The following is a 72,089-nucleotide window of genomic DNA, read 5'->3' on the forward strand; positions in this document are numbered from 1 at the left end:
CAATGAAAATCCACCCAAATGATTTCATCACACCCTTAACGTCATTCATTATTTTCTCACTAATGTAGTTCACAAGGCAGATTTCTAACAACTTTTTATATGGAAAAACGAGTTTGGACAACCAAAACTCGTTTTTATTTAGGATAATTCCATTTTCGGGCCGAGGGTGATCAAGCAGACAAAAAGGGAAATGTAGAACATCTCCATTGATCTTTTTGTTTACCTGGTCATATTTACATAATTTTACCTGGTCATATTTACATAATTTTGTTAAAGATGTTTAAAAAAGTAAGACAGAAACACAACGCCTTTTACTCAAACCAAGCTCTTTAAATAACTTTTCTCTCGCTCGCATCTTCTTTAGTATAATTTCAAAAAACTTTCCATTACTTTTGCTAATTTCAACTTTTGAAGCTTTTTACATTTTTTTTCAATAAAAAAAAAAAATATTTAAAATAAAAAAAATTTATTTTTGTTTTTATAAGTTGACTTTTTTTTAAGTCGATTTTACAAAAAGTTTTTTTTTTTTGCTTTTTTTCTTCTTCTTTTTGTCGGAATTTTTTTTTGTTAGTTTTTTTTTTTTTCTAACCTTGAAATTGTTTAAATTTTTTGCTAAGCCTTTTAAGATAATCATAAAGATGATAATAAAGATAATCAGGAATATCGTAGAATGGTGTACGTGGGTTTTGAATGAAGCGATCTCTCTTTGATTTTCTTTGAACTTTAAAACTTCATTTTAACAAAAAAAGTTTCACATTTTGTTTTTAATTTGATAAAATTGTTGATCATGGTTTATTATGCTTTTTCTTATGCATAAAAATATATACATATTACATACATTTATATATATTGCATATATATAAATATAAAATGGTTTGTTATTTCATAGCAGCGTACAATTAGTTTCAAATTTGTTTAATTGTATATTTTATTTTTAAAATGCTAGATTATTCTAACTCGTTATATGAGCAAAAGATTTTCAATTTTAACCATACCTTTTTTAAATTATATATGGACACCGTCAATTTATTGTTCATCGTACGGTTCGTTGAACAACTAATTTTGATCGATTCTCGAATTCACAACAGCATTAAACGGAAATGCGTCATTTTTAATAAAATGCGGCAGTCGAAACGGAAAAATGTATGCGAATTACGGACCAAGGAAACAATTATGTGAATTAAAAAATTACGCTCAACTCTTAACAAGGATTTTGTGATTTTACTTTTTCTTTTATTTAAGCCAGAACTGATTGTGGAAATGAGGTTAGTGAACATTTTTTACCATCTTTTTTTGTTTAACTAAAGTGATGATAAATTCATGGCCTTCTCAGTCGAAGATTTGCTTTTACCGCCTTTTTTGGTAATTTATGAAATCCTATCGGTTGATAAACTGCATAACGCAACTTTATGAGTTAACAGCTAATTGGATACTTTGATAGTTAGGGATCGGATTTTTTAGCTTAAAAAAATACTTAAAAAAAGGTACCTAAAAGGGTGGCACTTTTAGTGTCAAAATCTAACTGTTATCTCAGCTATATTTTCACAAAGTCTAATCTCTTCCAAGTTGAGTGGAGGAGGAGAAATCTTTGGAAGTTGTAGAATTAGAACAGCTAAATTAAGATAAAAGATGGCTTTAGCTACAAGTCAGAACTTATAACCTTTAAATCCCCCCCCCTCCTCCAAAAAACATGTTCTTTTTTTATACCCATGAGACAAAAGTATGTACCCAATAAACATATATTTTTCTCATGCAGGATTTCAGCTTTAACAAGCAGAATTCATCTTAATAAAAACTCTTCTTTTCTAGGAATTCTTCAGTTTTTCAAACATTTTTTCTTGGGCTATTCACCTTGACCTGTGTTAACAATTCCAAATGCTTGATGTGTAATTCATACACACGGTGCCGACATACCGACTAAATAAATGTTTATTCGCCAGTTTTCTATCACTGTACACACACCATTCATCTAACCAATATTAGTATTTGTTGTGTGAGATGAGAGAAATTCAATTTTATTAAAAAAACTCCATTCTTCCAGAATGCTTTGCAAAAGCTTCAACTTGCAAAAGCTTTGCAAAAGCTTCAATCTTTAGAATGAAAATGTAAAATTAGTTGTTCTTCTTTCCCAATTGTTTTGAAATTTTATTTTATTTGTTTTGCTTTTTTAAGATTAAATAGAGATATAAAGAAGCCGCCAGCGTTATCACCACTCTTGTGTATTATCCTTGCGAGAGGGTTACTAAATCTAGACAGAACACAGAATGCTCTTTGTTCTTTATTTGGGCATTAAAAGAGGAATATATATATCCTCTACTACTCCGGTAACTATGGAGAAGCGCAACCACTTTATTGATCAGAAGTTTTATGTTTTGTTTGATATTACAAGTAAAGATTGCTTATTTTGACAGATACAACTAAAGATATTGATAACTTGTTTCCTGAAGACACATAATCACGGTCTTCTTCAATTTCCGGTGCGGACTTACTACCAGGTCTTTCAATTTCAGTATTAACTTTATTAGATAAATCTAACTTTCTTTTTAAAAGCTTTCTTGTTCTTTTCTTCCCTAACCTATTGCCTCTCTCGATCTTCTTTTATCCTTTTTCTTTTCACTTTCTCTCTGATATTTCATATCTTTTCCAGAAACAGACTGATTTCTAGGAACTGTTTGTTCCATTACGAAGTCATGGTCAAAAATCATACCACTTTTTTTAGTTGTTCAAGAGATTAAACTGCTTGAGCTTCTACATAATTACCAGGATAGTAAAGGATTTATGATTCTCAAAATTTTTCCGCACTCTTTCTAAGTTAACAATCTTATTCCTAAAAAAAAAAGGAATCTCAAATTTAACGTTTATAGATATCGATAGGTGAATTTCGTCATTTGTAAACCGAATTCTAGCCTTAAACCAAACTTCTCTAAAGGCACCCCCCCCCCTTTTTTTTTTTTTTTCGTTGCACAGAGCATTTAAGTTAGCATTTAAAGAACATAAACTGACGTCACGTGGAAAAGGTTTTGTATTGTTCTCACCTCCCTAATATTCTGTTTGAGTACTTTCAGAAAATTAATGTAGGTGAGGTTGTATATACCCCAGATATTATGTGTAGTTATACATTTTGTTATATACATTTGTTATATATATTTGTAGGTATATATTTTGTTACATAATGAAGTTTGTGACACTGACTACAAATTGCCTAGTATCTAAATTTTAACATGACTGACCTCAAAAACTAGCTCAATGGAGGAGTTAAACTTCATAAACAGTATTTTTATGAATTCAGATCCAAAACTAAGAAACGGTATCCTTTTAATTGATGAAATGTAAAAGCTTCACTTCATTATCAGGAAGGTACTTTGTTCTTTCATACAGTAAACCACCCTGAAAAGTTGGCTACAACATTTTTATTGTTTATGATTTCCTTTTTGGAGGTCCAGAATTAATATGTAGAGCTCAACCTGTTCCAAATGCTTTGGTTTGCTTCGACTTTGAAAAATGTCAACCAATTGTTGTTATAACTATCATTGATAATGTAGGGCATTAGCAATAATTAGTGATGGTCAGTTTCAATTACTGCACAATGGAGCACTTTTCTCAACTAAGAGTATTGATTTAGAAATGTAATATAAAACTGAGTACAACAGTCTTTTTAAATTTTCTAAACATAGAGCTAAATCAGTTCAAATACAAAACCTGTGATGTCTGTGAAGTTGTATTTGCGTGTTTTCTGATAAGAAATCGTCCAGACATTGAAAACGTTGCTTTCGAAAGTACTCTGAAATTTTTGGAGTGTTCGTTATCAAATCACCTGGTGCAGACATTTGCTTTAGGAATGAATTATGCGGTACGATCAACTTAGTTAATAAAATGCACCATTAGCTGCATTAAACTTCTTAACTGTATTTCATAAAACCTTCAACATATGTCAAAAGTTTTCCATCGTTGGTCATACTTGTGACATATGTTGCATGTAATATTTAGTGATGGCTAAGCAACTTTAAACATCAATGTAGTCGCCATTATTCTCGAGCATCTTCTCTAGTAGCGTCCGGAAGGCCGCGCAAGTGTTCTTGACAAATTCTTAGATATTAGGGAACACTCTTTTTTAACAGATGCCTTTAGGCTGGCTACATTTCTGTGAGGCTTAGCAGATTCAAACTGTGCACTGGCACTAAACTAAAAGACATAACCTGGATAAACAAGACCGGCATGAAAATACTGTGAGTCACTTTTTAAACCAGACTAAACCAAAGCACAAACTTTAATTGGTTAACGGCCCTTATCAAAATTGACAAAACGCTGAACTTTTTCAGACTCCGTCTGGTATCGGTGAAAGGAAAAGCTTTGCTTTATAACACTTTGGGCCTGTCGAAGATATGGTATTTTGCAAACACACTCCCCGTGCCCAAATGCGTAGTGGAACGTCTACACACCACCATAGCCACCGAGAGAAATTTCGGACCCTGGGGAAGTTTTCTTAAGGAGCCCTCATTATGATCAATTACATACCTAAGACCAATAGATGCATGCTCTGGTCATTGAAAATTAAAAATGAAAGTTAATTAAATCTTTTAAAAGTCAAAACTATTTAAATCTTTTACAAGTTGTTTTAAAAAATTATTTGTACACACACGGGGCCCCGGGAATTTCCCCCGTCCATCCTCCCCTCTCAACGACCATGCATACCATCATCTTCGACAACCTTTGGCAAAAACAAAACTTCAACCCCATCAAAAGAAGCACTCTTTTCCTCCCTACCAGAAGCGGAGGTCTTGGGATACTCTCATCGAAAGAACAGTGTCTCCCACTTCACCTCAAAACTCTTTTCCACGCACGACTGCCATTACCTCTACAAATATAGGCTGGCAAGCTCCCTGACAAAATTCACCCACAAGTACTAGACTGGAACTTTTTGAGAAAAAACGTCTTTCCGAGACACTGGGACAACAACACGCTACAATATTACCTAAACGCAATACAGTACTTGACCGAACATCAGTTCCTCTTTGACACGACTCACAAAACGTGTAAATCTTTACACATAGAAATGACAAAAAACAAAACTGAATTGGACTCTAATCTGGAAACAGAACTTCACATCTTACGCATACGGACCGACGCAAAACATGTTGTACCGGTTTCTACACAATAGTTTACCGACAGTTTACGAGAACTCACGGCAACTAACGGTTAAAAACGAAAACTGCAAAACCATCGAAATGTGGATCGCGCCATCGAAGACGCGATCTACATTTTTGCTCATTGTGCGCCCTCGATTGAAATATGGGAATATTTTAAGCATGTTTACAAATCCTTCGTGCCGAGTAGAATAATAAAACCGGCAAACTCTATTTTTCTACTCGACATTGTGCATTTGTTAGAACGGCACCCAGTGTCACGGTTGTTGTTGACGCTTACTCAGGTTATAATGGGTGAGGTATGGAGCAGTCGTTGCCACTCGATGTTTAGAAATGGAAAAGTCGTTCCGCAAAAGGTTATCGAAAACATCACCAAAAAACTAACAGAAATCATAAGGATAAAATACAATCATCAAGCAGAAAGAGGCTTAATATGTTCAGTAAGCTCTTCTTCCATAATAACATTCTCTGCCAATTGGAACGCAGAAAACTAAAGATACACATTTAATCTCTCCTTCATGAATAATAACATACTCTGCCAATTGGAACACGGAAAACTAAAGATAAACATTTAATCTCTCCTTCATGAACATGTGTCAACTCCATTTACTATTGTTAATTATTTAACTGTTATGTAATAAAATTTTGATTTAATTAATCACATCAGAAAACTTCCTCATCCTTTTTCTCTTCTCTCAGTCTTTAATCTTGCCTAGTCAACTTACCCTCATCTTTTATATTATACACTGCTTTGTTTACGATTCTCCCTATTTATTCATTCTTCCTGTCATTTCAATAAAATTTTCACTTAAACTTTATTTTTTTTCATTTTTTTTTTTTTTTTTTTTTCATTTTTTTGACACTTTCTTTTTCTTTTCTTTTCTTTCCTTCTTCAAGTATTTCTTTTTTTGTAAATTGTTTATTAATATCTTAAAAAATTTCCGACCACTCTTCTTTAAAAAATTTATCACCTTTAGTTTCTTTTATTTTCTGCCAGCTAACTCAAATATCCTCACTTTAGCATTACAACGAAAAATTTATTATATTTTTATAACAACATTACAAATATTACATATAATTTTTCTCTCAACGATATATAATTACGACTTTAAATGTAAATACATTTGTAATGTAAATAATTCAGAATATATATTTAAAAAAAAAATGGCTGAAACACTAGTTCCTATTTTACCTACTGTAAATAAAGCTGAATTATTGAGCATCTATGATATATTGCCATGTAAGAATCTTACTGATAAATATGATTGAGTAAAAGATTACATCTCTTTGAAGCATTTTTTTTTCAGAAGTACTATTTAAACATTTAGTTTTGCATGAGTGACATGACTTAAGCAATTACTTCCAGTATCTTGTATCACTCTGCATGAGTGGCCCACCATTTCAATGAAATTGGATAACTTTGTTTAATGAAGTCTTCTTTTTCATAATTGCTTGGGTAATGCAAAAGGTTTTCCAGATACCTTGGTTTTCATATGACTAGTAGATTAAAATCACCCTATGGAGAGCTGTTATATTCTAATGTACTTGGAACACTCTGATATTGTAACTGGTATATTCTATGGGAATGATATTACTGCCATTATTTTACATATTTTATACACTTAATAGTCTACTTGTGTAATTCTGTATTATAGCATGTATTTGAGCTGAATGGTACAACAGTACATAAAAACATACATCTTAGTAAGGGTAAATTCAGTTTGTTAAACTCTCTTTGTATATGAGAAAACAGTTTTTCATATTTTTCAGAAATTCCTCTTTAAGATTGATTGCCACATCATCTTGTTCATAGTTAATGAATTCTGTGGTTGAAAATATGTACACCCAGCAAGCACACAACGTTGAAATAACGTTGATCGACGTTGATTAATGTTATTTCAACGTTGTTTCAACGTTGTGTGCTTACTGGGCAGTCAGAACATTATAATTCCAATGGAATAAATTTCATCTGAAGTGACTTTGGTTTCTTTAGCACAGATTCCAAGTAATTCTCTGTGTACTTCAGTCGATTTCCATTGACGTAGTCAAATTTAATTCTCTCCAGCTAAAGCCAGTTTTGTATCAAAGTTTCATGTCTTATATCAACGTTTCATGTTTTGTATCAACGTGTCATGTTATCTGAATTACCTCTGTTAAACTCTGATAAATATTCTTAAACATTCAACATTTTTTTAAAAATAGCTTAAAAAAGTTTCAATTACAACAATTTTCAACTCAAAACAGAAAAGTAAAAAGTGAATAAAAAATGAGCAAAGCAAATCAACTAAACTCTTGACTACAGCTCATTGCTGCCTCTTTGATTTCTTAATAAATAAAGCTCGTTATTTTTGAAAATAAACTTAAAAGTTTATTAAAATTGCAAAAAAATGTAATTCAGATATCAAAGACTTTTTTTTCATCTTTCTTTTTTATCATTTACACTTTCCTTTGTGTACAATGTAATTAATATATTCGTCCTTCTTTGCAAAATTCCACCTTCTACTTGCAATTATTAGGGCTGACAATAAATAGTTCTTTTGGAAAATATTTGTCAGAGTCATTAAAGAGTTTCTGCCTGTAGCTTTTATATTTATGAAGTTATAAAGGTAACAGGAAGCCAAAACTGCCGGATAATTATTCCCTATGCTTTTTAAAATGGTCATTGATAAGCTTTGTGTAAACGGCTGTTTTACTATTCCAACTATTAAAATAATTCATGCGTATATAATTTCATCTGTATCACGCTTAAATTCATAACTTTATTCTGCAATAGTTTAAATAATGGTGTGAAACTGCTTATAAATCCAATACATCAATAACTCTCCTTAGTCCATTATGTAAAGATGCTTTCAACAAATGGCACATCAAATGGTTCAGCAATTGTTTAATAGCCTTAATTTATTCTTTTCCATTTATCTTTTTCCATTTTATTTTTTTGGCAAGAAAAAAATCAAATTATTTTTACAAACCATAAGAGTATACTTAAAGTTTAAGAATTTTTAAAAGTTGCAGTTTGATAACATGTCGGGATGCAACACAAACTCTCTCACCTTGATATTTTTACATATTTCACTCTGTATATCAGCTGTTTTTTTTTTTAGAAAATTGGATAGAATATTTTCACAAAAAAATATCTACAAAAAAGGAACGAATTTAATACCTCAAAAAATTCTTTGCTGATAAAACAAATGTCATCAGAATTGATATCCTGAATAAAGAAGATAATTAGTGATATCACATTCAAGGATCATATGAAGTTACTGAATAAAACATTTTCAAGACCTTGTCATCTTTTTACAGTTCAACTAACAATGCTGATTGACTTTATTGATACGCTGCACTTTTTTGTATCAACTGAGAAATGAACTGGTAGTGGTGAAAGGCATTTAAAATGAATAATGAAATTTAAATCTTATAATTATATTTAAATTAACAGTAGAAAAAGTGTGGCTGGTGTATGCATTTATACTTTTGCATGTGTTGCTTTTTAATTAGTTTTTTTGTGTAAAAAATAAAATTGTATTTAAGTGTTTTATATTATATATATTTTTATACTTTTTTATTCATATTTATCAGTTATTTTAATCTTTTTCATATACTTTTAACTTTCCTTTATTTTTATCTTTATCTCTTTATCTTTAAATTATAATTTACATTTTTTATACTGTATTTAATATTTATGGTTTCTATTATAAAGATGGCTGTAGTGCAAAGCCAATGGTACAAGGAACAAATGATTTGTAACAAAATTGAAAACTTTTATAAAAAAAAGGCTTTCGTACCAAATGTTCAAACTGCAAAAGAAGATCTTAAAGAAAAAATGCAACAACTCAAAATTTATTTGGAACAAAATTACAATTTATGTGATACAATCTTCCACACAGGTATTTTTCTTGTTTTTATCTTTTTTTTTTTTTTTCTTTCTATAAAACTTTTTTTTCAGAAAAATCTTTTTTTTAAATAAACTTATGTCGTTTTACATCTAAGGCAAAAACAGAAAAAAAAAAAAAAAAAGGGCCGTAATTAACTTGAATGGAGCGCAAACATTTTATAAGTATTATGTGTAGAGTTTAAGAGTTTATGCTTAGGTTGTTGGGTGCTCTTAGTGTGTGGGGGATTGGGTGAGTGTATATGTCTTTTGCAAATCCATGGTATGTAGTTCATGTGATGGTAGATTTGTTCACTTTTAGGATTTTAGATCTACGTTAAGCTTTGACAATAAAATCTTAACGTAAATAATAAAAACATACTAGCTTTCTAAATATACTAACTTTCTAAATCAAAAACTTCTAAATTTAAAACTGTTTAATCAAAGTATATAAACTAAATTTTATGAAACATATTCTTAAAGAGAACTTACAGAACATATTCGTAAAAGATTTTACAGAACATATTCTTAAAAGATTTGAAAATCGAACAACAAAAGGAACTTTTAATTCTAGAGATTTTAATTAAAAAAAAAAAGTAGAATACTCCCAAATATTTGATTCAAATAAATTCCATTGATATTTTACAAATATAGATAGCAATAGGCAATGTCATTCAGAAAATATTCTTTCTTAGCACCTTTGGTGTTCATGGCTAAAGTGTCAACGTAAATTAGAACTAAAATTATCTTGAATTAAAAATTTTTTCTTTCTCTTTGAAATTATCCTTTCTTTAAAATCTTTTTTAAAAATCTTAAGAAAACCTTAAAAACTTCTAAAATCTGCAAGATTTTTCTCAACCCTTCATTTTCTGCATCTGAAGATGTTTCTTGAATCAGGCGTTGTTTTTGCAAAGACATTTGATTTAATCTTCAATTTTGTCAAGTGTTTTTTCAACCTCTTAGTTATGGTTTTCTGAAACAGGTTTTGCCTTTTGATTAATCTTTTGATTAATATTTGTCTTTGGTCTCAACTTTTCAGTAAAATTATAAAATAGTTACATGAATTCTTGGTTGTTATTGCAAACAAAAATTTTTATTTTCATTGTGGCATTTTTTTTTTTTTTTTCATGCAATAGTTTTAAGTGCCCACCTTGAGTTTCCGCTGTCTAACACTTTTTTGTTGTTTGAATAAATAATATGTTTGAGTTGAGTAAAAATTAAAACTTATGCTTATAATTTCTTTCATTCTCTCTCCTCACCTAATGTAAAGTTTTAAAAACAACTTATTTAGCGCGAAAAGCTCATTAAAACCATTTTTTTAGAATGCTTTTCTTAGAAGTCTTTAACTTGTGCAGACTAAAAAATATTTTCAAATTGGATTTTTTCAAAATAGTTCATTTGTAACTTTTAATGTAACTTCCAACTCCAGAGGTGATTATAAAAGAAATTTTAGCATTGTTGATGCTTTATATCTTTAGAAATATCGATTTGTCATAATTCACAATGATAAATTTGTAAACTAGTAAAAAATTCATAATTTCAAATGATTTATTAAGTTATTCTATTGCTGACCCTGACAGTGTTACTGATTGTTTATTTCATTAAGTTGATATTTTAAAAATCCTAATATTGATAACTGTATATTTTGCAAAGAGTAATACAGTTGGTACATACAGTTGGTACATACAAAGAGTAATACAGTTGGTTATACAGTTGGTAGATTTTGAACAGTAACCAAAGTGGGTAGTAAGAAATCAACTATGGCAGTTAGTAAAAATGTTGCTCCAACAGATTATTTACAAAATGACTCAATAACTGAAACCTGGAGTATCAAATTAGAAAAAATTATGGTGTGAGTAAAGTAGTTGCACATGTCTACTCATGGTTGGTTTAGTGAAGCGAATTTCAAAAAAACTTTTGGTTAAAAATAATTAGAACTCAAAGGAATGAATACAATTTTATGTATCTTTGGCATGGATTCTATCCATGCCAAAGATATGTAAAATTGTACCAATATCTTTCAGGTTTTCAATGCATGAGTGATTTAGTGTTATGTAAGGTTTTTTCCTGATCTTTCTACTTTTAACAAAAGGTGTTGGTCTTCTTTTAGGTCTACTTGTGATGAACAACAATATTTAAATCAAAAGAGCTTTGAATATAATAGGTCATACATGAGACTGTGAAGTAGGTTTAAAACACTGAAGCGGCTTAATTATGAATCTGTGTGTTTAGGTTATAAAACAGTTATGATCTTAACTATGAATCTTATTAAACAAGACTATAAAGTTTTACTGTCAATAAATTTCAATAGAAAAAGTTTTCAAGTTTTACTTTTTCATGTTTTACTTGTTAATGAAAAAATTCATGGGTCATTAATATAAATACCAATGAATACTGAATAGCAACATCTATACAATTTGACAGTTCTCAGGGGTGATTTGTGAAAACGTCCTATTGAAACCTCTAGGTTGATTACTCTTTATTTATAGAAATATAAAAGAAAAAAAATTTCTTCTGCAAAATTTAAAGGGAAAAACTTATATCCAAAATTTATTTCACCAGTTCATTATATACATATATATATATATATTCTCCTTTTCTCTGTTTTGCAAGTCCCTATTAACAAAGAAAGTTTAAGACACGCGTCGGTTTATTACCTCAATACATACGTCAATTGACAGGTGTAGCAGTTGTAAATTTGTGTGGCGTACTTATGCCCAGGCATTTATTAAAATCTGCGCTCATCTTTCTCACAACACCGTTTGTATAAGTTCATTAAACAGCTTGACTGCTTTAGCATATGTAAGCATTTAAACAGCTCTCAATTTCTTTACACTGAAACCAAATTCACCAATATAAATCTTTATGAAAACTGTCATTATATATATACCAGTTCCACAAACCAGTTTATTATATATATATATATATATATATATATATATATATATATATATATATATATATATATATATATATATATATATATGTAATAGTTGTTTTTGTGAAAGTACTTCTTTCTTTTTTAGGAAGTGCATTTGAATCTCTAAATATCGCTGAAGACGATACTGAATTTGATGTGATGCTTGTTCGACGCACAAGTTTCCTTAAATTAAATCAGGATATGGGCAACGGATTTTATAAAATCAAATGCAGCAGTAATATGATTGAGTATCCAGTTGATGAAAGTGGTTTACTAAATGCTTATGATTACAGGCAAAACTTTAAAGGACTTGTTCAAAAATGGGTGAACATCATGACAAAAAACCAAAAAATTAAACTAATTCGCATAGTTGAGCATGGCGTTGCAACACAGATTGATGTGTATAGTAGTAAAGGCCTTTTATGGTATCATGTTGACTTGGTTCCATGCTTTGAAGTTGGTAATAATCGTGAGTATTCTTTAATTTTATTTATGAATCAAAATATTTGAATGATGGCTGTATGTACTGTAATTAGCGTAAATAATTGCATATATATAAACTATTGTGTCGCGTCAGAAGGAGCGTTGCGCTTGCGTCATATATTCATTGTATAATTCATTGTACGTAATTCATTGTACACAATGAATTTGAAAAAACCTATATAAGTTATAAAAGCTGAAAAAGAGCAGTGAAAATATATAACTGAAACAGAAATATTGATTTTTAACATGTACAAAAAATACTTTTTATTTTTATTTGATAGGGGAGGTCATAATCTGCCCTTTTTCTTTAACACAGGCTATTTCAATTTGAAAAAGTGATCAGATAGTTGCCTATTATAGCTATAAGTGATCAGATAATTCCCATCTATTTCACTGTATTACTAAGTAAATCATGCGATTTTTAGTTTATTTAATTATTCTTTATTTAGTTATAATTCTTTAAAAAAGTTTATTATTTAGAAAGTCAGCAAAATAAAATATGGTGCGTACCAAAAGATGAAGGAGATCAGAGCTATCATTGGAGGTTGTCGTATTCTAATGATGAATTACAAGAAGCAAATCGTCTCAAGCCAAATGCAAAAAAATGCATTCGAATCATCAAGGCATTATTTAAGTTGGAAACAGATGGGTTGTTTACAAAGTTTACCTCCTACCACATAAAAACCGTCGCATTTCATTTGAAAAAAAGTGGATCATGGCCAGACGATAACAATCTTGGTGAAACTGTTTACAGTTTCTTGAAGTTTGTAATGGAAAGCTTAAAGCAACGCACTCTGAAGCATTTCTTTAATCCCAGTATTAATGTCTTGAATCAAAAAGAAATTAAATATGATCAGTTGGTGAACACAATTCAAAATTGGTTGAGGTCTGAAACCAGTTTCTCGAGCCTATTTTCATGTTGATAAGCTAGTCATTTAGTCTTGAGTACTTAATTCAAAATATGATCTAAATAAAATTGAATTGTAGAAAGGAACTTTTGTGAATCGATTTACGCGAGTTTTTCCATCTCTCATTCTTCATTAGAGCTTTTATGAAAAAAGTTACGAAATGATTAACACTTATCTTCCGTCTGCAACAAGATTGACTAGTTTTGACTTTTTAAACATTTAAACGGCTGCATGCAATCTTATGCTGCATGCAATAAGTATACAAATTGACAGATCTTGTTTGTGACAATGGTCTCGGAGATAAATCCACCAATGGTTATTCTCATAAATACAATATCATTTTTTCATTTACTTTCTTTACTATAATTAGATAACGAAAACTTCATTTTAATATATAAAAATTGAGTATAAAATGGATATAAGAATAAGACGGGAAAAACATGTTTCATGGGTGGGGGTGTGTGTAATTTTTAAAGGCATTTTTTATTATTCTATTATATAAAATGGTATTTCATGTTTTTTATTCTTACAAAATAATCACTTTAATGTCAGATTTATTTTTATTGTGCTGGATTAAGTTTTTGTATTCCACACCTTACAAAATGTTTTCTCGAAATTGAACAACACCTCCGTGTTTTCCTTGGTGGTTTTTACTTTTTCATTTAAGAAAGTAAAAAACAACTTGAACGATGATTTTGATATTGATTAACGAACGCACAATGGGAAATTGCGCGGACAAAAATCGGAAAAGTGATGTCCACTACATTTGAATTTAAATTTTCATTTGTTTAAGAACACTTTAAAACAGAAAAATCCAAAATACAATGTTTCTTAGACATACTGTTATAAAGATGAAGCGTCAAATAGTTATCACGGAAACCAATAGTGCCAACCTAGCTGACCCGAGAACGCCACCTATATGGGGTGATAGCTGACACATTCAGGTATCCTGTGATGAAAATTTTGAAATCAATTAATTACATCCGCGGAAGAAAATTCAGTTTTGATGCAAAAATTTTGTGTTTTTTGCCCCTTTTGAGAACTGCGGAAAATCTGCTATAAAATCAGAATCACTCAAGAAAAATCAATGAAAATTTTTCCACTTATAGACCATTGCCTTAACTATGTTCATGTAAAAGTTCAGCCAGTTTCATGCTCTAGTTTAAGATTTATAGTCATTTAAAGTTCAAATTTTACCATTTTTTGGTACTTTCGCCACTTATCTTTTCATTTTAGAACACTTAAAATGTGACAATACTAATGGTTTTGTAATATTTGAACTCCTCAGGGTAAGGGCAACAACTTTTGTAAAAATGGTTTTTTTGATTGTCATTATCATTTTCAAACTATGAGGCAAAACGTTTTTCCTGCAAACCAAAGTCTATATATATAGGCCTTATAAGAGGCTCTGATATAAAAAGACCAATTTTAAATTTCAAGACAAGAAATGTAGTCAGAAACTTTAAAAATAAGCATTCTGTAAATAATTAGCTGAAGTTAGTGTAGATTTAATGATATTTTACTCCCCACCACCTTTTTCTCTTATTTTCATTTCAAAATAATGGAGAAGCTTTTTCTATTTAATGCTTGATGACATAACCTAACTGCAGACAAAATAAATAAGCTACAGAATATTCATGAGTTCTTTATTTACAAATAAAAACTGTTCAGAGACAAAAATAATGTCTGAAAAACCTTTTGAAACAATTTTCTCTCAAACTGTTTTCAGAGATGTTATCACATAACATAAATATGAATTTTGATTTCTTCCTCAAAGTTCATTTTTTTCAAAAATATTTTAGATAATTTCTGTCACATAACTACTATATTGTAGTTTCTAGCATGACATATATGAAGGACTTTAATGGCAACAGGTTTCATAAAAGGAAAGCAATTTACCTCTGAAAATTTCGTATAAATAGTGTTTGTTCACAACAGTGAAAAAAAATTTAACTCTGAAAACTTCTCATAAATAGTTTTTGTGAACAACTCTTTAAAGATGCTTACTATTCAGATCAATCAAGCAGTTCAACAATTTTTCCTTGTACTCCGGATGATTTTTGTCTCTCTTATATCTGGACCAATGCTGGTGAAAATCTTGATGCGCTGTTTCAACTGATTGCTCACTATAGGATCCCAAGGGGGATCCTTTGCGACTTATGAAATCCGTAATGTGGTGGAAGACCGTGTGAACTTTGGGAGTCACACTTGCACCAGGTATCATGAGATAGCTCCTCTTGAAGGCTTCAATTTTTTCATCAAAGTCCGGCTGAAGGATGAAACCAAAGCAAGCTTCCACAACCAGGTTGAAACATTTGAATGTTTCAATAATACTGAAAGTTTGATGAACTGAATTTGTCTCAACCAGTTGGTGCAGAACGTCCACATTTTTCAGAAGCTTTCTGCATTCATTGCCCTCAAACTGACCCCCATGATAAGGACTTGGTTGAATGTGAAGTGCAGCAGGCCACTTATCGGCGTCAGACCATGCAGTTTTGAGCATCTTGAACAAATAATTCACAATGCCTAAGAGGAGATGCAACTCCATTGGCGGGATGATTTCTATAATGAGAGAGGTGTCAGGTCCACTGATTATCGGTTTTCTGATGACATTGCCGAATGATTTTGCATTGGCAACAACCCCACCTGATTGCTCAAAAGACTGCAGGTTTAATTTGATTGAACCGAGTGTTCGCAAGTTTCCGGTGTGGACAAGACTTTTTGAATCAATGTCACAAAATGCGCATGGGTGCATGCTTGAATGGGTTTGCAGACCACAAACAATATTTGCAACTTTCATGTCACAAGCCAAAAGGAGCTGAAGTCCACCTGCATTGATCATAGACCAGACTTTTTCAATATTGTCATGGGTTTCTGGAAGATCCTCTGATACTGCAACAAGAATCTGTCTCTTGACCCCAGTGTCTTTGCCAGTCCTTTCAGTGAGAAGTTTTTTTTGTGCCAACAGGCTTGCTTCATTCCTTGCCGGAGTTTCAACAATGTTGAGACAAAACTTAAGGGATCCTTTCCCGCCGTCGATGCCTAGCTTGACAAAATAACCACCAGAAACCTTGCGGGCCTTAAGTACATGATTAACAAGACTTGGCAAATCTTTACAGTGTGCCACAACCCGAACTGTACCAGAATCTGCCTTTCCATCTTGAATTTTCAAGGCAGTGCAGGTGAAGAAATCTTGCAATTCTCGGCCGGCTTTCTGAAAATTCATGTAAAAGTTTGGCTCCACCATCTTGGCATCAGATGTTTGATTCACATTTCGGACAAGTTTCTTCAATCCGTTGTTTGATAGCCCAGTGTTTAACTGGACATTCACCAAAGCCTGAGTAGTCAACATTGGTGTGCTCAATGTAGGTTTGGCACCACTTGGACCTGAATTCATTAGAGCAATGGGCTTTATTTCTTTTAATATTTTCAGTGTTGAAATTGTGCTCTAACCTCAGAAAAGTGAGAAAAATTCATACTGCAAGTTACCTAGACTCCTTTTAACGAGCTGAGTTTTAAACTAATAAACTATGTAAAAATTTAATGAAGTTAAAATATTTACCCGGTTTGATAGAGAGTGGAGGCCCTCCACCTGCTTTAGCAAGTTTGACTGTTCCTCTTGGGGATGATTCCTTGTTGGCAATAACTTGAGAAGCTATCTGTTCTGCTGCCTTGGAGTCTTTTGCTGCCAAAGACTGCAGATTTTGTCAAAACTGCATCTGAGAACATTGATGTGGCAGTCCCTTTCCAAGTGGACTGAGGCACTCATGACATCTCACACTTGGCTCTTTCTCACCAGCATTTTGTTTTTCAAGAGGGTGTTTATCTTGCAGCTTTGAACGTGCAATCTGACAAAGGAGACAATCACACACTTGACTTCGAGTTTCTGCTCTCAACCGTATTGAGCTGAAGTCAAACAAGGAAGGAAGTATGACTTCTTTTCCCTCCTCTTTCCGGCGCAAAGCAGTTCTGCAAGATTCGCAGAGTCCTTGCGGTACCCGGGAATCACAAACATCAAAATTGGTGCTGTACAACTCGCAAATACGTTGTGCCTGGAAAGCTGTGAGTGGCCTAGAACTTTTTTTGAGGCAGAGCAGGCACACACATTTACGGTTTTCTTCATGACTTTTGGCATGGGTTGGCATTGTCACAATTTCCTTTAACTGTAAAAAAGAAAAGACAAGAGAGTGCACACTAGAGAACTTTTTAATTTTGCCTTTTACTTACAGATTATCAAAAGGTTTAAATTAGATACAAGGCACCATACAAATCATAAAAAGAAATGAAAAACACAATCAAATGCAGCCTTTCATGTCACAGGCAATTTGTATGCATACTTTCTAATTTGTAATCTATTGAAAAAATCTACATTTAAAATTACCTTGATGAACCATGTCTATCTCTTTTTATATTTCAAAAGTAAGCTTTCTCAAATCCAACAAACCAACATTTATTAAATAGAAAAAAGCTTTAACTAAAGAAAACTAAGTAATGGTCTCTTTTAGGTTATTGGAACTTTTTAAAAATACTCAAAAAATGTACCTGACAGATAAAAGTTGAAGTATTGATGAACCCTGATGTTCTGTTGGTGAATCCTAATGAATCTTCATTGATAAATTTTGAAGATCCGCAATTGATGAATTCTAATGACTTACTGATGATGAGTTCTGATCTACATAAAGCAAATAGTTTCTTATTTTATAAGAAGAAAAAGGTTTTTGAACATCATGTACACAAAAATAAATAAGTAAGGGATTTTGATTACACAACATAGGCCATCAAAAAATCCATTTTTACCTTTTGCCTATGATTGTTTGAATGCTTCAAACAAAATCCTTTAAAAATGGTCTTTGAGACTTTAGTAGGGAGAAATGTTTAATGCAATACTGCTTAATTCTAATTACTCCCTGATTTGAATTAAAGGAGTCTCTTTTCTACAAAGGGAAAATTTTGTTTTTGGAAGCCTTTCAAATATAAGTATATTAAGTAGGAAAAAAAATACTTTCTGTGAATTAAAGAATGTTATGAATGCTTTTCTTCTTTTCAAAAGAAAATTCTTCTTTGGAGCACTTATTACACATAAAAAAACGTTTGCACTATGCAAGAAAAGGTTTTAAAATGATATTTCAATACAAATACATGCTAATCCCTAACTATTTAAGGTGGTAGCAATAATCCGTTTTTGTACTATATTTTAAAAACACGTTCAAAGCAAAAATATATACAAAAATTTAATTTTTTAGATAATTGTTTAAGTTATACTCCTCTTTAAAAGTTTCTGACTACATTTCTTGTCTTGAAATTTAAAATTGGTCTTTTTATATCAGAGCCTCTTATAAGGCCTATATATATAGACTTTGGTTTGCAGGAAAAACGTTTTGCCTCATAGTTTGAAAATGATAATGACAATCAAAAAAACCATTTTTACAAAAGTTGTTGCCCTTACCCTGAGGAGTTCAAATATTACAAAACCATTAGTATTGTCACATTTTAAGTGTTCTAAAATGAAAAGATAAGTGGCGAAAGTACCAAAAAATGGTAAAATTTGAACTTTAAATGACTATAAATCTTAAACTAGAGCATGAAACTGGCTGAACTTTTACATGAACATAGTTAAGGCAATGGTCTATAAGTGGAAAAATTTTCATTGATTTTTCTTGAGTGATTCTGATTTTATAGCAGATTTTCCGCAGTTCTCAAAAGGGGCAAAAAACACAAAATTTTTGCATCAAAACTGAATTTTCTTCCGCGGATGTAATTAATTGATTCCAAAATTTTCATCACAGGATACCTGAATGTGTCAGCTATCACCCCATATAGGTGGCGTTCTCGGGTCAGCTAGGTTGGCACTATTGGTTTCCGTGATAACTGTGAAATGTAAAGTGTTAAAAATTAGTTTATATTTTATATTAAAAAGGGCTGTCCATGCCCAGCTAGCACACATACGTTGGGCCGACGTTGGGCCAACGTCGGAAGCGTTGCCCAGCTAGCACACATACGTTGGGCCGACGTTGGGCCAACGTCGGAAGCGTTGGCCAATTTTATTAACTTCGCGCTGACGTTGGACCAACGTCGGGCCAACGTCGAAATACGACCATTTTTAAATGCGTACAGTGTGATACCGGGTTTAGCGTTAAAAAAGTTTTCGTCCATTTTTAAAAGCTGTGTGGCGCAACTTTTTATTAGAGTATTTTATTGCTTTGAATTTCATGATTTTATAATAATTTCGTAGTAATTGAGTATTGAGTAATTTCGAATTTAATAACAAATCATTAAAAAAATAAATACAAACATGCTAATTTTTATACCTATTAAAATGCAGTTTTTAATTTTTCTTTAAAACAAGAGTTTGTTTAATTAAATTATAATGTTTATAATGTCATTATGTATAATTATAATGTTTATAATGTTTATAAAGTCATTATATATAAATTATAATGCTTATAATGTTTTTAGTTTTTAATGACATTATAAACTAAAGTTAAATAAACTCTTGTTTTACTCTTGTATGTACTACATACATTTATAATTTATGTATTGTACATACACATAAATTAATCGTATATACGATTAATTTGCATGATATCATGCATTAATTTTAAAAGTCATGTAGTTTGTATCAATAACATTATGTCATAATGTTATTGATACAAACTGTAGGATTTTTAAAACTGATGTATGATACAATCAACTACAATGTAGTTAATTGTATCATCCCTCAGTTTTATCTAGTTAATTTATCTAGTTGAATAATATCTAATTAATAATGTATGTACCACATACAGTACTAATGCATGTAGTACACACATTATAAATAATAGTGTATGTAGTACATAAACATAATGTATGTAGTACACTGTCTATACTATATAGACAACTACTGCATGTCAAACACTGTATGATACAGTCTGTATCATAAAATATGATACAGTCAGTATCATATAGTATGTTACATACAATTAAAGAGTTATTAATTACTAAAGACTTAAGTAGTTAATAACTATACAGTCTATACAGTCTAAATAGTTATTAACCACTTAAGTCTTTAGTAGTTCATTATTTGGTAATACTTAATAAGTGTTACCAATTTAGTGTTGCATTTTGTTATATGCATTTGTGGTATTCTACAAAATGAATGCAATGCCAACAAATGTACTGATTAGTATTTTTTAAATCACATTTTTTTGCCATGTTTATGCAGGTAGATTGAAAAAATTATTTTATTATGTTTTATATGCATTTTATTTGTATAAACTAAATATTTTTTGCATGTGTTTGTCATTAACTACTTTTTTACTTCAAATATAGATTTTTACTTTGATATAGATTATTTATTGAATATAAAAATATGTAAATTATGTTACTGTTATCTACAAACACAAATATATATAACCTATTACCTATAATTTTAACAGTAGTTATGTCTAAAGCTCATCAAATGAAAGATGCAAGTTCAAATGTTTATATAAAGTTGTATAATGAGGAGCATTCAAACGTTAAAGTTGCTCTCAAGCGAAATCAATATGCAAGATTTGTAAGAATGCTAAGCTGTTAGAATGAACATTATTATGTTTGAATATGTGTATAATTTGTACAAATATTTTAATATAATTATAATTATTGTTACAACAAATTTTGATTTTTCTCTGTGTTACAAAGTTAAAGATGCTTCTTTGATCAGCATTAATGTTAAGTATTTATTTATTAGTAAATCCACGTGTTTAACAAAGATAACATATTTTTAGTAGATGGTTTTGTTTTACAAAGATGTTAGTAAATGCATGTGTTTTACGAAGATAAGATATTGGTAGTAAATATACGTGTACCTCATTCCTGTATTATAATTCTTATCTGCATTATAATTGTATGTTGTTAAAATGTCCTAAAGTTATAATATATTATATAACTTCTTGTTTCTGTATAGTTTTTGTATTTTATGTTTTTATTATTTATTGTTTCATTATTATTTTTTGACATTTATAATTATTTACTGAATGAAGCTTTTGTTTAAATTGTTCTTTTTTTCAGTTATGTTTAAAGGGGCGTTTATTTTTTAATTCATTTGGCAGCTGTTAAAGAGGGAGAAGGTAACAATTATTTGGTAGTGTATTAATTAAATATATTTGTGGCATTTTAATGGTAATTGGAATTCTTTTAGTAATTTTATAGTAGAGTTTTGAAGCTTGTTGTCTCTAATTATTGCAGTGAAATACTGAATCTATTATTCGAAAATTTTCTGTATAGACCATGACTTGAAAAAATGAATGCAATATCAACAAATGAACCTTATGTTTTTTCACCATTTTTGTCCAGGTAATACATAAAAAAAATTATTATATTTTTATTTATGTGCATTTTACACTCACACAAATATATATAACATAATACTTATAATTTTAACAGTAGTTATGGCAATGCCTAAAGCTCATCAAATGAAAGATACAAAATCAAAGATTATCAAATTAAAGATTATCAAAGACTATCAAATTGTATAACGAGGAGCATTCGAATGTTGTAGTTGCTCTCAAGCGAAGTAAAAATGCAAGATTCGTTAGGATGCCAAGCAGTTAGAAAGAACATTATTATGTTTAGATATGTGTATAATTTATACGATTATTTTAACTTAATTATAATGATTATTATAACAAATCTTGATTTTCTCTGTGTAATTATTAAATTAAAGTTGGTTCATTAATCAGCATCAATGTTTACTTTTGTTTCTTAGCGCCAAATTTTATTTTAACTTATTTGGACATTTTAACAAACATTAGAAGAAATAGTTGCGCTTTATTTAAATTAATAGTTGCACTTTATTTAAAGAAATAGCTGCGTTTTCTCTAAAGAAATAGTTCCACCTTAGTTAAAGAAATAGTTTACTAATTAAAGAATTAGTTTTAACTTGTTTGCAAAAACTATTGATTCAAAAGGTGTGCACATCTTTTGAATCAAAAGCAATGATTTTGCAAACAAATTAAAACTATTAATAGTAATATTTAACGTAATATTTTAGTAATTATTATTATTAAAATATTACGTTGGGCCAACGTCAGAATGCGACGCTCGCCCAACGTCGAAATCCGACGTTGGGCCAACGTTGGCCCAACGGTTGGTTTCGACGTCGCGCCGACTACCAAATCGACGTTAAGCCAACGTCGGTTACCGACCATCGGCCAACCAATTTTTCGACGTCGGCCCGACGTTGGCCCAACGTATGTGTGCTAGCTGGGTGTCAATGATATATATTAACTAGATATCTAACTCACGCTTCCGCAGTGAAGCAAATTTTTTGCCAGCCTAAAATTTTTGCCAGCCTGAAATGACGCGATTATAATTAAAAGCAAAACAAAAATGAAGTATTGTCAGTTTAAATAAAACGGCTACCGGCATTAAAAGTTTTAAATACTTGCTTCATTTTTTCTTACGGAATTTTTATAAAGTTAGACATCTAGTTAATATATATCATTGGTCCATGTTTACTCAGTTGATGATGTTATGCTTATAAATAACATAGAAATAAATCTAATAATATGTATATTAATTAATATAATAGTATTATTTTAGATTACCGCCTTGCGGCATTAAAAAAGTTGCCATTATTTTGCGCACGCGCAGATTTTACAGTTAATAAACTTTTCTAACGACTAACTTTCTAATTTTTTTAACGCAACACCGGCATGAAAATACTTGGAGTCACTTTTTACACCGGACTAAACCAAAACACAAGCTTTAACTGGTTAACGGCCCAGAACAAAATTGACAAAACGCTGAACTTATTAGACTCCATCTGGTATCGCTAAGAGGAAAAGCTTTGCTTTATAACGCCTTGGGCCTGTCAAAGATATGGTATTTGACAAACACACTCCCAGTGCCCAAATGGGTAGTGGAACGCCTACACATCACCATCTTCGAAAAACTTTAGCAAAAACAAAACTTCAAACAAAACCCCATCAAAAGAACCACTCTTTTCCTTTATTAAATTTTCGGCATACTCTCACCGAAAAAACAAAAAAAAAAAGCTTCGCGCTTCACCTCAAAACTCTTTTGCAACTGAGACAGAGAAACGTGGAACACACGCACGACTGCCGTTACCCCGACTGGAACTTTTAGAAAAAAAACCTACTTTCTGAGACACTGGGACAACAACACGCCATAATATTACCTAAACGCAATACAGTACTTGACCGAACATCAGTTCCTCTTTAACACAACTCAAAAAACGTGTAAATCTTTATACACAGAAATGACAACAAATCAAAAGACAGTCGTGACGTCAGAGCGCTATTGGATCAGATTAACAAAAACAAAACTGCCATAGACTCTAATCTGGAAACGGAAATTCTTATCTTACGCATACGGACCGGTGCAAAACGTGCTATACCGGTTTCTACTCAACAGTTTACCGACAGTTTACGAGGAACTCACGGCAACTTACGGTTAAAAACGAAAACTGCAAAACGTGAGGCGGCATCGAGGACGCGATCCACATTTTTGCGCATTGTCCGCCCTCGATTGAAGTATGGGAACATTTTAAGCACGTCTACAAATCCTCGTGCCGAGTAGAACATTAATCGGAACGGGACCCAGTGTAACTATTACGGTTGACGCTCACTCAGGTTATAATGGGTGAGCCATGGAGCAGTCGTCGCCACTTGATGTTTAGAAATGGAAAAAGTCTTTCCGCACAAGGTTATCAAAAACATCACCAAAAAACTAACAGAAATCATAAGGATATATACAACCATCACGCAGAAAGAGCCTTAATGTGTTCAGTAAGCTCTTCTGCCATAACAATATACTCTGCCAATTAGAACACGGAAAACTAAAGATAAACATTTAATCTTTCATCAACATCTATCAACTCCATTTGGCGGACATGTAATCGGCGCACCCCCCTTAAGTTCGGTAAAACCGACAGTTTACGAGTCTGCTGGTTTGGTGTATTTTACAGAATCAGAATTCGAACGGTATTGGGTTTCGAACGGTACGGAAGAAAAAACTCATAAATAAACAGTTTCATTCTTCAACTAAATTTTATACAGAAAAAACTTTTTATAAACTGTAGTAAAGCAAAATAAACTGAAAATATTTTTATTTTATTTCATTAGAGAGGATACTTGACATGTATATGTTGCAAATAAAGTGTAAAGTTTTGCCAAAGAATCTCAGACTTGAAAGCAAGATACTCCCTGTATTTAGCTTCATCAAGTCGACTCCACTTTAAATCACCTTGTGATCCGCAAAAAAACTTCAATCTTCTCTTTATTCGACTCCAAAAGGCCTCAACATGGTTTGATGTTGCTTGGGTTACAGGATCAACAAAGTTAGTTGTGTGGTTTACCGTCAGATGGTTATAGCCTATGTTTTTCAAATTATTGTAGGCAGCCCATTGATCTGAATGAGTGGTAGAACCAACAGCCAACTATCTTTGAATTAAGGGAATCAATGATGCAGCAGATCGATCCTCTACATGGGCTAAATATCCTTTTTTATTTGTTACATTTATGCTCCAAATACCCAATGTTGTTCAACAACATGCCCTACATTGTTCTTTCTTTTAAACATCAATGACACGTCTATTTCAACAACATGGCCAGGGCCACCTAACTGATTTATATTAGCAACATCAATTAATTTAAAGGAACAGATGTCCCTGAAATACTGGTACCACTGAATTGATGTATTGCTGCAAACACCAACTATATCACTGGCTGTTGTAACAGGGACCTCTGCAATCCATAAGAACATAAGTTGTAGAACATCGCTAATACTAAGTGAAGAAGAACTTTGAAAAAAACCATTTCTTATTGTTTTTGTCCTCTTACATTTGCAACATCTCCAGATATGTTTATCCTAAATGAAAAGTAAACTTGATGAATCTATTTATCTGATAACAAATATTAATACAAAAAGTTAAACAAAAAAATCAAAACTTAGCTTAAAAAAACCTTTAAACAAAGCAAAAGTAAACAATAACAACACTCATTAACTAAAAGTTTAAGACTTTTCGAAAATATTTACTTGACAGAGATTATACTTTTGAACATTCATAGCATGTCCACATTCACAATAGTTCTGAGAATCCATTATTCTGTGGTGCTGTAGAAATCTTATTAAATTTTTTTCATTAATTAGTTTAATAAAATATGTCAGAGGAGACATCTTCAAAGGTTTGAGAAGTTAAGCTTGAGTGAAATATTAGAACGTGATTAAAAAGATCGAAAAGTATTTCCCATGAATCGTTTTTTGCAAATCGTATTTAACTCATAAACTGTCGATTTTACCGAACTTAAGGGGGTTGCGTTGATTACATGTCCGCCCTCCATTTACTATTGGGGCATTCCACGTCAAGTGGAACCACCCATCTGACATCACCGACTCGGATTTTGATGAATATTGGCTCACATGTTGGGCATATGGACAGAAGAAAAACATGTAGGTTCTAAAAATTTAATATTTATTGGTCTTACAAATGGGATATTTTGAGGTCATTTTCTGTAAATAGCCTATTGTAGATATTATTAGATATAAATTTTCAGTGCTAGGAAGTTCTTCCTGGCACTGATAGTTTTCATCTCCCTTGCCACTACAATATCTTGAGATCTGGAACTGCCTTGAGAATCTGACTCTGTATTACAATTTTCAGAATTTTCATCATCGCATAATCCTATTTCGGAAGGTAAACCAGTGATCCTCTTTCAGCAAGTATCACATAATTTTGCTCCAGCTGTATGTTTTGAGGGATACATAGCTACCTGCCGACTAGTAACTTCGCTTAAGGTTTTATATTGTTTTTTCTCATGGTGTTGAAAAGAATCATAAAAATAGTGTTGTCTCTTCTTTAACTCTTTTACTTGCAATTGAAATGCCATTTCTAAACTAAATTTAATTTGAAAGTTGCAAAAACTTGTTCCTAAGTTGTCTTTTGACGACTAATTCATTGAAAATGAATTGATTATTTTAATATAAATATATATAGCTTTAAGCCTCATATAACTTAACACCGACTTAGTATGTATATATAGTACTAATAATTAAATTACAACCTAGAAAATAAAAGGAAAAAAGGAAATAATTAAAAATATATATACACAATAGCCTATTAACAGTAAATGGCCTCAAAATATCCCATTTGTAAGACCAATAAATATTAAGTTTTTAGAACCTACTTATACTTTAATGTTAATCCCAAAGTTGTTTATGGGAATCTCAAAAAGATTTTTTTATGGGACATCCACAATAGAAAAAGTAATGTGTAAAAAAAAATTATGACCTTTGACCTTTGCCATCGACCAGGGTCAAAGGTCAAATGACCAAATGACCAATAACTTTTTTTCTATTGAACTTATCACTTTTTTGTATAGGCACAAAGTTGTTCGTCTGTGCAAGAGCTTCTGTTTGCCACTAAAATCAACTTCCTAAGTATAATAGCAAAAAAGTTATGACATTTTAAATAACCAAGGTCAAGTGAAAAGGTCAAAACTTTGAAAGGTCATATCTCAGGAAATGATTGACCTAAGTCAAAAAAACTTACATGTTTTTCTTCTGTCCATATGCCCAACATGTGAGCCAATTTTCATCAAAATCTGAGTCGGTGATGTCGGATGGGTGGTTCCACTTGACGTGGAATGCCCTTATTGTTAATTATTTAATGATCATGTAAAATTTTGATTTAATTATTAATATCAGAAAACTTTCTCATCCTTTTTCTCTTCTCTCAGTCTTTAATATTGTCTAGTCAACTTATCCTCATCTTTTATATTATACACTGCTTTGTTTACGATTCTCCCTATTTATCCATTCTTCCTGTCATTTCAATAAAATTCTCACTTAAACTTTATTTTTTTTTTTTTCATTTTCTTGACACTTTCTTTTTCTTTCCTTTCCTTTCCTTCTTCAAGTAATATCTAATAATTTTCCAACCATTCTTCTTTAAAAAATTTATCATCTTTAGTTTTTTTTATTTTCTGCCAGCTAACTCAAATTTCATCTATAATATATTGTCATGTAAGAATGTTACTGATTTATATGATTGAGTAAAAGATTACATCTCTTTGAAGAATTTTTTTTTCAGAAGTACTGTTTATCCATTTAGCTTTGCTTGAGTGACATGACTTAAGCAAGTGCTTCCAGTATCTTGTGTCACTCAGCATGAGTGGCCCACCATTTCAATGAAATTGGATAACTTTGTTTAATGAAGTCTTCTTTTTTATAATTGCTTGGGTAATGCACAAGGTTTTCCAGATGCTTGGTTTTCATATGACTAGTAGATTAAAATCACCCTATGGAGAGCTGTTATATTCTAATGTACTTGCAACACTCTGATATTGTAGCTGGTATATTCTATGGGAATGATATTACTGCCATTATTTTACATATTTTATACATTTAATAGTCTACTTGTGTAATTCTGTATTATAGCATGTATTTGAGCTGAATGGTACAACAGTGCACAAAAACATACATCTTTGTAAGGGTAAATTTGGTAAACTCTTTTTGTATAGGAGAAAACAGTTTTTCATATTTTTCAGAAATTCCTCTTTAAGATTGATTACTACATCATCTTGTTCATAGTAAATGAATTCTGTGGTTGAAAATATGCGCAGCCAAAAAATTATAATTCTAATGGAATAAATTTTACTTGAAGTAAATTTGGTTGCTTTAGCATAGATTCCAAGTAATTCTGTGTATACTTCAGTTGATTTCCATTGACGTAGTCAAATTTAAGTCTGTCTCTCCAGCTAAAGCCAGTTTTGTATCAACGCTTCTTGTTTTGTATCAATGTTTCATGTTATCTAAATTATCTCTGTTAAACTCTGATAAATATTCTTGAACATTCAACATTTTTTTACAACATAACTCAAACTAGAAAAGTAAAAAGTGAATAAAAAATGAGCAAAACAATAGACTAAACTCTTGATACAGCTCATTACTGCCTCTTTGATCTCCTAATGAATAAAGCTCGTTATTTTTGAAAATAAACTTAAAACTTTATTAAAACTGCAAAAAAATGCAATCCAGATATCAAAGACTTTTTTTTCATCTTTCTTTTTTATCATTTACACTTCCCTTTGTGTACAAAGCAATTAATATACGTACTTCTTTGCAAAACTCCACCTCCTATTTACAATTGTTAGGGCTGACAATAAATAGTTCTTTTGGAAAATATTTGTCAGAGTCATTAAAGAGTTTCTGCCAGGGGCTTTTATATTTATGAAATTATAAAGTTAACTGGACGCCAAAACAACAGGATAATTATTCTCTATGCTTTTTAAGTTGGTTATTGATAAGCTTTGTGTAAACGACTGTTTTACTATTCCAACTATTAGAATAATTCATGTATAAATACTTTTATCTGTATCACGCTTGAACTCATAACTTTATTCTGCAATAATTATAATAATACTATGAAACTGCTTATAGATCCAATACATCAATACTCTCCTTAGTTCTGTTATGTAAACATGCTTTCAACAAATGGCACATCAATAATTCAGCAATTGTTTAATAGCCTTTATTTGTTCTCTTCCATTTTATTTTTTTTCCATTTTATTTTATTTTTCCATTTTCTTTCTTGCCAAGAAAAAAATCAAATTATTTTTACAAACCATAAGAGTATACTTAAAGTTTAAGAACTTTTTTTTTATATACATGATTTATAATAAAAGTTGCAGTTTGATAACATGTCGGGATGCAACACAAACTCTCCCATCTTAATGTTTTTACATATTTCATTCTGTATATTAACTAATTTTTTTTTTAGAAAATTGGGTAGAATACTTTTAGAATACTTTCACAAAAAAATATCTACAAAAAGGAATGAATTAAATCTCTCAAAAAATTCTTTGCTGATAAAATAAATGTCACCAGAACTGATATCCTGAATAAAGAAGTCAAAAAGTGAAAAAAAGGAATGAATTTAATCTCTCAAAAAATTCTTTGCTGATAAAATAAATGTCACCAGAACTGATATCCTGAATAAAGAAGTCAAAAAGTGAAAAAAGTCAAGAAGTCAAAAAGTGACATCACATTCAAGGATCATATGAAGATACTGAATAAAACATTTTCAAGACCTCGTCATCTTTTTACAATTCAACTAACAATGCTGATTGACTTTATCGATACGCTGCACTCTTTTGTATGAACTGATAATTCAACTGAGAAATGAACTGGTAGTGGTGATAGGCATTCAAAATTAATAATAAAAGTTAAATCTTATGATTATATTTAAATTAATAGTAGAAAAAGTGTGGCTGGTGTATGCATTTATGCTTTTGCATGTGTTACTTTATAATTAGTTTTTTTGTGTAAAAAACAAAATTGTATTTAAGTTTTTTATATTATATACATTTTTATACTTTTTTATTCATATTTATCAGTTATTTTAATCTTTTTCATATACTTTTAACTTTCCTTTATTTTTATCTTTATCTCTTTATCTTTAAATTATAATTTACATTTTTTATACTGTATTTTATATTTATGCTTTATATTGTAAAGATGGCTGTAGTGCAAAGCCAATGGTACAAGGAAGAAATGATTTGTGACACAATTGAAAACTTTTATAAAAAAAAGGCTCTCGTACCAAATGTTCAAACTGCAAAAGAAGATCTTAAAGAAAAAATGCAACAACTCAAAATTTATTTGGAACAAAATTACAATTTATGCGATACGATCTTCTACACAGGTATTTTTCTTGTTTTTATCTTTTTTTTTTTTTTTTCTTTATATAAAACTTTTTTTTTTTTAGAAAAACTTTTTTTTTAGAAAAACCTTAGACAAAAACAGAAAAAAAAAAGGGCTATAATTGATTTAAGTGGAGCGCAAACATTTTATTAACATTATGTGAAGAGTTTAAGAGTTTATGCTTAGGTTGTTGGGTGCTCTCAGTGTGTGTGTAGTTGGTTGAGTGTATATGTCTTGTCAAATGTATAGTATGTAGTTCATGTGATGGTAGATTTGTTCACTTTTAGCATTTTAGATCTACGTTAAGCTTTAACAATAAAATCTTAACGTAAATAATAAAAGTATAACTAGCTTTCTAAATATACTAACTTTCTAAATCAAAATATACTAACTTTCTAAATCAAGAACTTCTTAATCATAGTATATAAACTAATAATCCTTACTACTAGTCTTTCTCATGTTGGTTAATATTACCAATGCAAAATTTGGTAATATTAGATGTATTTTACCAATGCAAAATTTGGTAATATAAGAGATTTTACAGAACATATTCTTAAAAGATTTGAAAATCGAAAAACAAAAGCAACTTTTAATTCTTGAGATTTAAATTAAAAAAAAAAAAAAAAAAAAAAAAAAATAGAATACTCCCAAATATCTAATTCAAATATATTTTCTCAACCCTTCATTTTCTGAGTCTGAAGATGTTTCTTGAATCAGACGTTGTTTTTGCAAAGACATTTGATTTAATTCATTTTTCTATGATGCTTTTCTTAAAAGTCTTTAAATTGAAGTATTTTCAAATTGGATTTTCTCAAAATAGTTCATTTGTAACTTTTAATGTAACTTCCAACTCCAGAGGTGATTATAAAAGAAATTTTAGCATTGTTGATGCTTTATAGTTTTAGAAATATCGATTTGTAATAATTCACAATGACAAATTTGTGAACTAGTAAAAAATTCATAATTTCAAATGATTTATTAAGTTATTCTATTGCTGACCCTGACAGTGTTGCTGTTTGTTTATTTCACTAAGTTGATATTTTAAAAATCCTAATAGTGATAATTATTTATTTTACAAAGAGTTATACAGTTGGTACATACAGTTGGTAGATATTGAACAGTAACCAAATTGGATAGTAAAAAAATCAACTATGGCAGTTAGTAAAGATGTTGTTCCAACAGATTATTTACAAAATGACTCAATAATTGATGGGTAATTGATATGAATTCTCAATCATGCAAATCTGGAGTATCAAATTAGAAAAGTTATGGTGTAAGTAAAGTGGTTCCACATGGCTACTCATGGTTGGTTTAGTGAAGCAAATTTCAAAAAAACTTTAAAACTTTGGATTAAAAGTAATTGGAACTCATAGGAATGGAAACAATGGTACATATCTTTGGCATGATTAGCAACATGTATTCAGTTTGATAGTTCTTAGGGGTGATTTATTAAAATGTCCCTATTGAAAAAAGCCTCTAGATTGATGACCCTTTATTTATACAAACATAAAAGAAAAAAAAACTATATATATATATACACTGGCGAGCAAAAAAAAGTGAACAGCGACTGCTTACGCATAAAATGAAAGAGCTCTGGTCAGAAACTCATACAAGCTTGTTTATTTTTGTTCGTACTATCAAAGAATTTACGTTTATCTTTCAAAGAAAGATGAAATTAAATTTCAACATGACAATGCTCCTTGCCATACGTCTAAACAAGTTAAAAAATGGCTCAAGGATAACAATATCTTCCTTTTTGAAAATTGGCCTGCCCAAAGTCCAGACCTTAATCCCATTGAAAATTTGTGGGACTATATGGATAAAGAGGTCCATAAAAATAATATTTCATCTTTGGATGATCTTTGGGCAGCCATAAAACAAGTTTGGGTTACGATACCTGACCGTTTGATAGCAAATTTAATTGAGTCGATGCCGCGTCGATTAAATGAAGTGATGAAAAATGGTGGTGGCCACACAAAATATTAATTTTTTTTTTCAAAATGAGTCGTATATATGTGTATGTATATGTATTTAATATAAGCGATATGTTATATTTTATGTATTATATTTTTAATTGATTAATAATACATAATTTACTGAAAAATTGTACTGTTCACTTTTTTTTGCTCGCCAGTGTATATATATATATATATATATATATATATATATATATATATATATATATATATATATATATATATATATATATATATATATGTAATAGTTGTTTTTGTGAAAGTACTTCTTTCTTTTTTAGGAAGTGCTTTTGAATCTCTAAATATCGCTGAAGACGTTACTGAATTTGATGTGATGCTTGTTCGACGCACAAGTTTCCTTAAATTGAATCAGAATATGGGCAATGGATTCTATAAAATCAAATGCAGCAGTAATATGATTGAGTATCCAGTTGATGAAATGGGTTTACTAAATGCTTATGATTACAGGCAAAACTTTAAAGGACTTGTTCAAAAATGGGTGAACATCATGACAAAAAACCAAAAAATTAAACTAATTCGCATAGTTGAGCATGGCGTTGCAACACAGATTGATGTATATAATAATAAAGGCCTTTTATGGTATCATCTTGACTTGGTTCCATGCTTTGAACTTACAATAATCGTTGATCGTAATAATCGTAATAATCGTGAGTATTCTTTAATTTTATTTATGAATCAAAATATTTGAATGATGTCTACAAAAATACTTTTTATTTTTGATACATGCAGACATCATTCAAATATTTTGATCGGGGAAGACGTAATCTGCCCATTTACTACAGCTATTCACGAGAGTTTAAACGATTGCAGAATTTTCAAATCTAATCTTTGGTTTTTCTTGAATAAAAATCTAACGGAAATAGATATCAAAATAATTATTTTTCCAATTTGGTAAATAGGTTATTTGTTAATAGAATAAAAAAAAGTAGGTTTTGACTCATTACCGTTTACTCAGAAATTTCATTAAAAGGTAAGTGATACAAATTAAGAGGTTTCACAAGTTTAAACGATTTTATTTAGGATCAATTATTTGCTAATTAATTGATAAATCCGCTGCGAATTTATCAATTAATTAGCAAATAATTGAGTAGTTTTTCAATCAAAAAATTCATCACAGCATCATCAGGCAGCTTTTAATTCATTAAAAATCCATCAAAACCTGGGAACTTACTAAGGACGTCTCCGACATACCGCGTACTGGGAGACCATCCAAACTCAGCAACCGTGACAAAAATGGTATATTCAGAATGAGCAGAGAAAACCCCAGACTCAGCTACAAAAAGCTAGCACAAATCTTCAATGAGTCAAAAAATAATTCAAAAGTTAGCAGAGAGCTCGTGAGACGAACATTGTCGGACAAAGGTATTGGAACGTACATAGCTGCTAAAAAACCTATTCTTTCAATCACGGATAAACGTAAACGACGAATGTGGTCCAAAGAAAGGCTGGACTGGTCTGTAGAACAGTGGGCAAAAGTTATTTGGAGTGATGAAGCTAACTTTCAAGTTGTACACCGCAAGGGAAGAATCTATGTCAAAAGATTTGCAACTGAGAAATATTCAGACAGGTTTTTGCAACATCGTCGACAAAGCGGTGGAGGTTCGGTTGGCATCTGGGGATGTTTTTCTCACAAAGGTATAGGCTTCTGTGAGCTGTATGAAGGCCGAATTAACCAATACACCTATAAGAACACATTGGAAACGTGTTTAGCTCCATCAATCAGACACTTGTATGGCAGAAGCAAGCAATTCATCTTTCAACAAGACTGGGCTTCAGCTCATACAGCACACTCAATCAAAGAATATTTTTTGAAAAAAAAGTTCAATGTGATGCCCTGGAGCCCTAGATCACCAGATCTCAACCCAATCGAAAATATTTGGTCTTGGATCGACAATCAACTGACATACCATGAAATTCAATCAACTCAGCATTTAAAACAACTTTTGAATGAGTACTGGCTGAAGGTACATCGCGTGATGTGCATGAAATTAGTTGAATCAATGCATAAACGAGTTTAACTTTGCTATAAAAACAAAGGAGGACACTTCAAATATTAATTTCGCTTTTTTTTTCATTTTTTGTTCGAATGTTGCAATTCGTTTAAACTTTTGTGCTTCTTATTTTTCCTATGAGATTTTTTGTAATAGCTTTTTTCTAACTAAATATTAAAATTTTTATAACATATTCATATTCATTTTAAAGCTAATTACTTTTTCTTTAATAAATTAAAAAAATTAAGTCGATATCATTTTACAGTTTTTCTTTATTAAACAAAAACCAAACATACTTGATTAAAATTCTGCAATCGTTTAAACTTTCGTGAATAGCTGTATAACACGGGTAACACTCCGTGTTAATGAAAATAGATGGCAACTTGATTTCATTTATTTTATTTCATTAATTTCATAATTTAATTTCAATTTGAAAAATTAAAAATTATAGTAATCAGATAGTTGCCTATTATAATTATAAGTGATCAGATAATTGCCATCTATTTCACTGTATTATTACTAAGTAAACTATGTATGTACTTATTACTAAGTCAATTATGCGCTATTTTTAGCTTATTTAATTATTCTTTAAAATAGTTTATTATTTAGAAAGTCAGCAAGAGAAAATATGGTGCGTACCAAAAGATGAAGGGGATCAATATTATTGGAGGTTGTCTTATTCTAAGGATGAATTAAAACAAGCAGATGGACTCCAATCAAATGCAAAAAAATGCATTCGAATCATCAAGGCATTATTTAAGTTGGAAACAGATGGATTGTTTACAAAGTTTACCTCCTACCACATAAAAACCGTCGCATTTCATTTGACAAAAAGTGGATCATGGCCAGACGATAACAATCTTGGTGAAACTGTTTACAATTTCTTGAAGTTTGTAATGGAAAGCTTAAAGCAACGTACTCTGAAGCATTTCTTTAATCCCAGTATTAATATCTTGAATCAAAAAGGAATTAATTATGATCAGTTGGTGAACACAATTCAAAATTGGTTGAGGTCAAAAAACAGTTTCTCGAGCCTATTTTCATGTTGATAAGCGAGTCATTTAGTCCTGAGTACTTAATTCAAAATATGATCTAAATCAAATTTAATCGTAGAAAGGAACTTTTGTGAATCATTGTATCTATGTTACGCGAGTTTCGCCAACTCTCATTCTTCATTAGAGTTTTTATGAAAAACTTTACGAAATGATTAACACTTATCTTCCGTCTGCAACAAGATTGACTAGTTTTGACTTTTTAAACATTTAAACGGCTGCATGCAATCTTATGCTGCATGCAATAAGTATACAAATTGACAGATCTTGTTTGTGACAATGGTCTCGGAGATAAATCCACCAATGGTTATTCTCATAAATACAATATCATTTTTTCATTTACTTTCTTTACTATAATTAGATAACGAAAACTTCATTTTAATATATAAAAATTGAGTATAAAATGGATATAAGAATAAGACGGGAAAAACATGTTTCATGGGTGGGGGTGTGTGTAATTTTTAAAGGCATTTTTTATTATTCTATTATATAAAATGGTATTTCATGTTTTTTATTCTTACAAAATAATCACTTTAATGTCAGATTTATTTTTATTGTGCTGGATTAAGTTTTTGTATTCCACACCTTACAAAATGTTTTCTCGAAATTGAACAACACCTCCGTGTTTTCCTTGGTGGTTTTTACTTTTTCATTTAAGAAAGTAAAAAAACAACTTGAACGATGATTTTGATATTGATTAACGAACGCACAATGGGAAATTGCGCGGACAAAAATCGGAAAAGTGATGTCCACTACATTTGAATTTAAATTTTCATTTGTTTAAGAACACTATAAAACAGAAAAATCCAAAATACAATGTTTCTTAGACATACTGTTATAAAGATATGAAGCGTCAATTAAGCGTCTGCGCATTGTTTCATTTCCGTATCATTATCGTTCCGATACGATATTGGAAAAAAAAAGTGTCGTATCATTATCGTTCCGATACGATATTGGAAAAAAAAAGTGTCGTTGGAATGATTATGACAAAATATCTCAAAAACAATTTTAAGCGATATTGTAATTAGTTTATATCTCTGTTTATAACGAGAGTCTCGGCATAAATTTACACTAATTTTTCTATTGTAGATTTTAACGATATAATATCGCTACATAATGAGAAATGACGATTGCATACCGATCTTTACTAATCCAGGTGGCAGGTGCTGCATTACATGTTTAAAATGATTCTTTTTACATCTTTTTAAATATTAACTTAAAAAGATGTAAAAAGAGAAAGTAGAAAGTATTATTAGAGGCGTTATTATGTTATTTTTGTCAAAAGCCGAGATATCATGATAAATGCCGGAAACCGCAATAATATTGTATTATATTTTGCAAAATCATTTTTGAATTTCAACATTAAGCTTAATCTTTGCAAAAAGATTAAGCTTAATGTTGCAATCATCAAATGAGTTTAAACAATTTAAAGTTTTTTCAGATTCAGTAGAAGTGGAAATACCATCCTTTGAAGAATCGCTACCAGTTTCAGAATGAACCATTTATTTTGGCAAAAAAAAATCAATTATAGGAAACATTAATTTTCCTTTATCTTGACTAGTGTTGTGACCAAAACTAATAATTGTAACTAACTTAAGTAAAAAGACCGTAACTAAAATTAGCCGACTAACTTTTTAGTCTAACTGAATTTAGTCGACTAACTTTTTAGTCTAACTAAATTTAGTCGACTAAATTTTTAATTTGCGAAAAATATATTGTTACTTTTACCCAAAAAATACTTTTTAAAATTTTGTTATGCGTTAGTTGTGAAGTGGTTTGAGCGCCATGTTTTTAATTACAAACTGCTGTAAGTTACAATTTACATCTCCAGAGCATCTTTTTCAAGATCGATTTTCAGAGTTTTTCAAGTTTTTGGAGAAAGGTTTGCGAGATATACACTTGGAATTTTGTAACAGTAATAAAACTGTACCCAATTATTCCCCCCCCCCCCTTATTACCAAGTACTTATGTTAACTTTCAAATGAAAAGCGGTTTAAATCTGGATTTTTTCAATTACTAATTAAAATAAATTATAAATTATTAAAAAAAAAATGGTACCATATTTTTGAAAGGTGTTATATGCAGAAGCATTTTCGGATTTCTTTTATATAATACCTGCAATCATTTTTTGAGGTAATAATACGTAATTTATTTCGTTCTTCACTCATAAAACGCAGTTTTTACAGTGACGACTAAGAGTCTGCGTATCGTTTCATTTCCGTATAGTTATCATTCCGAAATGATAGCGGAAAAAAAATGTCATCGGATTGACAAGAGTTCCGGTATATACCGAGATTTAAACAAACTACAATACCGAATAAAAGTTTTTTCCCGATTTTTTGTTGTAATCTAATCGGAATGATAACAATACGAAAATGAAACGATACGCAGACCCTTGGTGACGGCAAAAAGATTTTAATTGTTACGCAATTAATGTTTTTTATTATTTCTATATTGTGTAATTGAATATATATATCTTGTTCAACTCTCAATTTTGTTTTTGTTTTTTTAAATTATTATTAAAATGCTAATAACTAATTATGTATTCGGTATAAAATATCAGCTGTTTTTGACGGAGTTGTTCTGCTAACAAACCAATTTTTATTTAATTCAATAAAAGAAAATGTGGGGCAATACTAGGTACAAACAAGACATTTTTATTACCTAAATATCACAAATTATTTACGTATTTTAAATTTCTTAAAAATAATAAATGTTAATGAATGTCTTTAAGTATAATGTTTAAGTATAATGTTCAAGTTTAATGTATTTATTTGTCATAATTCATATTATGTTTATATAATTTCATGGTATATGTTTTTCAGTTTTTTTAGCACTAAATCTTGTTTTAGTCAACTAATTTTAGTAAAGCTAAAAAGTTCGTCGACTATTTTTAGTTAGACTAAACCTAACCTTAACTCCCACCCCTAATCTTGAACAACAAGAAAATAATTTTTGCATGCTACAAAAACAGATATATATTCATACATTTCATCATTCAAAAAAGAGATAAAATTACAAATTGCAGCAAAATTTAACAACGTTTATTTTCTAATTTAATTTATAATTGCTACTTTTTTCAAAGAACATTGAGAATACAAAAATTTGTTTGTTTTCATATATAAATATATATTATCATATATAATATATTTTATACAACTATTTCAAGTTGTAGTATTTTCAAATGCAATATCTCGTGCTCGTACAAGAGTGCTCAATATTTTGTATAAATAGATCAGTATATATATATATATATATATATATATATATATATATATATATATATATATATATATATATATATATATATATATATATTATTGAAAATACAGCGAAGGATGACAACTTCGGTAGTTAAAGTTTCATATCGGCATACCGGTATGAAATCATCAGCCAAAATGCATAGAGAAAAAAAACGTTAAAAAAGAAAACATTAAAGGAAACGAAAAAGCCGTTTAAAATGCCGTTAAAAAAGAATTTTTCTAATTGATTGCTTCAAATACGTCTTCACTGTCAAATGACGCAAGCATGTATTTATTCATATGCCCACACTCACTCACCAGCTCTTATTTTTTATCTAATAAATTTCCGCCCTTATAGATGGCTAATTTCAGTTTTTTCATTTAAGCATGGGGTGCATCTTCTTGTGGTTGGTTGGTAAAGATGCCATTTTCTGATGATACTCCATTTAATTAATGGTTTTCCGTTTTTTTTCTTTTATGCGCCACACTTCCTTAGTTTGTTCGGTGTCGTTTTTGTACTTGCAATATGAAACAACTTAATGTGAGACTTTTTAAGATTTTTAGTTTCTTTTTCTCTTTTATTTCTTAATAAGATCTTATAAGAACTTTAACAAATTATTCAAAGATGTAAATCTGATAGACTTAATAAGATCCTAATAACAGTTCTTACTAAGAAAATTAAGGTATGTAAGAACTTGCAGATCTTTATAAGGTTTGAATGATTCGCATGATTCTAGGACGCCACCCTATCCTTTAAAAAAACTTTGTAGTAAAAATGACAGCACACATTTGTGAAATTAAGAAGCGCACAGACTCAGTTTGTTTTTTTTATCTCGCGTTTTTATGACGTCTTATGTTTTATAACCTTACATTCTATTTTGTTATTTCCAAGATCTCTCCCCTCTTCTCTAAAATACAGTTGTTGTTGTGGATTCTCGAATCACAAAATCTTTAAAAATTACTTTTCTTTTATGTTCTTTAAGATCTTTTTATAGTGTGCAATGAAAATCCACCCAAATGATTTCATCACACCCTTAACGTCATTCATTATTTTCTCACTAATGTAGTTCACAAGGCAGATTTCTAACAACTTTTTATATGGAAAAACGAGTTTGGACAACCAAAACTCGTTTTTATTTAGGATAATTCCATTTTCGGGCCGAGGGTGACCAAGCAGACAAAAAGGGAAATGTAGAACATCTCCATTGATCTTTTTGTTTACCTGGTCATATTTACATAATTTTACCTGGTCATATTTACATAATTTTGTTAAAGATGTTTAAAAAAGTAAGACAGAAACACAACGCCTTTTACTCAAACCAAGCTCTTTAAATAACTTTTCTCTCGCTCGCATCTTCTTTAGTATAATTTCAAAAAACTTTCCATTACTTTTTCTAATTTCAACTTTTGAAGCTTTTTATATTTTTTTTCAATAAAAAAAAAAAATATTTAAAATAAAAAAAATTTATTTTTGTTTTTATAAGTTGACTTTTTTTTAAGTCGATTTTACAAAAAGTTTTTTTTTTTTGCTTTTTTTCTTCTTCTTTTTGTCGGAATTTTTTTTTGTTAGTTTTTTTTTTTTTTCTAACCTTTAAATTGTTTAAATTTTTTGCTAAGCCTTTTAAGATAATCATAAAGATGATAATAAAGATAATCAGGAATGTCGTAGAATGGTGTACGTGGGTGTCATTGAATGGAGCGATCTCTCTTTGACTTTCTTTGAACTTTCTTTGAACTTTAAAACTTCATTTTAACAAAGAAAGATTCAAATTTTGTCTTTAATCCGATAAAATTGTTGATTATGGTTTATTATGCTTTTTCTTAAGCATAAAAAATATATATTGTATATATATAAATATAAAGTGGTTTGTTATTTCATAGCAGCGCACAATTAGTTTCAAATTTGTTTAATTGTTTATTTTTTTTTTAAAATGGTAGATTATTCTAACTCGTTATATGAGCAAAAGATTTTCAATTTTAACCATAACTTTTTTTGATTATATTTGGACGCCGTCAATTTATTGTTCATCGTACGGTTCGTTAAATAACTAATTTATAGTATCCCGAATTCACTATGGTACAATATAAAATACGTCTTTTTTTATTGGAGTGCATTAGTCGAAACAAAAAAAATGTATGGTAAACGCGACCAATGAAGCCATTATAAGAAAAATAAAGAACTACTCCCTGCTTGTAACAAAGATTTGACGGTATTACAATTTATTAATTTAGTTTATTCATTTTTTCTTCTATTTAAGAACTGATCATGGAAACGAGGTTTTTAAACATTTTTTTTACCGTTTTTTTGTTCATTAAACTACTGATAAAATTCATGACCTTCTCAATCAAACATTTGCAGTTACCGCCTTTTTTTTTTTGGTAATTTATGGAATCCTTTTGGTTGATGAACTATGAAACGCAACTTTATGACTTAACAGCTAATTGGATATTTTGATAGTTAGATGTTAAATTTTTAAGTTAAAAAATTAACTTAAAAAAAGGTATTTAAAATGATGACACTTTTTAGTGGCAAAGTCTGTTAACTTAGCTGTTTTTTCACTAAAGCTAATCTCTTCCAAGTTGAGTAGATAAGAAGAAATCTTTGAAAGTTGAGTAGGCGAGGAAATATATTGTGGAATGAAAACAACTAAATTAAGATAAAAGATGGCTTTAGCTATATGTCGATCATGGTGTGTTGCCATATTGACATGGAATTTAAATCCTTTAAATTCTCCTCCAAACCACATTACCCACAATTTAATCAGATACTTACAGTCCTTTTTGGGGAAAACAATTATGTTTAGACAGATCTAAAAATAGGCTTTACTCTCTAAAGTCTGCCAAAATAAATGTTATGTACATTACAAGTTTAATTTAGTTTAACAATATTTACAGATTATTAAAAAAAGATATGTTTAAAAAACTTCTTCAATATTTTAAATACCTTGCTTCCTAGAAAGACTCTATCATTATCCTTCCAACAAAGTCCTCATACAGGACTTCAGCTTTAACAACAAGAACTCTTCTTTTCTAAGAATTCATCAGTTTTTCAAGCATTTTTTCTTGGACTGCTCGTCTTCGCTTGTAATAACACTTGCAAAATACTTGATGTGTAGTTCATACACACGGTGCCTACATACCAACCAAATAAATGTTCTTTCTCTAGTTTTCAATCAGTGTACACTAGGGTGTTCAGAAAAAATTTTTTTTTGAAAATACAAGCTCCCTGGTAATTTTCCCATTTTACTTGATAAGATATGACCATTATTCAAATTTCAGGTCAATACCTGCTGATTTAACATTGCCACCAGCCTTTTAAAGTTTTCATGAATTATTAAAGTTTAATCTTATTCATGAATTTGGGATAATAATGCAGAACATTAATTAATACTTTTAATTGATTGCAACTATGAATCTAAAGATTAAAGTTGCTACCAGAACACAATGATATAATTAATTGATTTAGACCTTTATGCAAAATAAAAAATAAATGTTTGAGATTCAAGTAATTACTAGTTTATGAAATGAGTAACAAAACAAAGTTATAGAAAACTTTAATTTCCTTATTATTTGTATATAACTAATCAATTGGAAACAATGTTACAGATATTAAATTAAAATGTTTCTATATTAGATTCAAATTCACTAAAACATACTTAGACTTGGAAATGCGAGATAAAATTTACAAAAGAAAAATTGTAATAAAATAAAAACTGTATAAATTGTAAAAATATGTATTTCCATTATAAAAGAAAATGTTGGTAACTGATGTTCCAATAAGTCCAACAGAGTTGTATTCATGCATTTACATACATATTTATTAAAAAGAGTTCTACTTTTTCATCAACATTGATGCTTTATCAAACTTTGGTATGTTCCTTCTATGCTGTTCCACTACTTGGAAAAGGCACTGCTTTTGATTTTCATCCCGTGTTAGACTTTGATTAAAGTCAGTAACTAGTTTAACTGACCTTTCTGCTAAATCGTTGACAACTTTTAGGTCCTTTAATATCCCAGATATGTAGTTAAATTCATAATTTTTTGACCATTCATCGGGGTATAGTGAAAGCCACTTAGTATTGACTTTCAAAAGATCAAAAAGAAGCCTGGAATTTTTTCCAATTAGAGAGCTCACTTTCACGTTTTGATTCATCTGTGGCATTACTGGCACTCCAGTTTCCATATTTTCATCGTTTATTTTTTTCAGAATTGTTGAAGCAATTTTCTTTTTTTCATGGGTGGACACAGATCCTGAAAAGAGGGCAAAGGGTGCAACTTCTTCACTTAGGTACCATAGGTGTCTTGTTTGAGCTATCAAAGCTGCTTCTGCTACTCCTGGGTCAATTTTTTTAAACATTTGCATGTTCTTCCAAAACTGTAGGTCGTTGATAGGAGCATCTATGGCGTTTGAAGATGTCAACCAAACTTTTACAAAGAACAAGCTTGTAAATAGGCAAAAGCGATGCAGTTTCTGAATCATATTTTTATCATAACCTAAGTACTCACTGAATGCATACATTTTAGCTGCATATAGAATGTTTGCCATCCATCTAGCGTGATGGAAAGCTCCTGGCTTAAGCCATTGTTCTCCCTTTTTCACATTTTTCTCACCAAGGAGTAACAACGTGACATAAATGCATTCCCTATAATCATCTCTTATAAATGTATGTTCTTGGAGGGACAGTTTAAGAAAATTAATCATATCTTCTTTTGTGGATTTCAACGAGCTTTCATTTACGTCCAGCAATTTAAAATTGTCATTCTTTTGAGGGATTGTGTCCCAAGAGTTCTTTAATTTTAGAAATTCTATATTGGTCGGGCCTGTTGTTGGGCCAAACAGGTGTTTCCATACGGACGACAAAATAATCTCAAAGATATGGTGCCGACATGGTAAATAAAACAGCTTAGAATTCAACTTTTTTTCTAGAATGACAGAAGCTCCATTTTTCCATCCTGAGTTGGAAGCTGTGGTATCAAATACCATACCGATGATAGATTTGTTCAACTCCCAGTCTTTAATGAGATCAAAGCTTGTCTCTGCTTGGACTAATCCTGTCCCATTCATGATTTTTGGAATGCCCAGCAACTTTCCTTCTACATAATTTGGTGCACCTGAAACTAAAACTGCCAATCGTTCCCCATCCCCTTCAATAATTTTTCCATCCCAATGAATTGTTAGAAAGTCCGGCTTGTTAAAGTCAGATTTGATGTTTTTTGCAATGTCTTGGCGATTATATTTACTAGCATTATAGGAACTTGTCTTTGATAGTGTAACACTACTACAGGAAGCACCTCCTTCCTTCGCAATAGCTCCCAAAAATGCTGTTCTTTGTCCCAAGGACAAGTTCAGCCTATCAGTGGTTTGGCAAATGTTTGGATTCAAGAATGGGTTTTTTGGCAATAGTAGCTGAACCTTATTTTCAGTATCGGTTGTTTGATTATTTTTCAAGGTTTTTCTTTGATCACTTTGCATTTTTTTCACAAGTATTTCACTTATGCTTGCTTCACTTGAGGATGAATCACAATCTTGATTTCCTTCACTTTCTGACGAACTTAAATGTTTAATATTTGAATTCTTTAGGCCTTTCTTTACTAATGTTGCCCTCTCTTGCTCTGTTTTGGTTCGTTCATCTTTCATTTTTAGTTTCTTTGCGTATTGATTATCTGGTGTTCCCAGTTTTACTCTTTTGTTATCTTTGATCGCGATTAAAAACTTTATGTCTTCACTTTTTTGTTTATCGTTCCGTAGTCTGTCTTTCCAAATGGTTTCTTCAGCGTTAATGTGGGCAATGAAAAAATAGTCTTCAAGCATTGCTACAAAATTATTTTGTTTAGTTTCATTTGATTTTTGGCCTTTTCTTTTTTGAACGTTCCTGTATTCATCATGCAATTTAGTTATTTTTTCTTTGATTTTATCTTTCCTTTGGGTTTCAATACCGGTCTTATGCCAGACTTCTAGAACTGCTTCACATACTGCATCAGCAACAATTGAATTTGATTTTATTGATTTCTCAGTTTTAAATTCACAGTTCTTAAGGTGAAAAAATAATTTCAAAATATCCCCATTAGTAGGAATAATTGTTTGGCTCAGAGCATCAATAGAATTTCCTATCAACCAAATATTTTGTGACTGTTGTCTTCTTTTCGATATTGCTGAATCAGCCATGTCTAAAGCAATCACCAATCATATACTAACAATATAGTTAAGGTATATATATGTTTTATTCATTTATATTATAATAATTATATTATACATATAAATTGTATTCATATTAGGTAGTTGTTTAAACTATATTAAGATAAAACTAAACCCATCCAAAGGAAACAAACGTAACATTAAACCCATTTTTGGATTCAACAACAGAAAAGTATTTGCTAACAAAAGACTGCCAACTATGATTTAAAAGGATACATCAAAAAACTGAACAATGTAATAAAACACCCACACTTAACAACAGTCAACTTGTAAATGGAGTGTAGCACGAGGGGATTGAGTTAAGATGTCAATTCATGTTATAACACGATTTTGCCACATACAATCCTGTTATTTACTATACAATTCACTAACAATATAATATATATATTTAACTTACCATTAATTCTGTTGATATATATGTTTGTTTTGTGTTTACCAACTTAAAATGTATGGTATAAAAAATTACATTAAATATAGGCTTTTATATGGTAAAAAACCATAAAAATACATAAATTCTATTAATTCTAGCACACGGTGGCAACCTTAAACGTTAATTCAGGCTTAAAAAAATTTAACAATATGTTTACATAAACAATAGAAATGGGAAAATTGCCAGGGAGCAAAAAAAATCGAAAAAAAAATTTTCTCCATTGAATTACGGAACGCCCTAGTGTACACCCACCATTCATCTAACCAGTATCAATATTTGTTGAGTCAAATGAGAGAAATTCAATTTTATTAAAAAAGTCCTATTCTTCCAGAACCTTTTCAATAGCTTCAACTTGAGTTAATTTTGTTATGACTTTTCCATCCCTGACAGGAATTATTCCAGTAAACTGAGCAAACTTAAGGTTTAACGTTTACAGCAACTTTATCCTTCCCATATTCAATCATTTTAGCCATAATCTTTTCTTTTTTTTTTTTTTACAACCAAAATATGAAAGTAATTGTTTTTCTTCACTTAATGTTTTGAAATTTTATTTTGCTTTTTTTGCTTCTTCTACTATCTTTTTTTCTCCAACTTTACCACCACTTTTAAGAAGTGGTGGTAAAGTTGGAGAAAAAGTTGCTTGAGTGGTGGTAAAGTTGGAGAGAGTTGCTTGAGTTGCTCAAGAAGCTTCTGAATAAATTTTAAATCGGAAGACAGAATAAACTGAGCAAACTTAAGGATCTGAGAACTAACGATTGCAGCAACATTTTCAATTTTATTCTTCCCATATTCAATCATTTTAGCTATAACTTTTTTAAATTTTACAACCAAAATGCAAAAGAAGTTGCTTTCCTTCAGCTAATATTTTAAAATTTTATTATCTTTTTTTAAGATTAAATACAGCTATACAGAAGCTGCCAACAATAACTCCACTCTTGTTTATTATCCTTGCCAGAGGCTCTTGAATTAATTTAAATCAAAAGACAGTACGTTTAATGTCTAAAAGACAGAACCACAGAATGTTCTTTATTATTACTTTTTGACATTAAAAGAGGAACATATTTATCCTTTACTAATCGGGTAATTATGGAGAAGTTCAAGCATTTTATTGATCTGAGGTTAAACGTTTTTTTTTTATACAACTTGGCTGATACAACTAAAGATATAGATACGATTCCTTATTTTGATTCTTTTCCCTGGAGGAACATAATCACAATTTTCTTCAATAACCGGTGCAGGCTTGATGCCTGATCTATTAATTTCAATGTTGATTTTATTTGAGGAGTCTATTTTATTTTTTAAAGCTTTCTTTTTTTCTTTTTTTTTTCTAACACATTATCTCAATCTTCTCTTACTCTTTTTTTTGTTTTTTTTTGTTTTTTACCTCATGTCTTGTATCTTTACCAGAAATAGACTGAGTCAGAGGGACTATCTGATCAATTATGAAGTTATAGTTAACAACACTGATATCAGTATCTTTAGTGGTATCAGTAAAGACATTAAACTGCTTGCGCTTCTCCATAATTAGTAGATATGAAACACAAGGATTTTTCTCTGAAGTCAACCCCCTTCTTTGTTGCACAAACCATTCAAGTTAGCATTTGAAGAGATTGACTGATGTCTAGAGAAGTAGTTTTATATTGTTCTGATAGGACATGGTGTATCTTTAAGGGATAATATTCTGTTTGAGCACCTTGATGCCATGAGAAACGTTAATGCGGGTGAGATTTTATAAACCTCAGATATTATGTTTAGGGCATATCTGTATTTTGTTATGTGATGAAATTTGTGACATTGGCTTTAAGTTGCCATGTATCCAAACTGCTACATGACTGGCATTAAAAATTAGCTCATTGGAGGGCTTTCTTCACAACCATTATTCTTATGACTTTTGATCAAATCACAAGAACCTACCCACCCAAGGAAATGAGCAAAAGGACCAATTTATCAGATGTTGAATTGGGCTGAGACCTTTTCATTTGTTGTTGCGATGTTGATGGTGAGTTACCTTGAAATTGCAGTTTATTGAATAATCCTAAGTTAATATATCTATACGTGATAGTAATTTAAATATATATGTTTGCGATTTAGGGAAAGTATAAAATTTAAAATGACTATGCAGTAACTTAATTACCTTTAAGAAGTTGTTGATCTTCAATTGACTCCATAATTTCATGGGGTTGTGATTGCTTGCACTTTTTTATATGTTCATGCATCCTTTGAATTTGACCTTCCATTTCTTTTCTACACGCATTATAAACGGCTCTACACCCCTTTCTTTCTGGAACAGTCACTCATACATATTTTAACCAAATTATATCACATTTGCGCCCAGTTTTTTGAGACATTTTTGTGGTATCAATAAATTATGTTAGAACTACTTATTCTTTTGCTAAACATATAAATCTATCTATATATATATAGATATACATACATACATACATATATATATATATATATATATATATATATATATATATATATATATATATATATATATATATATATATATATATATATATATATATATATATATGTATATCTATATATATATAGATAGATTTATATGTTTAGCAAAAGAATAAGTATATATATATATATATAATATATATGTATATATATATATATATATATATATATATATATATATATATATCGTTATGAAAACTTTCTGATGAAATAAGTTCATCAGAAAGCAATCCTTCTTGATGAACCTATTGAAGGAGAAACAGCCTGTAGAAGAAAACAACTAAATAACTGTTTTTACTAATTTATTACTGCTCTCTTCTATAAGAACACTGAGGACTCTATTCTATGAAAAAACAAAAACAAAAATCATGGATTTAAAAAAAATATCTATATTGAAGATTAGTTATATTGGTGAACATAACCTTGTTTTAGTTTCCTGTTGTAGGATCAAATCTTTTTAAAAAAACATTAATTTGGTTTAAACCAACATTTTTTTAATTGGTTTAAACCAGGGTTTAAACTATGCAACCCTATATATATATATATATGACTTGGAGAAAATAAAGAAAAGTAGAATTATTTTATAAATATAATGTAGTAAATAATGAAAGGAGCATTAATATTCCTTTATTATGATAATCTATTTTCTTTATTTATTGAAATAAGTTGTACTTTGAAAATAATTATCTTAAACGTACAAGGTTATTCTAATAAATCAAAGTGATTTTAAAAGTTTGCTTGATTGAAACTTTAGTATAAACACGTGACAGAATTAGTAAAACTCATGTAAAATCTACGTATTTTTGGAAACCCGTCTCGTACACGTGTTTGATCAAGATTTAAGTTCCAAACTGAAACTCCATTTAATACGTGCTTGAAACCTTATAAGACGCGTATTTAAAACCTCAATAAACACGTGTTTGAAACTTCATAAAAAACGTGTCAAACACCAGTAAAATTCCCGTGAAATCTTCGTGTTCCTGGTTTACGCCTGGATCGTGACGAATACGTGTCTATAAGGGTTTTAATTCCGAAAGTGAAACTAGATGTGCCGACTGGGTTATTATCCCTCAAGCAATAACAGAGAGTCAAGGGAGAAAAAACTGAAGTTTTCATAACTATAGTGAATTTTGAATTCGCACATTTTTAAATTTACTTATCCATTTTTATTTCTTCTTAAGCCTATATAGCTTGATATATTTAAACTTGTAAATATTTACTTTAGAGAGATATATGCATAAAAAGAATTTTTTTATGTGATTGATTTTTTGTTGATCATTTTCATCGTTATGGTTACGTTTTTAGTTCTCCATTCTGTTTGTTAATTGCAAAATTAACAATTAGTTTGAAGAACTAAAGTTGACTATTTTAAAAGCAGTAATTAGCAAAACGTTTAATATCTGTTTTTAATTTGGTTTTCAAAATGTTATTTGTAACATTATGGTTATTATCCTAATGAAATGATTACAACTGTGAGTATTCTGGCAATATGAAATACCCCAAAATATATTGATTTTTGAGCAATCGTTATTTTTCGTTTGACTATTTAATTTTTTGTCGATTTATGAGAAACTATCCTCTTTACCATTAACTTTAAAAAAGAAAACAAATGAAGTTTTAAGCAACAAAAAATTTAATCAACTTTCAGCTTTGAAATTCCTCAAAAAAATTGGCTCTATTATTGTGCAATATCGAGGCCTGTTTTTTTAAGTTTTATACATTAGAATAAGAAAGAATTCAATGAATAAGTATTTAGTTTAGGAGTTTGAAAATACCGAATTGTAAAGTAATACAAATGATTGAACTACAACAATAGTTCCAGTTTTTCATCATATTGTAAATAAAGATAAATTATATCCCCATTAGTTCTGTGGATGCTTCAGCCAATATCCATTATGATATAGTCAGATTTAAGCCTGTCTCCTCAATTAAAGCCACTTCTTTACAAACTTTTGATGCGTGTGCAACTTTCCAGAAGAAACTTATTTTTGTTAAGCTTTGTTTAACATAAAATATTTAATAAATCTTCCTATAAAAGCATGGCGTAAAGCAGAAAAGTACAAAATGAATTAAAATTAAACAAAATGATAATAAACCAAATTCTTGATAAAGCTCACTATTGTCTCTTCGGTCTTTTAACAAATAGAGCTTGTTATTTTTAAAAACAAACTTAAAACTATTACAATATGCCATCAGATTTAAATGTCATTCATATTAGAGTTTTATCATTTTTGAGGTCAGTCATGTTAGAGTTTGGATACTTCACAACTTGAATTTACAAAATTGCATGTTCACACTTGTAAATAGTAGGGCTGACAATAAATAGTTCCCTTACAAACTGATTGTCAGAGTCATTGAAGTGTGATTGCCTGTTGTTTTTTTGGGTATGAAGGTTTGAAGGTAACGGGAGGCTAAGATTACTGAATAATTATTCCGTATGCTTTTTAATTTAAGTTAACTTAAGAAAATCTGAAATCCTGATGATAATATTCTAAGTTTGTTTTCAATAATACATCCTTCTCTTGACTGTTCATAGTTGAAAATTGTATATTCATCGTTAAATCCTTTTTTGTTGAATGGTTATGTAAAAATATATTGCAAAGACAGCTTCATCTGAAATGAGTACAACTTTTCATGTAGTAGTTTAAGTTGGTCATTGATAAGCTTTGTGTAGATTACTGTATTACTATTTCAATTATTACACTGCTTCATATTTACATGCTTCCATTTGTATCACACATGAACTCATAAAATTAATTCACAACAATCATTCAATTGCATCAATCCACTTCCTAATAATCTTATCATGCAAACGGTGTTGTTGTTTAAAAATCTTCAATTGTTCTCTTGATTATACCATACCAACCTTATATACCCAATCTCATTGTTTGTAACTACTTTTCCCATCTCATAGTGTTTATATATTCCTTTATAAACTGTAAAGTATTATTTATCTTTTCTTAGTTGTTAACCAATAAAATAAAATTGTAAAACTAAGTTCTCTTCCATTTTATTTTCTTATACTATTTTCTATATTATTTTCTACAATTCTTTCTTTTTATTTTATTTCTTCTACTTTTTTTCTTGGCAGATGCAAAAAGCAAATTACTTTTGCAAACCATAATAATATACTTAAAGTTTAAGAACTTTTTTATTCATAAATATATTGAAATTTGAAATTTGATGGTATGTGGGATGCTATTCAAACTCTCCCACCTTTCGCACTGTATTATAATTATTTTTTTTAGAAAACTGGTTAAAAATTCTTTTTTGGTTGGTGAAGCAACAATATCATCTACATCATTACCCCACAACATAAACATGCAAGACCAAAACAAAATACTTTCACAAAAATGAGCAAACACTTATCCTTCAAAAAATACTTTTGCTAATGCCACCAGAATTGATATCCTATTTAAAGAAGGTAATTGGTGATACCATATTCAAGGATCACATGAAGATGCTTAATAACACATCTTCAAAATGGACATCATCATGTTACTACTCAACCAACAGTTCAACAGAGATATGAACTGAAATTGATTTTAGGCATTTAAAATTAACTAAAAAAATGAAGTCAGATGATTAGATTTAAATTAACATGAAAAATATTGTGACTGGTGCATGCGTTCATGCTGTTGCATGTATTGTTTTTAAATAGGTTTTTTATGTAAAAGGTTAAATCTGTTTTTTATGCATTGTCAACCAGTATTTAATTGTTTATATTATTTATACTTTCATACTTTTTATTCTTTTTTATTACTTATCTTAACCTTTTGTTTTTTATTTTTAAGTTGATCTTTAGATTTATCTATTTATCCTTTATTCATATTTTTTATTTTTTTTTTACTGCATTTTATATATCATAAAGATGGCTGAATATTTTGTTCAAAGTGAATGGTTCAGGGGAAGAGTAATTTGTAACGAAATTGAAAATTTTTACAAGAGAATTGCTTTTATACCAAGTATTCAAAGTGCAAAAGAAGACCTTAACAAAAAAATGGAGGAACTCAAAATTTATTTAGAACAAAATTTCAATTTATGTGATACGATCTTGCACACAGGTACATTCCTTGATTTTGTCGTTTTTTTTTTGTTTTTTTTTATAAAAAAAAAACAAGTTTAAGCTATCTTTTCTTAGAAAGAAGCTGCATAAAAATAGTTTTGTAATCAAAGTTAGTTTTCTTTTATTTTACATCCTTTTACACTTAAGGCAAAAACGGACTGTAATTGACTATAACTAACTTGAATGGAGTGGTAACATTTTTGTTGGTGCTTCTTATGAGCTAAGCTAAAAAAAATTTGGCAAGCTAATTATAATTGGCAGCTAATTACAATACACTAACTCCTAAATCAAAATATATAAAGTATTATGTACATTATATATATATAATGTATTACTACTAGTTTTTCTCCTCTTTTACAATACTTAACAAAGGCTCAAATATGTTCTTTTAACGTTTTACAACTGCAAATAGAAATAGGCAACTAAATATCATTCAGAAAATATTTTCTCTTACCACCTTTGGTGTTCATGGCCTTAGAGTCTACGAATACTAGAATTATTCTTAAAAATTCTCTTTGTTTTTTTTTTCTACTTTCTTTTCTTCTTTCTAATTGAGCTTTTATCATTTTATTAGTGAAGATACAATTGAGTTTCTCGTTGTTATTGCAAAAAATAATTTGAAATTTTAATTGTGTGACTGTTTTTTGTTGTTTTTTTTTCTTCTCATGCAACAGTACATGTGGACCCACCTTGAGTTTCTGCTGCCTCGCACTTTTGAATATTTAAATAATTGATAGGTTTAAGTTGGGTAAAATTTAAAGTTTTATCTCCTGCAGTTACTTTCATTTCCCTCCATAGTTGATTATAAAAGAATTGTAATCGTTGTTGGCGCTCCATAGTTTTAGAAATACAGAATTCAAATAACTCACAATGACAAATTTGTAAAGTTATGAAGTTTTAGATAATTTACTCAGCCATTCAGTTGCTGACCCTGACAATGTTGCTATTTGTTTATTTCATAAGGTCGATGTTTTAAAAATCCTAATATTGATAACTGCATATTTTAAATGCAGTAAAACATATGTAGGTAAAAACTAATTTCAATTAGTTAAATTTCATTAACACTTAATCTCTTATTTAAGGGAAGTGCAATCTGGTTAGAATCAGTAATAGCATTTTTGGCTAACAGTTTAACAACAGATTGCTCATTATCATAAGAAATCTGGGTCATTTGCTACTTATTTCATCTTATATTTTATATTATATTTTACTTGTTTTATCGTCAGTCGGTAGACTTTGAAAAGTAAAAACAATTATGACAAAGTTAACAAAGAAAATCTTGTTGCAACAGTGTCAACATGAGTTGTCAACCATGCAAATAGAAAAGATAAATCTCAGTAAATAAAAGATGCTTCAAATAGCGCGGTGTTTTTTAAGAATATATAAAATAAAGATGGCGCTCTAAATTCGTCTGGGTATTTTTACATTTAAGAAGTGTGATGTATGATATTTATAAAAATGGCTTCGTATACGATACAACAACGTGTTCGAATTGTTAAATTATTTTATAAAAATAAGTGTTATGTGAAAGTGTTTTTAGAAAATTACGTGAGTTTTATGATATACATCGTCCGTTTGAAAGCACTCTTTGTCGAATTAATTAAAAATTTCATGAAATCGGATCAGTGGAAAAGATTGAAAAACTAATAAATACAGTCGTAGAGGTCAGTGTAATCGGACCTTAGCTATTTGAAAATGCTGCTAGTGAAAATGCTGCTGTAACTGTCAATTGTGATCGATTTCGATGGTAGCAGAATTTTTTTGACCTGAATTAATGAGTATTTATCTAGAGGAGATTTGGTTTCAACAGGACCTCATTTTGATAATGAAACAATTGCTTTATTGCGTACCAAATTTCCTAGACCCGTTATCAGCAGAAATGGCGTAATTTTCTAAAAGCACTTTTCACATTACATTTATTTTTATAAAATAATTTAACTATTCGAACGCATTGCTGTATCGTGTATGAAGCCGTTTTTATAAATGTAATACATCACACTTCTTAATTGTCCACCAAAATCATGCGATTTATCACCGTTGGATTACTTTCTTAGGGGTTACGTGAAAAGTTAGGTCTGTAAGAATAATACAAAGTCAATTCCTGAACTTTAGGATGAAATCATTCCTGTCATTGGTGAGATAGAGCCTCAATTATTTCATAATGTCATTGAAAATTTTAACAAACAGTCGACGCCTGTGGAGCTGCAAGAGGAGGCCATTTGGCAGATATTACTTTTGTATTTAAATTCATAATTCGATTTTACAATTACCAATGAAAAGTTTTTGAAAATGAACGGAAGTTATGCGTTTTATTTAAAAAAACTGCGCAATTTAAAACAATATAGTTTAGCCATATATTGGGTAGCGTGATATTTGTGAGGCTCTTATAAAATATGATGGTGGATTCTTATGGCTTTTTTACGAGTGATGCCACAAATTCAAGGTCCTTGCAACGTCCTTCTTTGTAAATCTAAATTTTTAAATTCTTGGTAAATCTAAATTTGTAGATTTACAAATATTTATAATACCATAAAAGAAAAAAATTCTATTACAAAAATAAATGGGAAAAAAATTTATATGGTCTGGTTAAATGGTAGTTTCTGTAAAAGTCTTTCTTTTTTAGGAAGTGCTTTTGAATCTCTAAATATCGCTGGAGACGATACTGAATTTGATGTGATGCTTGTTCGACGCACAAATTTCCTAGAATTGAACCAGGAAATCGGCAACGGATTCTATAAAATTAAATGCAGCAGTAAAATGATTGAGTATCCCATTGATGAAAATGGTTTTCTAAATGCTAATGAATACAGACAAAAATTTAAAGGTCTTGTTCAAAAATGGGTGAATAAAATGACAAAAGACCAATATATTAAACTAATTCGCATAGTTGAACATGGTGTTGCTACACAGATCGATGTGTATAGTAACAAAAACACTTTTTGGTATCGTGTTGACTTGGTTCCATGCTTTGAAATTACTCTTTCTCTCCGTGAGTATTCCTTTACTGTATCTAGAAATATAAGTATGTGAATATGTGCCTTATATTTAAAAAATATATATTATTGTTATTTACAAAATATATCTTTGTTGTTAGAGTAACCTGTCCGGTTTTTTTGTTTGTTTTTTTATATATACGACCAGATAATTATACATTTCTAGACCAGATAATTATAATTCAATATATTGCTATCTAAATTATACGTTTTTTTAGTCTGTGATATTTTTACAAAAAACCTGGCCGGCACTAAACCAGATTTAGACATCCACAATATGTCCTAAAAAGACGTGTGCCCACTTGGATTATCTTAGTTTTTTTAAAACTGATATTATTATTCTTTAAGTTTATTATTTAGAAAGTCCAAATATTAAAGTATGGTGCGTACCAAAAGATGAAGGAGATCAGAGCTATTATTGGAGGTTGTCTTATTCTAAGGATGAATTACAAGAAGCAAATCGTCTCAAGCCAAATGCAAAAAAATGCATTCGAATCATCAAGGCATTATTTAAGTTGGAAACAAATGGATTGTTTACAAAGTTTACCTCCTACCACATAAAAACCGTCGCATTTCATTTGACAAAAAGTGGATCATGGCCAGACGATAACAATCTTGGTGAAACTGTTTACAATTTCTTGAAGTTTGTAATGGAAAGCTTAAAGAAGCGTTCTCTGAAGCATTTCTTTAATCCCAGTATTGATATCTTGTATCAAAAAGAAATTAACTATGATCAGTTGGTGAACACAATTCAAAATTGGTTGAGGTCGGAAAGAAGTTTCTTGAGCCTATTTTCATAAAACCCACGAATTCTTATTTCCATAAATATGATATTATTTTTTCGTTTACTTTATTTACTATAATTAGATAACGAAAACTCCATTTTAATAGTTATAATATGATTGGTATAATTAAATACAAAATCAGAATAAAAATTAGACGGAAAAAACAAGTTTCGTGAGTAGGTGGGTATAATTTTAAAAGTTACTATGCATTATTATATTTTACAGTGTTCTATTTCATGTAAACAAAATAATGAATTTTACGTAAAGTTTATTCTTATGGTGCTGGTTTAAGTGTGTCCACACCTAACAAAAAGTTGTCTCGAGATTAAACATTACCTTGTTGTTTTCCCAGTTAGTTTTTGCTTTTTCTTTTAAGAAAGTAGAAAACTACTTGAACGATGATTTAATGAAAGTCAACTAAATGACGTCAAAGATTGACGAATGGTAACTTAATTCTTAGATCAGAATTAAGTTGCTGTTCGTCAATCAATCTCAAAAAAAAAAAACTTCATAAAGAATCAAAATAGAATGGGTCACCATTAAGCCTGCCAATAACTGGAAGTTTTAATTTCTAAATCGAAAACATTTGACGCTTGTCACTTGATTATTGTTATTACAATATTGCTCTGCTTAAAAAATAGACATTAACTGAAAAAAAGTAGTTAAACTGTTGATTTGGTTTAAATTTTACCGTTTAAATTTTGAATAAAGAAAATCTGCTTACGTTATCTGAATAGTTAAGTTTCGATTTTAATTTTTTTATGATTTTTAAGGAAGGAACTGGGTCACCGTTGGAAGTGGTAAATAACAAACGAGTTGATTTGCGCATTAGAAATATAATTAAATATGGTAAAAGTATTTAATTATGAATTTATTGAATGTCATAAAAAAGCAATTAAAAAGAATTAAAAGCATATAGGATTCTTGATGCCAATAGCGGATGTTTTCTATTGACTAACGAGACTATTTTGGTTAGCAATTTTAAGAATATATATTTTAAAGATTTAGACGAAATTAAACCTTCTTTTTTTAACTGATGTCTCGATAGCTTTTTAGAAGAACAAATAAAACTCTAGAAGTACATTAAATTCACCATGAAGAACATAGTTATACTTGTAAAGAAAAAGTCTGAGCAGCACTTGCCTCGCTCACCTCATCCTGCTAAAAAGAAAGAAGTGCTTCATATTATGTGAAGTCTACTAAAAAAATAAGTTATTTTTAAAATTTTAGATTGAACAATCCAATATAACATTCAGCAACAATTAGGTTAGGCTAGAAATTAATGAACAATCAAATTTTAGTTTGGTGGCTTTACAAAAGAGATTTCAGACTTTGAACTTTCGAAAAAATGACGATGCTCTCAGATAGAAAAAAATCTATATATACAACTTTTACAATTTATTTACATAACAGATTATAATTATTTTCAGACTAAATGTTCACTTGAGCTCGATTATTCTCTATTTTTTTTTTCACAGCTAATTATTTTTGCATAGTCGTTTTTTTATATTAAGGTTGTCCCCCGAAAAATCGCACTTCTAAGTCTGTTAAATAATATTTTCTCAGATGGATTCCCAAAGGATTCAGAAGTTATGAATAGTAATGTTTAAATTTTATTATTATTTCATTAAAATATTTTCTTATTCGATCTTCAGTTAGATTTATTTCGCAGCAATGTAAAGAGACTATATTAAAAGAAAAGCAGGAAGTGGAAAAAAGAAAATGATTTAAAGATTAATATATTAAGCAAAATTAACAAATCGATCCATAAAAGCAAATTCATGTCAGTCGCAGAGAGATCTTGCTAGAAAATTTAAATGCAGCCAAACTTTGGAAGGAAAAGTACTTAAATCTGAAGAATATAAAGCAATAATAAAATGAAAACTTTAAAGCGATCGATGAAAATGGAGAAACTAAAGCAGTTCAAAAAAAGCTATATAAACTTTTAAGTCGCGAAAAAAACTCCAAAGCAATCTATTGATGGAGAAATTAAAGCAATTCATTGTTGAAAACTTGTGCACAATTAAAGACGATGAAACCTATTGCAAAAAAGACCTTTTCACAATTGTCAGGCCAGCAATATTTATGAATCGAAAGGTAGATGTTGCCAACAAGTTCAAGTATACTCACACTGAAAAACTTGCTCACAAGTTCCTTGTATGGCAAACAATCTGCTTCTACGGTTTGAAAAGTGCACCATACATTACTTGTAAAACTTTGAGCTCTGATTTGTATATAGAAGGATGTTTAAAGAAGTAGCTATTGTCATTCATTAAAAAGCATGATCTGACCACAATATCTTGACGTGATTTGACTACAATCCACTTCTCTAAGAAGTCTCTAGAATGGTATGAACAAAATGGTGTTTACTTTGGTTCCTAAGAAAGTAAATCCTCCAAATTGTTCTGAGCAGCACATTATTTAAAGTTATTGGTCAATTATAAAAAGAATCCTATTAAAAAGCAAGAAATTAGCTTCAGATGATAAGATTTAAAAAAAAAAAAAAACTGGATCGCAGTTTCAAAAAAAGTAAATCAAAACAAGGTCCAGGAGATGATTTCAAAACTCTCAAAATAATTTGGTTTCTATCTAAGCCACCCAAATAAAAATGCAAAAAATGATTGAAATAAATAGTTTAGCCAGCTTAATTGTGTAAAGAAAAATCTGTTAAGTAGTTTCCTAGTAACTAACGATAGGAGGGCACTGAACTTCATCGTGATCAAATACTTCCAACAAATAAGAAAATGATATATATTTATATTATATATATATATATATATATATATATATATATATATATATAATATATATATATATATATATATATATATATATAATATAAATATGATATATATTTATATTATATATATATAATATAAATATGATATATATTTATATTATATATATATATTTATAATGATATATATATATATATATATATTTATTTATTTATATAGTTATCTTTAACACTTTATACAAAGTCAAAAAACTCATAAGCTAAATTAACTTAAACCTTGAAAGTATAACCACTTTAGAATAAATACTGCAGGAATACCAAGAAGGTATTCAAATTTCCTGTAAAAGGACTGGAAAATCTGAGTGTCTTCTTGGTATCTTCTTGCATCTTTCTGCAAACCCAAAAAATCTTGTGGGACAAAAGTTAAACTGACTTTTGCTCAAGATTTATTTAGAATTCCAATTTAAGCTTCTTTTCAAATTTTGACAGCTTTCTCGCAACGAACACGACGCTGCAAATCTACATTTTCTCTCTCTCCCTACTAAAGTTTCGCATTCAATACCTATAAAACACCTCTTCAATAAAATACCTATTATATACTATATATAACAAAATAATACTATATATAATAATAAAATAATATAATATATATAATAATAAAAAAAATATAAAAGTAATATAATATATGTAATAATAAAATAATATATATAACAAAGTTGTATTATATATAATAAAAATATTATATACTATATATAATAAAATATTATATACTAATATAGTCGCCGAGAGGGGGGGGGGGTGGACGGGGAAGATTTCCGGGGCCCCGTGTGTGTACAAATAATTTTTAAAATAATTTTTAAAAGATTTGAATAGTTTTGACTTTTAAAAGATTTAATTAACTTTCATTTTTAATTTTCAATGACCAGAGCATTTTTCTTTTGGTCCTGGGTATATAACACCCTATAAATAAAATTTCGGACAAATTTTAATTGCATTTATTATGTAATTTATTTCATGCACGCAAAAAACCTTTATACTTATTTTAAAGAGGATTTTATAATCTATTTGAATTTAATTTAATTAAGTTAAAAATATTATTTAAATATTGAAAATAAAATGGTCAAAGTAAAGGACCACGAAAAAATTATGGAAATTTTTTTCCAAAAAAATCGAGAAAAAGGTAAAGCGTTTGTTGCTAAGCAGTTTATGGAATGGGGTTTATCCAGATCAACTGCTTACGATAAAATCGTAAAATTGGAGAATGGATCTCTAAAAAGAAAAGTTGGAAGTGGTCGAATTGCTAAAGAAAATATTCCAAAGATTGATTCATTTTTTGAAAATAAGTCAGGGTGCTCCCAAAAGAAAGTAGCTCAAGTTTTTAACTGTAGTCAAACTCGAATTTCCCAAGTATTAAAAACAATTTTTCTTACTCAAATAAAATATCTTTCAAAAAAACTTTATAATATTGCTAAATATAGTATTTGAAATAATTATTTTAATATATTTATAAACTACGTATTCTAACATATTAACAGTTGAAATATTAAATAATAAAACTTATTAATTCTTAAAATATTAGTTTTTAAATTTTGTCCAAAATTTTATTTATGAGGTGTTAATTGATCATAATGAGGGCCCCATAAAAAAATCCCCACGGCCCGAAATTTCTCTCGGTGGCTACGATACAATATATAATAAAATGCCTATTATATATATACCTATAAAATACGAATTCAATACTTATAAAATACCTCTAATAGGCTCATAAAAAAATCCGCACAAACTATACTTAAAATATTTCAAGAAAACTGAATGTCAAAATCTACTTTACGTGATTTCTTCCGCGCAATTCAAAAACACTCCTCCTTGATCCTTAGGGATTACATTTGATTCAAAACGGCTTTTACTTTCGGGACATCACGTAAATGGTTTCATGCAGATCCAAATCTAAGACACTGCTTCTGGCAATGCAACTACAAAAGCCAGTCGCACCCCCTCGTCAGACTACTTTGCCAAAACGAGAAACATTTAAGAAACATAAAAGAGACAGCCACTTGTTCCACTTCGTACACAACTCGTGTCTTAGTATAAAACTCAATCGAAGATGTCTATTTATCGATTTTTCTCTTTGTATGTCTACACCGCGTAGGCATCCGAAGAAAAAATTCGATAAATAAAGATACATCTTCGATTCTCTTCGCATCTTTCTTGTCTTACATTCGCAAGCTACCGTAAATTGCGTAAGCATCACTTTGTAACAAGACAGAAAAGAGCACTGTCAACTCAGCGCTTTGTTTCTCTGTGACTATCTTGGTTCGCTTCAACCAAATTGCGGCATCGGATGTACCACTCGTAGGTGGCTCCATAACACGCCCGATTTGCTTGAAGCTTTTCCGCAGCAAACATTCAGTTCTATATTTTCTTTTCTTCTAAAAAACTATATATATATATGTAAGTTTTGCACTCAATTTATACTTACAAAATACCTCTAATACGCTTATTTAAAAAAAGCCGCAGGGTAATTCCACATCAAATCACCCAGTCCATTGAACCATGTGTCTTCCTTTTGTGTTATATTTTGACACATTATTCCTTATTATAAAAAAATATTACATGCAAAATTTCAGCTAAAAATGTTGAGCGGTTGACAAGATACTGCAATTTTAATATTGACCTGGTTTCCCAAAATGACCCGGTTTTCATAACATTCTGAAAAAACATTTTTCTTAAAAAAATAAGAAATAAAAATGGCAAAAATACGAAAATAAACATATATAATGTTTTTTTGATGCTGAATTCAATAAAAGTACTTAAAATGCTAAAATATAAAAGGAACATGCTTAAAAGTTAATAAAACAACTAGTTTCTATAAACCAACTTTGGGGCCCAATATCTCAAAACACCCCTGTCAAATTTTTTTTTTTTTTGCTGTTAATATTTTCAACTGCTTATAATCTTACTAGGCACAAAAAATCTAACTGGAAAAACAACTGAAACATATGGAACTTTAATTTCAATGATCTATTACTTTTTCAAGAAATTCCCAAAAAATATTTGTAAATAAAATAAAAATAAGTTAATCGTAATTTAAACAGTCACTTAAATATACAAGATTTTTAAAGGTATTGAAGATGTCAGTTATTTTGACTGTGTTTGTAATAGTTTACAATATTGTTCCCATTTTACTTGTACTTCCTCTATTTCAGTATTTTCAAACACATTGTTTCTACCGGAACTGGAGCAAGCTTGTGGAACAGATAGTTTTTTCAATATGTTGGTGTTGGGAATAAAACAGTAGTCGTCTCTTTCAGGCCAGTTAAAACAGATTGATGGACCATTTGGGTGAAGAAATTTAACTTTAGCATCAACTTTTTCTAGGTTGGATTTAGTTACAATGCCGATCCATTACTACACAGACTACAGCTACATAACAACCTAAAGCAACAGTATCAAGTTGAAATATATCTTGTTTCTTTTTAAGATTGTGGATTATTGAATAATTAATGTCCGTACTACACCTCTTTGCCCCAACCCTGTTATCTCTAAGATCATAAATTGATGAAAGCTACCAGTACCAGGTAAAGTTGTTACACCAGTGTACCTTTCTTTTTGCTCTTCATGTTGCAATTGTAAGTCCAATCCCTTTATGTAAATGAAGTTAACAACCTTGATTTTCTCAATACAAAATTCATACATAGCTCCTGATGTGAGAATTTGGTTTCTGTATGGTCGTTTTAAACTTTTTTGTGCTGTTAACCTTTTTACAGTACCACCAATCCCATTGCATTGTGACTTTCCATGGGACGTGGCAAAAAAGTTCCATTCAACTTTAAGGTCAAATTCACTTTCTAGTTGGCATAGATTGTAAAAGATTTTACAACTTTTGTACTGTCCTGCGCAACCATCAATTAATATATGTAATTTAGACAGATTGAAAAATTTTTTGATAAAGAAATAATTCAAACCTTTTCAGAATCCCTCTGTTGTATATTTTTTTACACTGATAGATATTGGTTATTTTCTTTATAGTTATATTTATATATATATACAATCTACATATATATATATGAAATATATATATATATGAAATTGTTAATTTGTTAAAATTTAAATAAAATTTACCAATAAATATTGTTTTATAACTGAACTTTTTATAAACTAGTTATTATAAACTTTTACAAAATGTAGTTACCAAAATTTTAAAAACAAATGCACATCAATATCACACTTATTCAGTTTTTATATAAAAACAAAACAGGATGTTTTTTTCAGTTGTTAAGATCAAATAACTAAGTTATCATATAATTAAGACTTCCTTAAATATAACAAAATTCTTTTTTTTTTTTTTTTAAGGAGTCTATAAACTAAATATAATATTTTACAGAATTCTATTTGCATGTTTTTTAAAATAATTTCTTTAAAAAGTAATAGATCATTGAAATTAAAGTTCCATATGTTTCAGTTGTTTTTCCAGTTAGATTTTTTGTGCCTAGTAAGATTATAAGCAGTTGAAAATATTAACAGCAAAAAAAAAAAAAATTTGACAGGGGTGTTTTGAGATATTGGGCCCCAAAGTTGGTTTATAGAAACTAGTTGTTTTATTAACTTTTAAGCATGTTCCTTTTATATTTTAGCATTTTAAGTACTTTTATTGAATTCAGCATCAAAAAAACATTATATATGTTTATTTTCATATTTTTGCCATTTTTATTTCTTATTTTTTTAAGAAAAATGTTTTTTCAGAATGTTATGAAAACCGGGTCATTTTGGGAAACCAGGTCAATATTAAAATTGCAGTATCTTGTCAACCGCTCAACATTTTTAGCTGAAATTTTATGTGTTAACTTTTCTTTTTAAGATGCAACAGCCAAAGAAATTTTTAAAAAATTTGAGGACCCATGGTTCAAAATTTTCTAAATTTTGGGTGATTTGATGCGGAATTACCCACTAACTATTTTTACAATATTTCAATAAAACGCGTCAGTTTCCGCTTTTGCGTAATTTCTTCCGCGCAATTCAATTATAGATTTTTCTTATATTTATGATCTTTCAGAAATGTGTGAAACACTGAAAATGTCTTATCAAAAGACTTATGCCTTTTGATAAAACTTTTTCAGTGTTTTACACATTGCTGATGGGTGAAAATGTCATAATTCTTACTAATTTTGATATTTTAAACAAGTTAGTAAAGTCGACGGTAGTTGATGCAAATGATGCGGAGAGAAATACTGCAAACATTGCTGAGCGAGAAACTCTAAAGTATAGGTAATTCTTTTGAAAATAGTTCATAAACCAACTATGTTTTATGAACTGTTTTCAAAAGACAAACCCTTACTCTCGATTTCTGGTATTACTGGGATGAAAAAAAGTTGCTTGCTCAGAAAATTCTTACTTGAGGATGCGATGTTTGTGAACATTTTTCAATATTATTTGTGATAGAAGGGTTAGATGAGATTGCTTATTTGGAAGAATTAGTAAATCACAATCTTCTAAATCCAAGCAATTATTCATTGCCAATGTGTTAGCAGATGCTTTGGACTTTCAAAAATACATATTGTGCTGTTGCTGGAAGAGTTGGAGCTATATTACAATACAAAAGTAAAGTAACAGAATGTGGGGAGAAGTTAACCATTCAAATAATGGGTTTTAATGATGACGGAATAAATGAGCATGTAGGAAGAGTTAAAAATGCAAAAGAAGCTATAAAAGTTTTCTTAAATCATCTCAAATTGCTAAAGCCATTGCTCTTTTATTTATCAAAATGTGTACAATTATTGGTTCATTGATACTCAGTATGACAGAATGGTATTGCTGTATTGCAGTAGCATATAGACAGAAACAATCAATCAGTTTATAAGTTGATGGAAAAGGAGAATAACAAGAAATATATTTTTAAAGTGTTGTAAAGTTGCTAGACTTTGTTTGAGATTTCTTGTTAACATAAAAAATTTAAAAGAGGAAAATAATTCCATGCTTGCTAAGTTCATGAAAAGTGTTAAACAATATAAGAAATGATTTTTTACTTTATTCGATAGTCATGTTTTTGATTATAGTGAAAATGTATCAATTTTTTGTTGACTTGTTTTTTTTTTTATATAAAGAAAGAAATTCATTGCTTCATACTGTGCTTGGTAAGTTAATTGTGCAAGTTAAAAAATTTTTAATATTGCTTTTAAATATGTTGACTGTTTTTGATGAAAAATATCAATCAGGAAAAAAAAAAAAAAAAAAACAACGAAAGATGACCACTAAAAACTTGTAATATTTAAAATAGATAAGAGACTAAAGTTATGCAAAATAATTTTATAAAATAGGATAAACTACATTCTTTTTTGTTCTTAGCAAGTTATTGTCATTTTTCAATCTATTTTAATACAAAATGCAAGAAAATACCCATTATTCCTTACAAGCTTTGTATTTGAGGCAAACAAGTTGAGTTTTTGTCAAAAAACAGCTCATTTTTTTGACTTTTTGCTGACTTTGGGTGTGAAATGAAAATGTTTTTTAAAATTTGTACAAGTTTTATTTTTCTCTGTTTAAAAAAATTTACAATAATTAAAATGGAAAGTTTTTTTAGATTTATGGGTGTGAATGTGATATATTCTTGTACAAATCCCCAAATGTAGGCTTCCATCAAAATTTCATTGTAATCCCTGATATCTGTGTTCAAAGTTCACTATGTCTTGGTTGAATAGCTTTCCTCTGAATATCCTCCTATATTCTCCTTGAAGTTTTGAAGATGACAATCAAGGATATGGACCTTCAAGGACATCTTACAACCCATTTGGCCATAGCTTTTAACCAATATTTGTCGGTCTTGTTGTTGGCAAGAAAGCCTTATGCCACAGAAATAAAACTTTCCTAGGCTTTCTTCTCCTTCCTCATAAGCTTCTTTGGAAATTATGATCACTCTCCTAACTCGCGGTTCAATTAAGACACCATCCTTCACCTTTACCTCTGATAGCTTGGAAAAGAAGTCTTGAAAATACTTTAAGACTGTCGAGTTTTTATTAAGACCTGTAACAAACTGCTTCATCAGTCCTAATTTGATGTGAAGTGGGGGAAAAAAAATCTTTTGAGGATCCACCAATGACTTATACTGGAAACTGTGCCTTCTCATTGAGAACTCAGTCCTTTCAAGCCAGTCTTTTTCTTGCAATACGCTGTTCTGTCTCTACTATCCCAAAGACAGAGATAGCATAGAAACTTGGTAAAACCTCCTTGGATCCCATCAAAAATGCTACCATTTTGAAGTTTCCTATAACCTCCTAGCCATTATATTTCAAAGCTCTGAGAAGAAGCTTGACACTGCTATAGTCTTCTTTTAGATGTACTGAGTGAGCAAAGGAGGTGAGAAAAGTATGTATGTTTCAATTGTGCAGCTTTAAGGGTTTTGGAAGAGCTGTCAATTAAAAGTCGTTATTATATGAATTACATGCAATTCCAATAGTTTCAAACAAGCCTGATACATCATTGCAGCAGGACAACATATCTTCCTTCATAAAGAAGCATGAGAAGCATTTTCTTTGGCTCATTACTTGTTCACTTTTATCAAATAAATCTCACTCCTTCTGCCTTGAAATTAATAGTTCAGCATTTGACTTTGCAAGCAAAGATTTTTGATAAGGTCATTGAGTTCTTCCTAATTTAGATAGTGAGCATTTCTGCTACCACTACTTCAGCAAGATGGTGTTCTATACTGCTTTCTATATTGCAGTGTCTTTTGAACTGCTGCTTTCTTATAATGGTTTATTCCTTGCTGGAGGTGTAGATACAGGAAAGTTTGGACTGTGTGGTACTGGTACAATAGAAGAAGGAATATCTTCTAAAGATTTTTTGCAGTGCTCACAAGCAAAGTGAGGTGCCCAGGTCTTGTCTTGGTCTTCAACTTGGTCTTCAACTAGTAAAATATACTTTGTAACCTGCATACATTTTTTTAGATGTCATTGAGAACTTCTTTGCTCTTGTCTTGATGAACTGACCACATATGTAGCAGAGTGCACCTGGAGAACGATTGCAACCTGTTGATGCAATCGCACTTCTTTTGATCAACTATTTTCTGATTATTTTTTTTAATTATTATTTTGTATTGTTTTCACTTGTTTTCCCAATTTTACAACTGATATTTTTGTCATGAAACGTTTGCAAAGATTCTTAGCTCACTTGAAAATAAGAAGCATCTTGTAATATATTATGAAAAAGCCAAATTTTAATATTCGTTACCTTAATCGCAAAAGCAAAGTTTCAGGACCGAAATTGTTTTCATTCATGTTGTTTAGTTTAAAAAAAAACTGGAAAATTATAGTTTTATTCTAGGAATTTTTTTTATTCAAGAAACTTGTTAAATTGTGATATTCAATATTTAAAAAACATTACTCATAGAATGTTTAAAAACCTATGAAGTTTTTTTTTTATTATTAATTTATGCTTTTGTTTTCATGTGAACAGCAGCTTAATATAATTAAGGTGGTACACCAGGGAAAAAATGAAACTGTGAAATATTATATAAAATGTATCTTTTTGATGAAAACTTGTTTTAATAAAGTGTTATAAGTATTTTTATTTAAAAAGATAAATTTTAAAACTTATTAAAAATGCATAATAGCGGAAAAAAGAACAACAAAGGCTGTATTTCAAAACATAATATCTTTATCTAGTGAAAAGATTATGGATTAAAAATCGATACAGTTATAAAACAACTTATTATATACCGTTTAACCCATGCATTTTTAAATTTTTTGAAAATTACTCTTTTTATCACGAATTTACTAAAAAAATTGAAAATTTTTGACTTCCTCTATAGATTTATAGCAATAACTTTTTATCTAACCAAATCCAAGAAAAACCCATAGGTCAACCGGAGCATCAATATTAAATAAACATTTCCTGAAAATTTCAGCTCATAAACATAAACTGTACTTAAGTTATCATGTTTTGAACTTTAAAAAACCCTAAAAAAACATTTATGCAAAAAAAACAAGAAATAAAAAAGAATAGATCATTTTGAAGTGTTAAAACTACTAAAAACCACCAGCTACATAAAATTCTTTTTTCTTATCCTGTTTAGCATCACGGGAAACCATTTTATTTGATCTTAAAGATTTTCTCCTACTTTTTCCTTCATTATTCGATTTTAAATTCATTCGTTTAACACGAGCAATATTTGCTAAAATTGATTTTTTACAAGTTACTGAACCGATTAAACCATAATACTTTAGTACATTTAAGACACCATTTGCACCATCATTGTAATGGATCACTGCTGAATGAACACCCATTTCAAGAACATTTTTCCCTACAAAGTTGTTTTTTTACTTTTTTCTGGTTTATTTTTTGATAAAACTCTTAGTGAAGTGTAAGTACACGTAGACCAGCCACAAGCTGAGCAGTTCATATTAAGTAAATGAGAAAAACTGTGACTTAATTTATCTTCAATTAAAAGTGGAGAATAACAGCACTGACAAACTGTTTTTGAAATCAAACTTTTTAACATGGTAAAATTAATCAAAACGAAATAGTTATCAATTTGTTTATCATCAAAACTTTCAATACTATTGTAACTAGTTTCTTAGCACTGAGACTGGAACAACTGATGAAGACGGAGATATTAAAGGCTGAACAGTAGAATAATTTTTATTAGGATGACATCCAGTCCATTATCTTTTAACTTTTCTAGATAAATTTTTTTTACTTGACATCTTAACAAAAAAAAAAATCAAACAAGCAACAAGAACGTTTGTGCTCTGTTTAATAAGGTTTGTGACTTCTATCAATGCAGTTTAGACCGGGAAAACAAGAGCAATTCTTTCTTGATGACTTTATGCTTTCATCTCAAAATTGCTATTGAAAAAAACAAGTCCAAAATCACTTCCAAAACAAGTTAAAAACTTGTTGCTATGAGGTTGCTAGGGAATTTTATATGATAGTGGGGCTCAAGTAGGTCAAAGTTAAGCTATATATTTAAACAAGTATGTCGAAAGTTTTTTTTATAAAGTCAACTTAAAGGGTCAATCTTTCATAAAACTGAAAAAAAAAAAAAGTCAAAAAAAATTTTTTTTTTGTCATTTTTCTACCTGATGTACCACCTGGTGTACCACCTGATGTACCACCTGGTGTACCACCTTAACTTAGTTTGAATTTTAAATAAAGTAAATAAATGTAAGCTTTTGTACCACAAATAATTTAAATACTTTAAAATTTTATTCTGCAATTTACGTTTAAATTGTCTTTAAATACTTATTTTTATCTGCAGCTCAACATTTCTGTATACAAACCTCAATAATACTATGAAAGCTTATAGCTTTCTCGCAGAGAACACGTTGCATTTTTAAAATCTTCTTTACTCATTTAAAACTCTGCTCTGCAAAAGTTTCGCATTCAATTTAAACTTTATAAAATGCCTCAAACACGTTCACAAAAAAAACCGCCCAAACTAAATTTATGTGATTTCAAGGGAACTACAGTGGTGTGACCTAACAAAGTCCTATGCTTTAAGAAAGTCTTAATTTAAGAAATGACAAATTTCGTATATATAAAAGAAACATTTGCGGAAAATAACTTTGTTGTTTTAACTAGATATTTAGATAAAATAACTAAATTTTTTTCTCTAAATGTTTATTTTATGTATACGAAATTTGTCATTTCTTAAATTAGGACTTTCTTAAAGCATAGGACTTTGTTAAGTCATACCACGGTACGTCAATTTCCAAAATCTCAAGAGTTTTCTTAAGATTTATCAATTCAGATTCATCAATACTTCCATGGTCTAGACCCTCCAACCTACAAAACTCAAGTAAAAGAGCCTCAAATAAATTATCATAATTAATTCCAAACTCTTGAATGATAGGAACAAGTGTTTTTTCATGATGAATGTAAGCAAGCAACTATTCGTTATTTTGTATGAAAGTTTGATTTCTAAACGTTTAATTCAAGCAGTAGGCAGTCATATCATGCAACTTTTGGTTTTTGAAGTTTGAAATTTAGCATGATTTGTTTAGGCATAAGCTTTTGAATGTTGGCTTTTGAGTTATGATAGAATAACTCTGTATTGCTGATGTAGTGTGAAAAATGTTTGAAAAATATTTAACATGGAATTTTACATTTGACTTTTTTTAAAAGGTTGTATATTGAATTGGGGCAAGTTCGAAAAGCTGAGTAATTTTTCTGCTTTCATATATATCTATCAATGGGAAAATATTAAAACCATGGAATCTAGTGGAATCTCTTAGTTTTTTGATCGAACTCCTGATTAAATAGATAAAAAAAAAAAGAAGCAATTTGGGGCACCTTTTTTAAGATCTTAGGAATGACAATTGAAAACTAAAATGCAGTGTCAAAAATATTGTTTACAGTTGCCAAATATTTTATACATATGCCTTTAAATTAAATTGATACTAAAGCGATAATTTTGTGCGCGAATTTCGCAGTAAAAAATAATGTCTCAGGAAAAGGTGAAAAAAACTGGTGAATCCTTAAAAATTAACCAAAAAGCAATTAATTCCAGTTTTCTAGTGGTATTAGTTACATTATAACTCAATTTATTAGTTCCAAGCTATTGTTGTTGTTGTTTTTTTGTTTGTTTTTTTTTTTTGTTTTTTTTTTGTTTTTGTTTGTTTTTGTTTTTTTTTATTTGGGGGGGGGGGGGGTGCCAGTTTTGAATTTTAACTCACTGTGGGTATCTCCCAAAAACTTTTTAACTAATAATCTCTTATTTTGAAGAGATAAAAAAAAAAAAAAAAAAAAAAAATGATCATGACCGAAATGAGTAAAGCAGATCAAAGTCATATAGGAAACGTAATTAAGTAGATAAAAGTAGTTTTTGTTGGCGCAGCTATAAGTGTCACTCCTAAACGATCTTTCTCGTCAACACGTAAATTGAAAACTTAGCTTCAATGTATTATGTCACAAAAGCGATTCAATGCATTAGCAATTCCTTCTTCTCACAAAGAACTTTCTGGTTTTTTCCTAAATTTTTATTTCAATTACTGCTATTCCCATCTCCAGCGGATAAAAGAAACTTGCATTATTAAGACCTTTAAAATCTTCTTTTTTTTTTTTTAATTTTTGATTAATTTCGGATAAATCCGTTGCAAATGCATATACTTACTTATTGAGCATTGCTATGTGTAAACCAACCCTAATAGAGTAAGATTACACACGCGCTTAGTATTTATAATTAATCTTTATCTGGGTTTTAACTCATCTTAGCTAAATTTGTAAGAATATTTATTAGTTACCCATAAAGCATAACATTTTTTATAAATAAATATGCAAAAAGGTTTTTTAACTGATTGATCATCTGGGTTATGTAGGTATTTTGTCTCCTCTTTTGTAAACTCTATTTGATTTACAGTAATTTTGAGCACATTTTTATGAATAAAAGAAGTATTTTCATAAATTATGTATGTATGTATACACACACACACACACACACACACACACACACACACACACACACACACACACACACACACACACACACACACACACACACACACACACACACACACACTCATATTGTTTGTGTGCGTATGATTATGTGACATTTTATACATGTTGCACATATATATTTTCTTTCAGATAAATGTATTAATGATTTTCTGTCAAACAATTAATAGAATGAAGAAGAGTTGAAGTTGCTTTTTCATTATATGTTCCAAGAATGAAGATGTTTCTTTTTTTCTGTTTTTTTGGTTAGTTATCTTATACTTTTGCTAAACTAAAAGTTTATCCTGAAAAATCTAATAATTGAAAGCCATATTTGTATTCAACTATTTTATCTTTTACATTTATTAAGTAAGTGCATATTATTTAAACTCGAATTTTATTTCATAACTTTAAAACAAAATTTCTGCATTTAGGATTTTTATCTTTAAAATTGAGAAAATCAAAAGTAATTTTTTTTTTTTTGCTACATATATGAAAATGCTGATTTACAAAATATCAATAAAGAAAATAGTTTAAGTTCCATTAGGGTTATCCCAAATCAAATATACTGTGGTCATTTTCTTTGGCTATTTATGGCATAAAACTTTTATTTAAAACTATGAATTATGACTTTTGCCTCAAAAACTACTATTTCAACATCTTCCATTTTGGCACATATCTTTTAAAGTTTAAACCAAAGAATACTGAAATTTTTTCTTATTAAATATGTATGTAATTATCTGCATGTTTTGGAAATATGGTTGATGGAAGTTACACAGATCACAGCACAAGTTTTGCTGTCTTAAGTTTGATTTTAGCCAATTTTAGGTTACTGAATTGAAAATGACAATCATTTTAAGCTTTCACATCAAGTATTTATTCTACAACCTGTTTTATGGTATGAAGTATAAATATATTGGATAATTTGTTAAATCACATTGTTAGTAAAGATAGATTGATAAATGATATTGCTCAAATCCATGCTGTTTAATTACAAATGAGTGTGAAATTGAGAAGTATAACATCATAGATCAGTAAAAGGAAAATAGTAAAGATTAACATATTCATTAATCAATTTACTCATGTAATATTAATTTTTTTAATATACACATTATTCATAAAATTTTTACTTACAGCAATATCTGAAGTACTTCATGCCTGATTATCTTTTTAAATATCATAACAGTAATCTGCAAGCATCGGTATGTTCCATCAGCTTTGATTTCTCTTCTCTAAAGCCTAAATATCTTGATGAAAGTGCTCACCCTGCTCATTACTCACATAAAAAAAATTTCTAGCATGGTTTCTACAACATTCATAATTTTCTACTTTTGTATTCCCAAAAAAGTTTTTTGGCTTTTTTTTTCTGTCAGTCATTGAATTTGTAAAATATGAGTCTTTCATTAAATTTCTGATTTTTGGTTGATCATAAAGGCTATTTAAATAATAAATCTCATCTATGATCTGTTGTTCAAGTGCTATTTTTTTTTTTGCATTTAGATTTAAAAGAATTCCCTCTGTGTTCATAAGGCGTCTTTGTTGAATTATATTAAAAAAAAAAAAAACTGGGAAAAAACTTTGTGTTTGGTTTTCTACATTTGTGGTACAAGTGTTAGAAGCTAGATTTCTTTTTAATGATTTTATTGAGTTGTAATGACTATTGCTTTGTTATCTATGCTAGAATATCAGAAGTCTATCA

At 29.6% G+C, this 72,089-nt stretch overlaps 5 protein-coding genes, 1 long non-coding RNA gene and 1 pseudogene across 18 annotated transcripts in view; 5 read left to right on the top strand and 2 right to left on the bottom strand.

Annotated features, from left to right (window-relative positions):
- Positions 1–8,629: 8,629 nt before the first annotated feature.
- On the top strand, positions 8,630–13,947 carry LOC149882373 (cyclic GMP-AMP synthase-like receptor). Its single transcript, XM_090067034.1, has 3 exons — positions 8,630–9,028; positions 12,039–12,401; positions 12,896–13,947. Exons 1-3 carry the CDS (start codon positions 8,824–8,826, stop codon positions 13,336–13,338), a joined length of 1,011 nt encoding a protein of 336 aa, XP_089923160.1. The 5' UTR covers positions 8,630–8,823; the 3' UTR covers positions 13,339–13,947.
- A 1,369-nt stretch (positions 13,948–15,316) lies between these two features.
- LOC145202371 (uncharacterized) lies at positions 15,317–17,105 on the bottom strand. Of its 2 annotated transcripts, none has more exons than XM_080075289.2 (2): positions 16,886–17,105; positions 15,317–16,710 (listed from the first exon to the last, which is right to left on the bottom strand). In XM_080075289.2, the coding sequence occupies exon 2, from the start codon at positions 16,673–16,675 to the stop codon at positions 15,317–15,319; it is 1,359 nt and encodes a 452-aa protein (XP_079931415.2). In that variant the 5' UTR covers positions 16,676–16,710; positions 16,886–17,105. The 2 variants fall into 2 exon arrangements, with proteins under 2 accessions (XP_079931415.2, XP_089923849.1); XM_090067723.1 differs by having other exon boundaries at positions 15,317–16,771.
- A 2,777-nt stretch (positions 17,106–19,882) lies between these two features.
- On the top strand, positions 19,883–21,935 carry LOC149882374 (uncharacterized). Of its 4 annotated transcripts, none has more exons than XR_016445044.1 (4): positions 19,883–20,857; positions 21,352–21,410; positions 21,568–21,636; positions 21,727–21,935. It is a non-coding gene; the product is annotated as an uncharacterized LOC149882374 (long non-coding RNA). The 4 variants fall into 4 exon arrangements; XR_016445043.1 differs by having other exon boundaries at positions 19,886–20,857; positions 21,069–21,410; positions 21,730–21,934; XR_016445041.1 differs by having other exon boundaries at positions 19,889–20,857; positions 21,069–21,410; positions 21,727–21,926.
- Positions 21,936–24,424: 2,489 nt separating this feature from the next.
- On the bottom strand, positions 24,425–25,482 carry LOC149882375 (uncharacterized; annotated as a pseudogene).
- Positions 25,483–29,743: 4,261 nt separating this feature from the next.
- On the top strand, positions 29,744–35,672 carry LOC149882376 (cyclic GMP-AMP synthase-like receptor). Its single transcript, XM_090067033.1, has 3 exons — positions 29,744–30,007; positions 32,264–32,650; positions 34,604–35,672. Exons 1-3 carry the CDS (start codon positions 29,803–29,805, stop codon positions 35,041–35,043), a joined length of 1,032 nt encoding a protein of 343 aa, XP_089923159.1. The 5' UTR covers positions 29,744–29,802; the 3' UTR covers positions 35,044–35,672.
- A 4,606-nt stretch (positions 35,673–40,278) lies between these two features.
- LOC149882377 (cyclic GMP-AMP synthase-like receptor) lies at positions 40,279–55,575 on the top strand. Of its 8 annotated transcripts, none has more exons than XM_090066841.1 (5): positions 40,280–40,498; positions 50,632–51,027; positions 51,255–51,447; positions 54,073–54,438; positions 54,803–55,575. In XM_090066841.1, the coding sequence occupies exons 2-5, from the start codon at positions 51,016–51,018 to the stop codon at positions 55,240–55,242; spliced, it is 1,011 nt and encodes a 336-aa protein (XP_089922967.1). In that variant the 5' UTR covers positions 40,280–40,498; positions 50,632–51,015; the 3' UTR covers positions 55,243–55,575. The 8 variants fall into 8 exon arrangements, with proteins under 8 accessions (XP_089922971.1, XP_089922967.1, XP_089922965.1 ...); XM_090066839.1 differs by having other exon boundaries at positions 40,281–40,498; positions 50,632–50,807; XM_090066840.1 differs by lacking the exon at positions 40,280–40,498 and adding an exon at positions 49,607–49,783 and having other exon boundaries at positions 50,632–50,807.
- Positions 55,576–70,141: 14,566 nt separating this feature from the next.
- LOC145191688 (uncharacterized) overlaps positions 70,142–72,089 on the top strand; it is an 8,037-nt gene continuing 6,089 nt past the window's right edge. The window contains exon 1 of one of the 2 annotated variants that reach the window (XM_090067514.1): positions 70,142–70,271. Coding sequence is in view for 1 of the 2 variants with exons in the window: in XM_090067513.1 (XP_089923639.1) it covers positions 70,626–70,656 (31 nt within the window). In the remaining variant the exon portion in view is untranslated. Of the gene's footprint in view, positions 70,272–70,517; positions 70,657–72,089 lie in introns of those variants that run through there. The other variant, XM_090067513.1, reaches the window with a different exon arrangement.

This window comes from Hydra viridissima, unplaced genomic scaffold (genome assembly GCF_058129835.1).
Source record: "Hydra viridissima isolate aposymbiotic clone 2 unplaced genomic scaffold, HvirCarnegie_v1 scaffold_11, whole genome shotgun sequence".
Taxonomy (NCBI): Eukaryota; Metazoa; Cnidaria; class Hydrozoa; order Anthoathecata; family Hydridae; genus Hydra; species Hydra viridissima.

Excerpts from the sequence above, each read along its gene's own strand:
- LOC149882376 (XM_090067033.1), top strand. The coding sequence starts at position 29,803 with ATGCTTTATATTGTAAAGATGGCTGTAGTGCAAAGCCAATGGTACAAG. Across the intron at positions 30,008-32,263 it reads CGATACGATCTTCTACACAG|GAAGTGCTTTTGAATCTCTA; the intron begins GTATTTTTCTTG and ends TTTCTTTTTTAG. Across the intron at positions 32,651-34,603 it reads TCGTAATAATCGTAATAATC|AAAGTCAGCAAGAGAAAATA; the intron begins GTGAGTATTCTT and ends TTTATTATTTAG.
- LOC145202371 (XM_090067723.1), bottom strand. The coding sequence starts at position 16,720 with ATGAATTCAGGTCCAAGTGGTGCCAAACCTACATTGAGCACACCAATG.
- LOC149882373 (XM_090067034.1), top strand. The coding sequence starts at position 8,824 with ATGGTTTCTATTATAAAGATGGCTGTAGTGCAAAGCCAATGGTACAAG. Across the intron at positions 9,029-12,038 it reads TGATACAATCTTCCACACAG|GAAGTGCATTTGAATCTCTA; the intron begins GTATTTTTCTTG and ends TTTCTTTTTTAG. Across the intron at positions 12,402-12,895 it reads CTTTGAAGTTGGTAATAATC|AAAGTCAGCAAAATAAAATA; the intron begins GTGAGTATTCTT and ends TTTATTATTTAG.
- LOC149882377 (XM_090066839.1), top strand. The coding sequence starts at position 50,775 with ATGCCACCAGAATTGATATCCTATTTAAAGAAG. Across the intron at positions 50,808-51,254 it reads TGATATCCTATTTAAAGAAG|ATGGCTGAATATTTTGTTCA; the intron begins GTAATTGGTGAT and ends TATATCATAAAG. Across the intron at positions 54,439-54,802 it reads TGAAATTACTCTTTCTCTCC|AAAGTCCAAATATTAAAGTA; the intron begins GTGAGTATTCCT and ends TTTATTATTTAG.